Source organism: Manacus candei, unplaced genomic scaffold, assembly GCF_025592945.1.
Source record: "Manacus candei isolate 608988 ecotype Guabito, Panama unplaced genomic scaffold, ASM2559294v1 h1tg000050l, whole genome shotgun sequence".
NCBI lineage: Eukaryota > Metazoa > Chordata > Aves > Passeriformes > Pipridae > Manacus > Manacus candei.
This window is the reverse complement of record NW_026138098.1, coordinates 76692-144563: the sequence shown is the minus strand read 5'-3', so window position 1 is coordinate 144563 and position 67872 is coordinate 76692. Positions and strand designations below refer to the sequence as shown.

Below are 67872 nucleotides of genomic sequence, written 5' to 3'. Positions count from 1 at the left end.
GACAGCCCATGAACTGCCTTGCTGGGAATGGTGGGACGGGCTGGACTCTGCATTGCTCCCTCGGGATGTGTGGTAAGACTGTTATGGCGACTTTTTGAATAGATGGTGCAAGGGCAACCTTTAAGCAGCTGAAGCATTCCCTGAGGAGAGCTCTGGGTCTGCCAGATGTGTCAGAACTGTTGGAAGCATCTTTGGTGGGGAGGGCAAACAAAGGCCAAGGTGTGCAGTGACCCCCCTGAGAAGGGACTTTCAGTTAATGGCATCCCTGATGGTGAACTTTGTGGGCTGTTCCCCCTGTAGGGCAGGTGATAGTCCCAGCTCCAGTTATGGGAAAAATGGTTAAAAGGGAGCCCCAAAAGCTGGAAGTCCTCCTGGAGGCTCCTGGCAAAGAGAGTTTGCTGCGTTCCCCCTGACAGAAGGACAGTGATAGCTTTTGAGTGCTGGTAGATCCTTTTAATAGATAGCCTTGAGTGTGTCCTTGTTGCACCAGTAGGACTTATCAAAGTCCCCATATTCCAGGAGATAGACACATTAAAGTTTAAAATATTCTTCCTAATCCTTTGTTGGCTTGAGGCTCTCCCCTCAGGAACTGCAGGAACTCCTGGTGCCGCCTGGGCCGATGGATTGGACGCCCCAGCCCCTCTGTTCCTACCCAGCCACTGGGGCCGTGTCCAGTGGTGGCACTGCCAGCCCTGCAGGTGAAGTGGGAAGGGCCTTTGCAGGTCTTGTGGGTCACATTTATAGCAGGTAAAGTTGCAGAAAAAGGACCTGGGGTCTGTTATTCTTGAGTTCAGAAAGCTCCTTTTGATTGGTGAGCAGGACAAAGTGGATCCTTAAGAGTTCCCATCCGTGTTTGTGTCTCAGCCTGTGTTAGGATTCAGGGCTGTAGCTGTTGTTGTCACTGAGGAGTCAAACTGTGCTTTAAATAATGAGACCCTGGCCTGATGGCCCAGTGTTAAGAAAAAAGGGGGAATGCTCTCTGAGTGTTGAGATGTAACAAGGGCTAATCCTTTTTGCAGTGGGATGGAGCCTGGAAAGTGCACAGAGCTGAGCCCAGGGATTGAAAGGGACCAAGCAAGGGAGGTGAAGAAAGAAGGAAGAAGGGAAGTGAGGCAGCAGGCAAGCAGCACCAAGTTGCTGTGTAAGCAGGTGAGTTGTGTTGAGGTTCCTCAGGCAGGCACTGAGGACTTGGAGGGCTCCAGACAGAGCAGACCTGGGAAGGCCCTCGGTGAAGCCCCTTGGAAACCTTCTAAGGGTAGTTGTGTATGGTGATAAGTGTTGGGAAATGTCCTGAATGTGGAACAGGAATGCAGGGAAGGAAAATGAGCCCTCCTGTAATGCTGACCCCTCCCATCAGCTGCAGTGGAGACCCCTCCGTGTGCCCTTTGGGAGCGGATTGCCAGGACCCCCGTGGGGCTGGGATCATGGCAGGGTGTTGTAAGCAAGGAATGCCTGGCTTCTAAAAGTCACCAGCTGAGTCTTAGAGGCTCCTTTGAAGAGCTGTTTTCAGGCAGGCAAATTGCCCCCCAGGAGGGACTCTGTGCCTGCTCTCCCGTGGCTCCAAGGGATCTCTGGCCCTTCACGCCGGCACCGAGATTTTCTCGGGAAGGGCCTCAGATCTCCGGACCAGTCTGGGACACAGGCAAGATCCCCCTGCAGTTTAGGACCAAATTGGCCCCCTGGAGGGACAGTGCTGTTGGTGCCCCCCGGGTTGGGGCACCCCGAGGACTCCAGCGCGCACCGAAAGGATTATTCGGGGAGATCCTCGGGGTGCCCGGCCCTGGGGAGCTCAAAGCAAGGTCCCTGCCATGGATTCAGGCATTGCTGAGAGTATCCCAGGGGTCCCTGTCCCTGCTAGACAGGGAGCTCTCTAATGGGCTGTAATTGGGTTCTAAAAGCGGTGCTCCAAGTGCCAAACAAGTGTGGGATTGGGATTAAGAAATGAGCAGTGAGGGTGCAATTGGCTGTTTTCTCTGGAATGTGACTGTGAGAGCTGCAGGAGTGCCAGGTGTGTGTTCCAGTCCCCAGCATTTGGTTTGCACATGTCCTGCTCAGACACAGGTCCAACTTGCTCAGTCCTTAACCCAAGAGAGGGAGAATTATGGACTGGCAGTGTTAAGGTGATTGGTGTGACAGGGGTCAAACTGGGAAAACATTGGGGAATTCCTCAGTTGGTCTGTTTGCCAAACTAACCCAAACCTGTGCTAGGAAGAGATGGACTGGGGTCTCTGATCTCCTGGGCAGTTGTCCTGCATGACCTGGGAGCCTCTGGGATTAGACTGGCCTGGGCAGACAGGGAGCAGTTTGTCCTGTGGAGCTGGGCTGGGTTTGTTGAGGATGCCTTGGGAGGCAGGGCTGGAGAGGCTCCTCTGTTGGCTGTAGTGGTGGAAGGTTGTAGCAGCAGGGCTGGAGCCTTCGCCCTCCTGCTCCCCCCGTGAGCCCCGACGGGCCCGTGCCCTTGGCAATGGAGGGCCCCCCATTGCTGAGTCAGCGGTTCCGGGGGCCAGGAGGGATGGGATCAGGATGCCGAGCTCCGCCCAGGGCCAGGGCTGCCAGTGTTCAACCATGGAGGGAACTGAAAGCACAGTGAGATGGAGGCCAAGCTGCAGCACAGGGATGGGTGAGAAAAGACCCTAGTCCTCAGGTGGAGCTTTGAATTCCCTGGAAAAATGGATCCTGTCAGATGGATCAGGCCCTTGTGGGTGCTGGAGCAGAGGCCTCTCTCATTTTTGGTCACCCTGAAAGGTTGCAAGGACAGCAAGTTCTGACTGCAGGATGAGGTGGCAAACAAAGTGAAGTGGTCCAGAGAAAAGCTGAGGCTAAAATTGGCCCTGTGCCAGAGCAGCCTCGTGCAGTGCTTGTTGCTGTCCCTGAGTGTCCCATTGCAGTGGATATTTCCAAGGGTGCCTTGTGCTGGGGAGCACTGGGGCAGTTCCCTTTCCCTGGGCAGGGCAGGCAGGGCACGTTTCCCCCCTCGAGGGTGGCTCCACAGTCCCCCCCCTGTGCCCTGGGAGCGTGGCAGAACACCTGGACCCACTGTCCTTGCCAGAGAGGGCACAAGGGATGGTTGGATGGGGGAGGGAATGGCTCAGGGAGTACAAGCACCATTACAATGAGTAGGGCAACACCTGGAAAGGAAGAAGGGGAGTTAATCCAGACAAAATCCAAGCACCTGCCCAACCTGTGATATTTTTAGGAACTCAGTGGTGCTGTGGTCCCCAGGAAGTATTGCCCAGGACTAGGCAGGAGACTTCAGGCTCTGTCACCCCCAGAGCAAGTGTCCAGGGGCAGGCAGTGGGGAGGCAGCTCTGTTGTTGAGGATGGGGTTATTTTCTCTGCTTTATTTTGTCTCCAGAGATGTTCTTCCCGTTAATCCAAACTGACTCCATCTCCTAACTCTCTGAAGAGGTTTTCTGCTTTTTGTGGGAGGGTAAGGTTTGGGTTCTAACTATAGAAGAGCCAACAAAATAAAGGCTTTGTGGCAAACAAATGGTGTCTCCCAAACTCTTTGTACTTCAAATAGATGCCTTTATTCTTAGTTTTTTCTTATTGGTATTCTCAAGGTACTTGATACCCTGTCTACAGTTATTTATTTTGGCTTCTCTTTTTTATTTGTTACAGAGTTGATGTGACTGACTTCTTTTTGAAATGCAGCAGTGCTCTCAAGGATATTTCCCCCCCACTCCTGGGCTTGTGCAGGGCTGTTGAGTCCGTGTGTGCCACTGTTCTTGTCCCAGGGGGACCGAGTGACATTTGGAACCAAACCTGGGGACTTGAACTCTAGGAATGTTTCTGTGTCTTTGAATTTTAAATTGCACATGAAGCAGAAATATGTTTGTGTTTTCCAGGTTATATTGTCATGAAAATAGAAATGCATCATTGGATCTTACTCCTCTGAGGGCAAACCACCAGACTGATCATTTCTTAGTCCATCAGACCCAGTGCCAGGAACTCAGAGGGCTGTTTGTGTGCAAATGTGCTGAGTGGTGGTGGCCCCCGTGAGACTGTGACCAGCTGGAAATGTGTGTGTGTGTGTGTGCAGAGCTGGGCTGGATCCCTTGGGATTTGGCTCCCAGATCCCCCCCAGCCTTCAGGAAAACCAGAGGCCACCGAACCCTGAGGGAAGGGAGTCCCATTTGCAGAAGGGTTTGTAGATTGGGGAAAAGCTCTCCAGAACAAAGCCTGTGTTCCAAACCCCTTCAGGCCAAAGTCAAGGAGCACAAACCCTGGAGTCATCAAGTTATGAAGTTTGGTTCAAACCATTTCCTAATAAGTCAGTTTTAATGAAGTGTTAAAAGGAGAACTTAAATAAGGGTAATTTCTGATGGAGAATAATGGGAAGAAGTGGTTTAAGTTAACTAAACATGTTTTATATCAGTCCATGGTTATTTAATTGAGCATTGTTTGGAATTTTTCTTTTTGCATTCGTTCCTGGTGTGCTTTTCTCTATCTAAGGGATGTTTGGAGGCCTTTTTGATTGCTTGAAGGTTTTTAATGTCAGTGCTGGATTGGGGTGGACAGTCATTGTAACATGATTTAGAGTTGGATGCATTTTATTCTGTGTGCCCTGTTTGATGTCTCGTGTTCAGCGAGTGACTGGTCAGAGTTTGGCCCAAGCCTTTGTTTTTCAGGTGAAAAACCCGAAGGGGGAATTGTAGTTGCAGCTTTGCCCTTGAGCTGCAGCTGGAGCCTGGCCAAAGAACAAGGCAAAGCTCCCTGGGGAAGGAAGGGGGAGCCAGAGAAGAAAAGCAGCTGCAGCCAGAAAGGTGGGTTTGGACGGGAGAAGAGGGGCTGTGACCCAGCAAGGGGCTCTGGAGGGCTCTGGGGTCCCTGTAATGGCTCTGGGGTCCCTGTAATGGCTCTGGGGTCTCTATAGGGGCTCTGGGGTCTCTATAGGGGCTCTGGAGGGCTCTGGGGTCCCTATAATGGCTCTGGGGTCTCTGTAGGGACTCTGGGGTTTCTATCGTGGCTCTGGGGTCCCTATAATGGCTCTGGGGTCCCTGTAATGGCTCTGGGGTCCCTCTCCTGGTTCTGGGGTCCCTCTCCTGGTTCTGGGGTCCCTCTCCTGGTTCTGGGGTCCCTCTCCTGGCTCGGGGTCCCTCTCCCTGCCGGCACAGGAGCTGCTGCCGCCCCAGCAAGAGGCAGAGGAGTCGCTGCCCAGAAGCAAGAACTCACTGAGAGCTGAACTGGGGCCGTGTGGGCAGGGCCAGAGGGGAGCAAAGGAAGGGATTTGTTGCTAAGAAAAGAAATAAAGTTTGGGTCATTTGTTGGGGAGATTTGTGTCAGTTTCTGATCATTTTTGGGGGTTATTTTTAGTGAGTTTCTGGTCATTTTTGGGGGAGATTTGGGTCAGTTTCTGGTCATTTTTCGGGATGATTTGGGTGAGTTTTGGGTTTATTTTTGTGGTAATTTTGGGTCAGTTTCTGGTCATTTTTTGGGGTGATTGGGCTGACTTTTGGGTCATTTTTTTGGGGAGATTTGGGTGAGTCTTGGTATCAGTGTTTTGGGATTTTGGGGTCAGTTTCTGGTCATATTTGGGGCTGATTTTGTATCATTTTGGGTCAGTTTTGGGGGGGGTTTTTTGCATTTTTAGGTCAGGTTTTGGGCCAATTTGGAGTTAGTTTTTGAGGTGATTTGGGCCAGTTTTGTGTCAGTTCTGGATCAATTTTTGGAGTGAATTGGATCAGTTTTTGTGTCACTTTTTGGGGAGATTTGGGTGAGTTCTGGGTCATTTTTGGGGAGATTTGAATCAGTTTCTGGTAGTTTTTTGGGGAGACTTGGGTGAGTTCTGGGTCTCTCCTGATTGTAATTCCTTCAGGCTCCTCTCCTGATTTTAATTTTTTTAGGCTCTTCTCCTCATTTTAATTTTTTAGACTCCTCTCCTGATTTTAATTTTTTTAGTCCCCTATCCTGATTTTAATTTTTTTAGTCCCCTCTCCTGATTGTTATTGTATTAGTCCCCTGTCCTGATTTTAATTTTTTCAGGCTCCTCTTCTGATTTTAATTTTTTTAGGCTCCTCTCCTGATTTTTATTGTATTAGTCCCGTGTCCTGATTTTAATTTTTTCAGGCTCCTCTCCTGTTTTTAATTTTTTTAGGCTCTTCTCCTGATTGTAATTTTTTTAGGCTCTTCTCTTGATTTTAATTCTCTTAGGTTCTTCTCCTGATTTTAATTCTCTTGGGCTCTCCTCCTGATTTTTATATTTTTAGACTCTTCTCCTGATTTTCATTTTTTTTAGGCTCTTCCCCTGATTTTCATTTTTTTTTTAGGCTCTTCTCCTGATTTTAATTCTCTTAGGAGAAGAGCCTAGAGAATTAAAACCAGGAGAAGAGCCTAATTACACAAGTAAATTTTCAAACCACCAGCAATCACAAGCCAATTATCCGATTTCCCAAAAGAACTACACGAACAAATACGGTTATAAAACAACAAAAAAAATGCCATAAGTAAAAAATCGCATAGCAACAGTGCCCCCTGGTGACAGAGAAAAGGAATTGCACATAAATTTGAGATGAAATACTGCCACCTGCTGACGGAAAACAGGAACTGCATTGAAAAAATTTTGAACAGCGCATGCGCAGTCGTTGGCAAAACGCCGGCGATCACGTGGTAAGTAAGGGCAGGCAGGAGAGGGACCGGCGACGCATGCGCAGTGGCTCTCGTGCCGGTGCAGCGCTCCCTGCTCGAGTTAAGGGCCGGTTCCGGCGGCAGGGCGGGACTCGCGGTCTCCCGTCTGTCCCGGGGTGTGCGGGAGGGGAATAACGTGAAGATTTCTTGGGGTGAAAGCGCAGAAATTAGCGAGGAGGGACGCTAATTTGGGTAAACTCGGTCACCGGAAGTAGTGAGCGACCGGAAGTCCTCCAAGGCCCCGGCACGGAAGTCGGCCAAGCCCATAGCAAAGATGGCGCCACCAGGACCGGAACGACCACACTAAAGATGGCGGCCCCTGCCCGGAAGTTTGCCAAGCCCACAGTAAAGATGGCGCCGCCAGGACCGGAACGACCACACTAAAGATGGCGGCGAGAGGCTTCCGCCGCGACCCGGACCCCCACCCCGCGCCCGCAGCGCCGTCTCGCCGCGCTGCTTCCCGCTGCGGGGACAGGGCGGGCGCGGGCGGCAGGTTCGTGGGCGGCGGCAGGCACCGGCGCCGGCAGCCCCCGTCTCGGGGCCGCGGCGCGCGAGGACCGCATGGCGCGCACGTCGCGCCGCCCTCTCGCCCCGCTCTCTCGCCCCGCTCCGCTCCCGCCCCTGCCCCCGCTTCTGCCCCCGCTTCTGCCCCGCTCGCTCCCGCCGTGCCCTGGAGATGCTATCGGGGCTGCGCCGCCGCCTTCCCCCCCCGGAAGCGACCCACGGCGGCAGATTCGACGGAGATCGACCCCGGGGTAAGCTGGGCGCGTCCAAAGGCGCCGCGGGTCTCGCCAAGGAGGGGAGGGGAGGGGGGGAGGCGCGCGGCTGCAGTGCCGCTCCCGGCCGTGTCCGCCAGGCGGCGACTGTGAGGCAGGGCCCGGCGCTCGGCGGCGCTCTTGCAAGCGACGCCCCTGGCAAAGCGGCGCTGCTTGGGCACTGCCGGCCTTCCCCCGGAGTGCCCGGGCTGGCCCAGCACCTGGCCGAACCTCTTAGGGAAGAGGCAAGGAACAACTGCGCTTCTTCTGCCCTTTCTTTAGCCCGGGACTGGAACACAGACAAAATCAAGGGGCTCTTGGACCTGTGCAGGCTCCGAGCAGTTTTCAGCCTTCCTTAGCAGAGCATTCTCACCCTCCGAAAAGCTGAAAGGCTTTAACAGCTGGAGACGCGCCTGCAGCTGTGCAGATTAATGTAGTTTCTTTTAGGAAATGAAGGGGAAGTTTTCCTGTTGGGAGCCTAAATACCGAGTCTACTCTGCTTTTTCAATCAGGTGACGAAGCTTATGGAAGAAAAGAACAAAGGCCTCGAGGTGAGTACATTCTACCGAGTTCTGCTTTTCTGGCATCGGTTTGGGAAAATCACGTGAAATTCTAAAAAGCTTCTCTCCGTGTTTTCTAGTTGTTTTTTCAGCCTTGCTCTAAGTTTCATGTAGAAAAGGGCATAGAATTATTAGAACAGACAAACTAGACTTCCTCGGGAGAGATGGAAGAAAAGTCTGCTGATTCCAGTTCTGCTTTTCTTGTCTTCCCTTCGACTGTCGTTTTCTCTCCCCTGCTGTTCAAATAGGCTGCAGTTAATTGCTCTGCTGAAGAGTTTGCTGTCCTAAGTGTCTGTCAAATTGATGCCTTCAACTCAAGACAGCACCTGCTCCTTAGTTACAAAAAGTTCCTCACAGGAAATTTTCAGGCGTGCCCATAAATCTCCTCGCTGTTTGTTTGGGAGAACAGGCTTTTCTCGTCTGTAACAGAACAGTCGTGTCATCTGCTCTGGAATGCTGGTGGCAATCTAGTCAGAAGAGGACCCCGTGCTTCACTAATTTTCCCTTTTTGTTGTTGGGGGTGACTTCTTCCCAGGCATGTTATTCTTGACCCCCCGGGGCAAACGGAGGTGTCAGCGTCAGGAGCCATCCTAACTGAGGCCCTGGGAGGTCAGTGCTTTTTGTGTGACTGGACGGTGAAGCTGTCTGTGGGAATGACCTGGCTATGGCTCAGTGTAGTCCTAATTAAGGTGTCTTTTACTCCGTGTTCCCAGGCTGCCTCTTTCCCTTCGGTCGCCGTGGGTGTGCCGGACGCCTCTGGCAGGACTAACCCTGTGGCTTTTATGTCCAGCGTGCTGTGCTGTGTGTGCCTGCAGGTAAGAAAAGCTGGGAGTGCAGTCCCTCTGCTTTGGTTGCTGTGTCTCTTTGGGAGTGATTTTGGAGGGGAATGCCAGAGCGATTTGGTTTGAAGGGGACCTTCAAAGGCCAGCCTGTCTTCCGTGGGCAGGGACACCTTCCACTGTCCCCGGTTGCTGCGAGTCCCGTCCAGCCTGGCCTGGAACACTTGCAGGGATGGGGCAGGCTCAGCTTCCCTGTGCAGTGTGCTCTGATATCTCTCCACTGGCATCCTGAAAAATTTTGTCAGCACGTTTTGTGTGACAATGGTAAGCGGGACCTGGGTGAAAATTGGGGTTCTCTGAGGTGCAGAGGGAAAGAATTCTCCTTTGAAGTCCAATGTAATTCAGTTTTGCACGAGTCTTGTCTGACTTATGTTTGAATTGCTTTCTATTCTAGGCAGTTCTTTTAAATTAAACTTTTGTGTCTCCCCCCCAGTATCTTGTACAAGACAAAGCTACCTTTCCTCGTGGGAACGGACTGGCCGGGCTTTGGCAATCTGGCCCCTCGAAAGACTAAGTGACCTCTTCCAACAGGGGAAGACTTTCTGGCAAGCGGTGCCAGGAAGAACTGGAGTTTCTGGAGAATAAAAGCTGGAAGCGTGCCCCTGAAAATCCCCAGCCCTGGGTGGTCAGTGGTCTGACTTGCACGGACCGGTGGCCTTGGCCAGGAGCGGTCCTGGGGAAGCGCCTTTGCCCAGGCTGTAATTTTAATTTCCCTTGGATGCTTGGCAAAGCCCCTCTGGGTGAGCCCCAGTGCCTGGCAGGAGCAGAGCGGGCTTCCAGGGAGGTATTCACCTGGTCAGCGTCAGGAACCATCCTACCTGAGGCCTTGGTGAGTGCTTTTTGGACGACTGGACGGTGAAGCTGTCTGTGGGAATGACCTGGCTATGGCTCAGTGTAGTCCTAATTAAGGTGTCTTTTACTCCGTGTTCCCAGGCTGCCTCTTTCCCTTCGGTCGCCGTGGGTGTGCCGGACGCCTCTGGCAGGACTAACCCTGTGGCTTTTATGTCCAGCGTGCTGTGCTGTGTGTGCCTGCAGGTAAGAAAAGCTGGGAGTGCAGTCCCTCTGCTTTGGTTGCTGTGTCTCTTTGGGAGTGATTTTGGAGGGGAATCCCAGAGCGATTTGGTTTGAAGGGGACCTTCAAAGGCCAGCCTGTCTTGCGTGGGCAGGGACACCTTCCACTGTCCCCGGTTGCTGCGAGTCCCGTCCAGCCTGGCCTGGAACACTTGCAGGGATGGGGCAGGCTCAGCTTCCCTGTGCAGTGTGCTCTGATAGCTCTCCACTGGCATCGTGAAAAATGTTGTCAGCGTGTTTTGTTGGACGACGGTAAGCAGGACCTGGGTGAAAAGGACATTCTCTGAGGTGCTGGGAGAAGGAGGACTCGTGCGGGCACCTCCAGAGACAGCGGGAACGGGAGCGTGCTGCGGAGGAGGGAAATTCCAGGGGGTGGGTGCCGAGAAATTTGTCCTTCCCTCGCCCTGTGCTCTGCACTTAGCAGTGGGTCAAGTGCAGAAGTTTCCTGGGGACCCTGGGAAATGATGCCGGGTCTGCCAAGAAAAGTGGGGCCAAAGGAGCAGGACCTGGGTCTGCCAGCGTGGGAGAAACAAGGGACGGGTCATCCTCTGCCTCCAGGAGGGAGGGCAGCAGGAAAGGCCACGGACTAAAGCACTGAAGTGCCGTTCCCCAGGGAGCCCCTGCCCAGACCTGAACTTGCTTCTGCACTTGCTGTCCCTTTCCCAGCGGAGCCGAAGCGTCGGGTGCGGCTGCCGGGGGGATGGAGCTGCCAAGGACAAGCTGGGAGGGTGTTTGCGAGGGAAGGGGGTAGAAGGAGCTCTTGATGTGCTTTGTTTACTTCTTCATCCCACAGAATTGCCACGAGAGGAAATACTTCAGAGGGGCTTCCCTCCAGATAAGGCCTGAAGATGCCAGGAGGTTTCAGCCGGGAGGAAAGGAGCTGTGGAAGAAAAGCAGCCTAAAAACAGCCAGTGGGGATCATCAGGTTTTCCAGCCAAGAAGAACAAGGAGAGAGATGAGGGAATCGGGTTCCAATTCCTAATGCTTTGGTGGGTGCAGGAATGATTTCTGTGTGTTTTCCAGTCCCTTTGGATTCCTGAGATGATTTTAAAATGATGGCTTTAGCAATCAACTAAATCGCAGATGTTGTTTTTGAGAGGAAATGATGCCAAAGAAATGCAGAGTTTTGGGTCAGTTTTGGGGATGATTTGGGTCAGTTTTTGGGGTCAGTTTGGGGTCATTGTTTGGGGTGATTTGGGTCAGCTTTTGGGATGATTGGGGTCAGTTTTGGGTCAGCTTTTGGGATGATTGGGGTCAGTTTTGGGTCAGCTTTTGGGATGATTGGGGTCAGTTTTGGGTCAGCTTTTGGGATGATTGGGGTCAGGTTTTGGGGTCAGTTTTGGGTCAGCTTTTGGGGTGATTTGGGTCGGTTTTGGGTCAATTTTTGGGGAGCACTGGGTGTTACTGGGGGTTGTTGAGGAGCACTGGGTGTTACTGGGGTGTACTGGGGAGCACTGGGTGTTACTGAGGGTTGTTGGGGAGCACTGGGTGTTACTGGGGAGCACTGGGAGAGAAAATGAAAAATAAAGAGAATAAAAAATAAACGAAGTAAAGAAGGAAATATAAAAAAGAAAATTTAAAAAAAAAGGCAAAAAAACTAAAAAGGAAATAAAATGAAAATGAAATAAAAGAGAGAAAAAAAAAAAAGAAACCCCTTCTTGGGCCCCCCGTTTCCTCTCCTCCCCCCCCCCGAACCGTAAATTGCGGGGTCATCACCCCTAAAATGTGAGAAGGGGACCCCGAAATGTGGGTGAGGGAACCCCAGGGAGCCGGAAAAGTGGAGGGGGAGCCGCAGTAAGAAAGCGAAGCCGGGCGGTCGGGCGGCGGGGTGGGGGGGTGGGGTGGGGGGGGCGCATGCGCAGTCGTTGGCAAGACGCCGGCGATCACGTGGTAAGTAAGGGCAGGCAGGAGAGGGACCGGCGACGCATGCGCAGTGGCTCTCGTGCCGGTGCAGCACTCCCTGCTCGAGTTAAGGGCCGGTTCCGGCGGCAGGGCGGGACTCGCGGTCTCCCGTCTGTCCCGGGGTGTGTGTGGGGGGAATAACGTGAATTTCTCCTGATTTTAATTCTCTTGGGCTCTTGTCCTCATTTTAATTTTTTGAAGGCTCTTGTCCTGATTTTAATTTTTTGAAGGCTCTTGTCCTGATTTTAATTTTTTGAAGGCTCTTCTCCTAAATTTAATTTTTTTAAGGCTCTTGTCCTGATTTTAATTCTCTTGGTTCAAACCATTTCCTAATAAGTCAGTTTTAATGAAGTGTTTTCCAGTCCCTTTGGATTCCTGAGATGATTTTAAAATGATGGCTTTAGCAATCAACTAAATCGCAGATGTTGTTTTTGAGAGGAAATGATGCCAAAGAAATGCAGAGAGAGAGCATGGAATCATCCTGGGATCCTGGAGTGGTTTGGGTTGGAAAGGATCTCAGGGATCATCTCCTTCCACCCCCTGCCACAGGCAGGGACACCTTCTAATAGACCTCCAGCCTGGCCTTGGCCACTTGCAGGGATGGGGCAGCCACAACTTCTCTGTGCCAGGCCACCTCCCCACCCTCCCAGGGAAGAATGTCTCCCTTCTGTGCAATCTTTCCCTTTCTTCTCTGCAGGAAGTGGGCTGGGACAAGGGAATTGGCTCCCACGAGGCCGAGGATCAGAGCGGGCTGTGCACAGGGGACAACTTCCACTTCCGAACGGGGAAGGGCCCCTTCGTGCCCACCCCTGGCAAACTGGGACAGAGTAACATCTGCCTGCAGCTGGCTGGAGTTCCCGTTGGCTCTGGGCTTTCAGCCCGCCGGGGCTGCGGCGGGAGCCGCGCGGAGGGAACGGGGGGCGGGGCCGCGCCGAGGGCCGGGGCCGGGCTGAGCGGGCGGGGCGGGGCCGCAGGGCCAGGCGGGCTGGGATTGGGCGGAGGCGCTCGAGTGCTGATTGGGCAGCGCTGCCGGCCCGCGGTATAAAGGGCCGGCGGGGCAGGTGGGGGCGGTTGTGTGTGGGGGCTGAGGGTGCGGCCCCGCTGCTGCCCGGGCTGCGGAGGGGAGAGCGCCTTGGCCGCTGGGTTTGTGCACCGGGGCAGCCGGGGGCGTTTAGGGGCGCCTTGTGCTGGGCGGCGGGGCCCGGGTAAGCCCCTTACCTGCCGGGTGCCCCCGGGGGGAGCCGTGGCATGGCTGTGGGTCCTGTGCTCTCTGGGTGTCTGAGGGTTTGCTTTGGGATCCCAAACCCTTTCCCCGTGCAGGGTTATGAGGCAAAGACTGCTTTAACTTGGTTTTTTGGTGCTGCGTTAATGCTTTTTGCTCGTTCTGTGTCCATTTGCAGCCTCGCTCGTGGTTTCCCCTGGTGTGGAGGCGAGTTGTGCTTCCTGCTGGGAGAGAGAACGGCCTTGGGAAGCTGCTCCATGAGCCACAGCTGTGCCGAGCCCGGCAGTCTGTCCAGGTAAGAGCAGGGCTTCTACTGCCCGTGAGGAGCTGGGTTTGCTGTTGGAAGATAGAATGTGCCTATGCCTTTAAATGCAAGGACAGGCAGAAGCTGGGAGGGACCCTGAGCAGGTTTGGTGGCACGACAGCAGTTTGAAAAGACCTTGACTGTGGGAGAAATGTCCAGGAAAACGATTCCTTTTTTGCAGGGAGGCAGTTTGTGAGGACAGGGGGGTTGCTGTGCTCTCTAGCAAAACTACTGACCTTGGGATGTCTAGGGTGGGAAGATGTTGGCCACGTGTGGGCTGGTGCAAAAGTGTGTGGGTGCCTGTGTGTGACAGCCGTGGGTGTGCAGGAAGGGGGGTTCTGGTGCCATTGGAGCTGCCAGGGAGCCAAAAGGGGCACGGTTGTCTGAAAAAGGCAAAAAGTCTCAGTCTCTGTTGACACGTGTACCAAAGGAGATGCAAATTTTCCCTTTCTCGTTGCAGACTTCGCAAAGCTCCCCAGGAAAGGAAGCTTTATATTCCTCCCCAGCTTTATGCTAAAGGTTTCCTTCCTCCTGTCTCAGCACCCTTTCTGCTGTTGGGAGAGCACGAGGTGGATGGAGAGGATCCCCAGGCATCTGCAGGCACAAGGGACTCATACAACTGCGATTTTCCTCCAGCCCTCGTGAAAGGGACTTCCAGGATACTCTTGGGAATGTACCAGCTCTCCTGCTGGAGCTTTTCTATGGAATATTTGAACACAAAGGGTAAAACTAAAGTCAGGTCTGTTCTGGAGTATGTTACACTTGTGCAAAACTCCGTTCTTCTGTTTATTTTCTGTTCTGGAAAGCACAGTCTGGGGTTCCTGGGCACTTCCTATTGAGTGATTCCATGAAAATAATTTTGTACTGAAAGGGGAAAGGAGCTGTCTGTGGGAGGTCAGGTGTCCATGATAAAAGCTTTATGCTTTTCAGTCAGATAAGCCTTAAAATATCTCACAGTGTATAGGAATGCCTGGCTTCTAAAAGTCACCAGCTGAGTCTTAGAGGCTCCTTTGAAGAGCTGTTTTCAGGCAGGCAAATTGCCCCCCAGGAGGGACTCTGTGCCTGCTCTCCCGTGGCTCCAAGGGATCTCTGGCCCTTCACGCCGGCACCGAGATTTTCTCGGGAAGGGCCTCAGATCCCCGGACCAGTCTGGGACACAGGCAAGATCCCCCTGCATTTTGGGACCAAATTGGCCCCCTGGAGGGACAGTGCTGTTGGTGCCCCCCGGGTTGGGGCACCCCGAGGACTCCAGCGCGCACCGAAAGGATTATTCGGGGAGATCCTCGGGGTGCCCGGCCCTGGGGAGCTCAAAGCAAGGTCCCTGCCATGGATTCAGGCATTGCTGAGAGTATCCCAGGGGTCCCTGTCCCTGCTAGACAGGGAGCTCTCTAATGGGCTGTAATTGGGTTCTAAAAGCGGTGCTCCAAGTGCCAAACAAGTGTGGGATTGGGATTAAGAAATGAGCAGTGAGGGTGCAATTGGCTGTTTTCTCTGGAATGTGACTGTGAGAGCTGCAGGAGTGCCAGGTGTGTGTTCCAGTCCCCAGCATTTGGTTTGCACATGTCCTGGTCAGACACAAGTACAATTTCCTCAGTCCTGAACACAGCAGAATGAGAATTATGGACTGGCAGTGTTAAGGTGATTGGTGTGACAGGGGTCAAACTGGGAAAACATTGGGGAATTCCTCAGTTGGTCTGTTTGCCAAACTAACCCAAACCTGTGCTAGGAAGAGATGGACTGGGGTCTCTGATCTCCTGGGCAGTTGTTTTGCATGACCCTGGGAGCCTCTGGGATTAGACTGGCCTGGGCAGACAGGGAGCAGTTTGTCCTGTGGAGCTGGGCTGGGTTTGTTGAGGATGCCTTGGGAGGCAGGGCTGGAGAGGCTCCTCTGTTGGCTGTAGTGGTGGAAGGTTGTAGCAGCAGGGCTGGAGCCTTCGCCCTCCTGCTCCCCCCGTGAGCCCCGACGGGCCCGTGCCCTTGGCAATGGAGGGCCCCCCATTGCTGAGTCAGCGGTTCCGGGGGCCAGGAGGGATGGGATCAGGATGCCGAGCTCCGCCCAGGGCCAGGGCTGCCAGTGTTCAACCATGGAGGGAACTGAAAGCACAGTGAGATGGAGGCCAAGCTGCAGCACAGGGATGGGTGAGAAAAGACCCTAGTCCTCAGGTGGAGCTTTGAATTCCCTGGAAAAATGGATCCTGTCAGATGGATCAGGCCCTTGTGGGTGCTGGAGCAGAGGCCTCTCTCATTTTTGGTCACCCTGAAAGGTTGCAAGGACAGCAAGTTCTGACTGCAGGATGAGGTGGCAAACAAAGTGAAGTGGTCCAGAGAAAAGCTGAGGCTAAAATTGGCCCTGTGCCAGAGCAGCCTCGTGCAGTGCTTGTTGCTGTCCCTGAGTGTCCCATTGCAGTGGATATTTCCAAGGGTGCCTTGTGCTGGGGAGCACTGGGGCAGTTCCCTTTCCCTGGGCAGGGCAGGCAGGGCACGTTTCCCCCCTCGAGGGTGGCTCCACAGTCCCCCCCCTGTGCCCTGGGAGCGTGGCAGAACACCTGGACCCACTGTCCTTGCCAGAGAGGGCACAAGGGATGGTTGGATGGGGGAGGGAATGGCTCAGGGAGTACAAGCACCATTACAATGAGTAGGGCAACACCTGGAAAGGAAGAAGGGGAGTTAATCCAGACAAAATCCAAGCACCTGCCCAACCTGTGATATTTTTAGGAACTCAGTGGTGCTGTGGTCCCCAGGAAGTATTGCCCAGGACTAGGCAGGAGACTTCAGGCTCTGTCACCCCCAGAGCAAGTGTCCAGGGGCAGGCAGTGGGGAGGCAGCTCTGTTGTTGAGGATGGGGTTATTTTCTCTGCTTTATTTTGTCTCCAGAGATGTTCTTCCCGTTAATCCAAACTGACTCCATCTCCTAACTCTCTGAAGAGGTTTTCTGCTTTTTGTGGGAGGGTAAGGTTTGGGTTCTAACTATAGAAGAGCCAACAAAATAAAGGCTTTGTGGCAAACAAATGGTGTCTCCCAAACTCTTTGTACTTCAAATAGATGCCTTTATTCTTAGTTTTTTCTTATTGGTATTCTCAAGGTACTTGATACCCTGTCTACAGTTATTTATTTTGGCTTCTCTTTTTTATTTGTTACAGAGTTGATGTGACTGACTTCTTTTTGAAATGCAGCAGTGCTCTCAAGGATATTTCCCCCCCACTCCTGGGCTTGTGCAGGGCTGTTGAGTCCGTGTGTGCCACTGTTCTTGTCCCAGGGGGACCGAGTGACATTTGGAACCAAACCTGGGGACTTGAACTCTAGGAATGTTTCTGTGTCTTTGAATTTTAAATTGCACATGAAGCAGAAATATGTTTGTGTTTTCCAGGTTATATTGTCATGAAAATAGAAATGCATCATTGGATCTTACTCCTCTGAGGGCAAACCACCAGACTGATCATTTCTTAGTCCATCAGACCCAGTGCCAGGAACTCAGAGGGCTGTTTGTGTGCAAATGTGCTGAGTGGTGGTGGCCCCCGTGAGACTGTGACCAGCTGGAAATGTGTGTGTGTGTGTGTGCAGAGCTGGGCTGGATCCCTTGGGATTTGGCTCCCAGATCCCCCCCAGCCTTCAGGAAAACCAGAGGCCACCGAACCCTGAGGGAAGGGAGTCCCATTTGCAGAAGGGTTTGTAGATTGGGGAAAAGCTCTCCAGAACAAAGCCTGTGTTCCAAACCCCTTCAGGCCAAAGTCAAGGAGCACAAACCCTGGAGTCATCAAGTTATGAAGTTTGGTTCAAACCATTTCCTAATAAGTCAGTTTTAATGAAGTGTTAAAAGGAGAACTTAAATAAGGGTAATTTCTGATGGAGAATAATGGGAAGAAGTGGTTTAAGTTAACTAAACATGTTTTATATCAGTCCATGGTTATTTAATTGAGCATTGTTTGGAATTTTTCTTTTTGCATTCGTTCCTGGTGTGCTTTTCTCTATCTAAGGGATGTTTGGAGGCCTTTTTGATTGCTTGAAGGTTTTTAATGTCAGTGCTGGATTGGGGTGGACAGTCATTGTAACATGATTTAGAGTTGGATGCATTTTATTCTGTGTGCCCTGTTTGATGTCTCGTGTTCAGCGAGTGACTGGTCAGAGTTTGGCCCAAGCCTTTGTTTTTCAGGTGAAAAACCCGAAGGGGGAATTGTAGTTGCAGCTTTGCCCTTGAGCTGCAGCTGGAGCCTGGCCAAAGAACAAGGCAAAGCTCCCTGGGGAAGGAAGGGGGAGCCAGAGAAGAAAAGCAGCTGCAGCCAGAAAGGTGGGTTTGGACGGGAGAAGAGGGGCTGTGACCCAGCAAGGGGCTCTGGAGGGCTCTGGGGTCCCTGTAATGGCTCTGGGGTCCCTGTAATGGCTCTGGGGTCTCTATAGGGGCTCTGGGGTCTCTATAGGGGCTCTGGAGGGCTCTGGGGTCCCTATAATGGCTCTGGGGTCTCTGTAGGGACTCTGGGGTTTCTATCGTGGCTCTGGGGTCCCTATAATGGCTCTGGGGTCCCTGTAATGGCTCTGGGGTCCCTCTCCTGGTTCTGGGGTCCCTCTCCTGGTTCTGGGGTCCCTCTCCTGGTTCTGGGGTCCCTCTCCTGGCTCGGGGTCCCTCTCCCTGCCGGCACAGGAGCTGCTGCCGCCCCAGCAAGAGGCAGAGGAGTCGCTGCCCAGAAGCAAGAACTCACTGAGAGCTGAACTGGGGCCGTGTGGGCAGGGCCAGAGGGGAGCAAAGGAAGGGATTTGTTGCTAAGAAAAGAAATAAAGTTTGGGTCATTTGTTGGGGAGATTTGTGTCAGTTTCTGATCATTTTTGGGGGTTATTTTTAGTGAGTTTCTGGTCATTTTTGGGGGAGATTTGGGTCAGTTTCTGGTCATTTTTCGGGATGATTTGGGTGAGTTTTGGGTTTATTTTTGTGGTAATTTTGGGTCAGTTTCTGGTCATTTTTTGGGGTGATTGGGCTGACTTTTGGGTCATTTTTTTGGGGAGATTTGGGTGAGTCTTGGTATCAGTGTTTTGGGATTTTGGGGTCAGTTTCTGGTCATATTTGGGGCTGATTTTGTATCATTTTGGGTCAGTTTTGGGGGGGGTTTTTTGCATTTTTAGGTCAGGTTTTGGGCCAATTTGGAGTTAGTTTTTGAGGTGATTTGGGCCAGTTTTGTGTCAGTTCTGGATCAATTTTTGGAGTGAATTGGATCAGTTTTTGTGTCACTTTTTGGGGAGATTTGGGTGAGTTCTGGGTCATTTTTGGGGAGATTTGAATCAGTTTCTGGTAGTTTTTTGGGGAGACTTGGGTGAGTTCTGGGTCTCTCCTGATTGTAATTCCTTCAGGCTCCTCTCCTGATTTTAATTTTTTTAGGCTCTTCTCCTCATTTTAATTTTTTAGACTCCTCTCCTGATTTTAATTTTTTTAGTCCCCTATCCTGATTTTAATTTTTTTAGTCCCCTCTCCTGATTGTTATTGTATTAGTCCCCTGTCCTGATTTTAATTTTTTCAGGCTCCTCTTCTGATTTTAATTTTTTTAGGCTCCTCTCCTGATTTTTATTGTATTAGTCCCGTGTCTTGATTTTAATTTTTTCAGGCTCCTCTCCTGTTTTTAATTTTTTTAGGCTCTTCTCCTGATTGTAATTTTTTTAGGCTCTTCTCTTGATTTTAATTCTCTTAGGTTCTTCTCCTGATTTTAATTCTCTTGGGCTCTCCTCCTGATTTTTATATTTTTAGACTCTTCTCCTGATTTTCATTTTTTTTAGGCTCTTCCCCTGATTTTCATTTTTTTTTTAGGCTCTTCTCCTGATTTTAATTCTCTTAGGAGAAGAGCCTAGAGAATTAAAACCAGGAGAAGAGCCTAATTACACAAGTAAATTTTCAAACCACCAGCAATCACAAGCCAATTATCCGATTTCCCAAAAGAACTACACGAACAAATACGGTTATAAAACAACAAAAAAAATGCCATAAGTAAAAAATCGCATAGCAACAGTGCCCCCTGGTGACAGAGAAAAGGAATTGCACATAAATTTGAGATGAAATACTGCCACCTGCTGACGGAAAACAGGAACTGCATTGAAAAAATTTTGAACAGCGCATGCGCAGTCGTTGGCAAAACGCCGGCGATCACGTGGTAAGTAAGGGCAGGCAGGAGAGGGACCGGCGACGCATGCGCAGTGGCTCTCGTGCCGGTGCAGCGCTCCCTGCTCGAGTTAAGGGCCGGTTTCGGCGGCAGGGCGGGACTCGCGGTCTCCCGTCTGTCCCGGGGTGTGTGTGGGGGGAATAACGTGAAGATTTCTTGGGGTGAAAGCGCAGAAATTAGCGAGGAGGGACGCTAATTTGGGTAAACTCGGTCACCGGAAGTAGTGAGCGACCGGAAGTCCTCCAAGGCCCCGGCCCGGAAGTCCGCCAAGCCCATAGCAAAGGTGGCGCCGCCAGGACCGGAACGACCACACTAAAGATGGCGACCCCTGCCCGAAAGTTCGCCAAGCCCACAGTAAAGATGGCGCCGCCAGGACCGGAACGACCACACTAAAGATGGCGGCGAGAGGCTTCCGCCGCGACCCGGACCCCCACCCCGCGCCCGCAGCGCCGTCTCGCCGCGCTGCTTCCCGCTGCGGGGACAGGGCGGGCGCGGGCGGCAGGTTCGTGGGCGGCGGCAGGCACCGGCGCCGGCAGCCCCCGTCTCGGGGCCGCGGCGCGCGAGGACCGCATGGCGCGCACGTCGCGCCGCCCTCTCGCCCCGCTCCGCTCCCGCCCCTGCCCCCGCTTCTGCCCCCGCTTCTGCCCCGCTCGCTCCCGCCGTGCCCTGGAGATGCTATCGGGGCTGCGCCGCCGCCTTCCCCCCCCGGAAGCGACCCACGGCGGCAGATTCGACGGAGATCGACCCCGGGGTAAGCTGGGCGCGTCCAAAGGCGCCGCGGGTCTCGCCAAGGAGGGGAGGGGGGGGGGGGAGGCGCGCGGCTGCAGTGCCGCTCCCGGCCTTCCCCCGGAGTGCCCGGGCTGGCCCAGCACCTGGCCGAACCTCTTAGGGAAGAGGCAAGGAACAACTGCGCTTCTTCTGCCCTTTCTTTAGCCCGGGACTGGAACACAGACAAAATCAAGGGGCTCTTGGACCTGTGCAGGCTCCGAGCAGTTTTCAGCCTTCCTTAGCAGAGCATTCTCACCCTCCGAAAAGCTGAAAGGCTTTAACAGCTGGAGACGCGCCTGCAGCTGTGCAGATTAATGTAGTTTCTTTTAGGAAATGAAGGGGAAGTTTTCCTGTTGGGAGCCTAAATACCGAGTCTACTCTGCTTTTTCAATCAGGTGACGAAGCTTATGGAAGAAAAGAACAAAGGCCTCGAGGTGAGTACATTCTACCGAGTTCTGCTTTTCTGGCATCGGTTTGGGAAAATCACGTGAAATTCTAAAAAGCTTCTCTCCGTGTTTTCTAGTTGTTTTTTCAGCCTTGCTCTAAGTTTCATGTAGAAAAGGGCATAGAATTATTAGAACAGACAAACTAGACTTCCTCGGGAGAGATGGAAGAAAAGTCTGCTGATTCCAGTTCTGCTTTTCTTGTCTTCCCTTCGACTGTCGTTTTCTCTCCCCTGCTGTTCAAATAGGCTGCAGTTAATTGCTCTGCTGAAGAGTTTGCTGTCCTAAGTGTCTGTCAAATTGATGCCTTCAACTCAAGACAGCACCTGCTCCTTAGTTACAAAAAGTTCCTCACAGGAAATTTTCAGGCGTGCCCATAAATCTCCTCGCTGTTTGTTTGGGAGAACAGGCTTTTCTCGTCTGTAACAGAACAGTCGTGTCATCTGCTCTGGAATGCTGGTGGCAATCTAGTCAGAAGAGGACCCCGTGCTTCACTAATTTTCCCTTTTTGTTGTTGGGGGTGACTTCTTCCCAGGCATGTTATTCTTGACCCCCCGGGGCAAACGGAGGTGTCAGCGTCAGGAGCCATCCTAACTGAGGCCCTGGGAGGTCAGTGCTTTTTGTGTGACTGGACGGTGAAGCTGTCTGTGGGAATGACCTGGCTATGGCTCAGTGTAGTCCTAATTAAGGTGTCTTTTACTCCGTGTTCCCAGGCTGCCTCTTTCCCTTCGGTCGCCGTGGGTGTGCCGGACGCCTCTGGCAGGACTAACCCTGTGGCTTTTATGTCCAGCGTGCTGTGCTGTGTGTGCCTGCAGGTAAGAAAAGCTGGGAGTGCAGTCCCTCTGCTTTGGTTGCTGTGTCTCTTTGGGAGTGATTTTGGAGGGGAGTGCCAGAGCGATTTGGTTTGAAGGGGACCTTCAAAGGCCAGCCTGTCTTCCGTGGGCAGGGACACCTTCCACTGTCCCCGGTTGCTGCGAGTCCCGTCCAGCCTGGCCTGGAACACTTGCAGGGATGGGGCAGGCTCAGCTTCCCTGTGCAGTGTGCTCTGATATCTCTCCACTGGCATCCTGAAAAATTTTGTCAGCACGTTTTGTGTGACAATGGTAAGCGGGACCTGGGTGAAAATTGGGGTTCTCTGAGGTGCAGAGGGAAAGAATTCTCCTTTGAAGTCCAGTGTAATTCAGTTTTGCACGAGTCTTGTCTGACTTATGTTTGAATTGCTTTCTATTCTAGGCAGTTCTTTTAAATTAAACTTTTGTGTCTCCCCCCCAGTATCTTGTACAAGACAAAGCTACCTTTCCTCGTGGGAACGGACTGGCCGGGCTTTGGCAATCTGGCCCCTCGAAAGACTAAGTGACCTCTTCCAACAGGGGAAGACTTTCTGGCAAGCGGTGCCAGGAAGAACTGGAGTTTCTGGAGAATAAAAGCTGGAAGCGTGCCCCTGAAAATCCCCAGCCCTGGGTGGTCAGTGGTCTGACTTGCACGGACCGGTGGCCTTGGCCAGGAGCGGTCCTGCGGGAAGCGCCTTTGCCCAGGCTGTAATTTTAATTTCCCTTGGATGCTTGGCAAAGCCCCTCTGGGTGAGCCCCAGTGCCTGGCAGGAGCAGAGCGGGCTTCCAGGGAGGTATTCACCTGGTCAGCGTCAGGAACCATCCTACCTGAGGCCTCGGTGAGTGCTTTTTGGACGACTGGACGGTGAAGCTGTCTGTGGGAATGACCTGGCTATGGCTCAGGGTAGTCCTAATTAAGGTGTCTTTTACTCCGTGTTCCCAGGCTGCCTCTTTCCCTTCGGTCGCCGTGGGTGTGCCGGACGCCTCTGGCAGGACTAACCCTGTGGCTTTTATGTCCAGCGTGCTGTGCTGTGTGTGCCTGCAGGTAAGAAAAGCTGGGAGTGCAGTCCCTCTGCTTTGGTTGCTGTGTCTCTTTGGGAGTGATTTTGGAGGGGAATCCCAGAGCGATTTGGTTTGAAGGGGACCTTCAAAGGCCAGCCTGTCTTGCGTGGGCAGGGACACCTTCCACTGTCCCCGGTTGCTGCGAGTCCCGTCCAGCCTGGCCTGGAACACTTGCAGGGATGGGGCAGGCTCAGCTTCCCTGTGCAGTGTGCTCTGATAGCTCTCCACTGGCATCGTGAAAAATGTTGTCAGCGTGTTTTGTTGGACGACGGTAAGCAGGACCTGGGTGAAAAGGACATTCTCTGAGGTGCTGGGAGAAGGAGGACTCGTGCGGGCACCTCCAGAGACAGCGGGAACGGGAGCGTGCTGCGGAGGAGGGAAATTCCAGGGGGTGGGTGCCGAGAAATTTGTCCTTCCCTCGCCCTGTGCTCTGCACTTAGCAGTGGGTCAAGTGCAGAAGTTTCCTGGGGACCCTGGGAAATGATGCCGGGTCTGCCAAGAAAAGTGGGGCCAAAGGAGCAGGACCTGGGTCTGCCAGCGTGGGAGAAACAAGGGACGGGTCATCCTCTGCCTCCAGGAGGGAGGGCAGCAGGAAAGGCCACGGACTAAAGCACTGAAGTGCCGTTCCCCAGGGAGCCCCTGCCCAGACCTGAACTTGCTTCTGCACTTGCTGTCCCTTTCCCAGCGGAGCCGAAGCGTCGGGTGCGGCTGCCGGGGGGATGGAGCTGCCAAGGACAAGCTGGGAGGGTGTTTGCGAGGGAAGGGGGTAGAAGGAGCTCTTGATGTGCTTTGTTTACTTCTTCATCCCACAGAATTGCCACGAGAGGAAATACTTCAGAGGGGCTTCCCTCCAGATAAGGCCTGAAGATGCCAGGAGGTTTCAGCCGGGAGGAAAGGAGCTGTGGAAGAAAAGCAGCCTAAAAACAGCCAGTGGGGATCATCAGGTTTTCCAGCCAAGAAGAACAAGGAGAGAGATGAGGGAATCGGGTTCCAATTCCTAATGCTTTGGTGGGTGCAGGAATGATTTCTGTGTGTTTTCCAGTCCCTTTGGATTCCTGAGATGATTTTAAAATGATGGCTTTAGCAATCAACTAAATCGCAGATGTTGTTTTTGAGAGGAAATGATGCCAAAGAAATGCAGAGTTTTGGGTCAGTTTTGGGGATGATTTGGGTCAGTTTTTGGGGTCAGTTTGGGGTCATTGTTTGGGGTGATTTGGGTCAGCTTTTGGGATGATTGGGGTCAGTTTTGGGTCAGCTTTTGGGATGATTGGGGTCAGTTTTGGGTCAGCTTTTGGGATGATTGGGGTCAGGTTTTGGGGTCAGTTTTGGGTCAGCTTTTGGGGTGATTTGGGTCGGTTTTGGGTCAATTTTTGGGGAGCACTGGGTGTTACTGGGGGTTGTTGAGGAGCACTGGGTGTTACTGGGGTGTACTGGGGAGCACTGGGTGTTACTGAGGGTTGTTGGGGAGCACTGGGTGTTACTGGGGAGCACTGGGAGAGAAAATGAAAAATAAAGAGAATAAAAAATAAACGAAGTAAAGAAGGAAATATAAAAAAGAAAATTTAAAAAAAAAGGCAAAAAAACTAAAAAGGAAATAAAATGAAAATGAAATAAAAGAGAGAAAAAAAAAAAAGAAACCCCTTCTTGGGCCCCCCGTTTCCTCTCCTCCCCCCCCCCGAACCGTAAATTGCGGGGTCATCACCCCTAAAATGTGAGAAGGGGACCCCGAAATGTGGGTGAGGGAACCCCAGGGAGCCGGAAAAGTGGAGGGGGAGCCGCAGTAAGAAAGCGAAGCCGGGCGGTCGGGCGGCGGGGTGGGGGGGGTGGGGGTGGGGGGCGCATGCGCAGTCGTTGGCAAGACGCCGGCGATCACGTGGTAAGTAAGGGCAGGCAGGAGAGGGACCGGCGACGCATGCGCAGTGGCTCTCGTGCCGGTGCAGCACTCCCTGCTCGAGTTAAGGGCCGGTTCCGGCGGCAGGGCGGGACTCGCGGTCTCCCGTCTGTCCCGGGGTGTGTGTGGGGGGAATAACGTGAATTTCTCCTGATTTTAATTCTCTTGGGCTCTTGTCCTCATTTTAATTTTTTTAAGGCTCTTGTCCTGATTTTAATTTTTTGAAGGCTCTTGTCCTGATTTTAATTTTTTGAAGGCTCTTCTCCTAAATTTAATTTTTTTAAGGCTCTTGTCCTGATTTTAATTCTCTTGGTTCAAACCATTTCCTAATAAGTCAGTTTTAATGAAGTGTTTTCCAGTCCCTTTGGATTCCTGAGATGATTTTAAAATGATGGCTTTAGCAATCAACTAAATCGCAGATGTTGTTTTTGAGAGGAAATGATGCCAAAGAAATGCAGAGAGAGAGCATGGAATCATCCTGGGATCCTGGAGTGGTTTGGGTTGGAAAGGATCTCAGGGATCATCTCCTTCCACCCCCTGCCACAGGCAGGGACACCTTCTAATAGACCTCCAGCCTGGCCTTGGCCACTTGCAGGGATGGGGCAGCCACAACTTCTCTGTGCCAGGCCACCTCCCCACCCTCCCAGGGAAGAATGTCTCCCTTCTGTGCAATCTTTCCCTTTCTTCTCTGCAGGAAGTGGGCTGGGACAAGGGAATTGGCTCCCACGAGGCCGAGGATCAGAGCGGGCTGTGCACAGGGGACAACTTCCACTTCCGAACGGGGAAGGGCCCCTTCGTGCCCACCCCTGGCAAACTGGGACAGAGTAACATCTGCCTGCAGCTGGCTGGAGTTCCCGTTGGCTCTGGGCTTTCAGCCCGCCGGGGCTGCGGCGGGAGCCGCGCGGAGGGAACGGGGGGCGGGGCCGCGCCGAGGGCCGGGGCCGGGCTGAGCGGGCGGGGCGGGGCCGCAGGGCCAGGCGGGCTGGGATTGGGCGGAGGCGCTCGAGTGCTGATTGGGCAGCGCTGCCGGCCCGCGGTATAAAGGGCCGGCGGGGCAGGTGGGGGCGGTTGTGTGTGGGGGCTGAGGGTGCGGCCCCGCTGCTGCCCGGGCTGCGGAGGGGAGAGCGCCTTGGCCGCTGGGTTTGTGCACCGGGGCAGCCGGGGGCGTTTAGGGGCGCCTTGTGCTGGGCGGCGGGGCCCGGGTAAGCCCCTTACCTGCCGGGTGCCCCCGGGGGGAGCCGTGGCATGGCTGTGGGTCCTGTGCTCTCTGGGTGTCTGAGGGTTTGCTTTGGGATCCCAAACCCTTTCCCCGTGCAGGGTTATGAGGCAAAGACTGCTTTAACTTGGTTTTTTGGTGCTGCGTTAATGCTTTTTGCTCGTTCTGTGTCCATTTGCAGCCTCGCTCGTGGTTTCCCCTGGTGTGGAGGCGAGTTGTGCTTCCTGCTGGGAGAGAGAACGGCCTTGGGAAGCTGCTCCATGAGCCACAGCTGTGCCGAGCCCGGCAGTCTGTCCAGGTAAGAGCAGGGCTTCTACTGCCCGTGAGGAGCTGGGTTTGCTGTTGGAAGATAGAATGTGCCTATGCCTTTAAATGCAAGGACAGGCAGAAGCTGGGAGGGACCCTGAGCAGGTTTGGTGGCACGACAGCAGTTTGAAAAGACCTTGACTGTGGGAGAAATGTCCAGGAAAACGATTCCTTTTTTGCAGGGAGGCAGTTTGTGAGGACAGGGGGGTTGCTGTGCTCTCTAGCAAAACTACTGACCTTGGGATGTCTAGGGTGGGAAGATGTTGGCCACGTGTGGGCTGGTGCAAAAGTGTGTGGGTGCCTGTGTGTGACAGCCGTGGGTGTGCAGGAAGGGGGGTTCTGGTGCCATTGGAGCTGCCAGGGAGCCAAAAGGGGCACGGTTGTCTGAAAAAGGCAAAAAGTCTCAGTCTCTGTTGACACGTGTACCAAAGGAGATGCAAATTTTCCCTTTCTCGTTGCAGACTTCGCAAAGCTCCCCAGGAAAGGAAGCTTTATATTCCTCCCCAGCTTTATGCTAAAGGTTTCCTTCCTCCTGTCTCAGCACCCTTTCTGCTGTTGGGAGAGCACGAGGTGGATGGAGAGGATCCCCAGGCATCTGCAGGCACAAGGGACTCATACAACTGCGATTTTCCTCCAGCCCTCGTGAAAGGGACTTCCAGGATACTCTTGGGAATGTACCAGCTCTCCTGCTGGAGCTTTTCTATGGAATATTTGAACACAAAGGGTAAAACTAAAGTCAGGTCTGTTCTGGAGTATGTTACACTTGTGCAAAACTCCGTTCTTCTGTTTATTTTCTGTTCTGGAAAGCACAGTCTGGGGTTCCTGGGCACTTCCTATTGAGTGATTCCATGAAAATAATTTTGTACTGAAAGGGGAAAGGAGCTGTCTGTGGGAGGTCAGGTGTCCATGATAAAAGCTTTATGCTTTTCAGTCAGATAAGCCTTAAAATATCTCACAGTGTATAGGAATGCCTGGCTTCTAAAAGTCACCAGCTGAGTCTTAGAGGCTCCTTTGAAGAGCTGTTTTCAGGCAGGCAAATTGCCCCCCAGGAGGGACTCTGTGCCTGCTCTCCCGTGGCTCCAAGGGATCTCTGGCCCTTCACGCCGGCACCGAGATTTTCTCGGGAAGGGCCTCAGATCCCCGGACCAGTCTGGGACACAGGCAAGATCCCCCTGCATTTTGGGACCAAATTGGCCCCCTGGAGGGACAGTGCTGTTGGTGCCCCCCGGGTTGGGGCACCCCGAGGACTCCAGCGCGCACCGAAAGGATTATTCGGGGAGATCCTCGGGGTGCCCGGCCCTGGGGAGCTCAAAGCAAGGTCCCTGCCATGGATTCAGGCATTGCTGAGAGTATCCCAGGGGTCCCTGTCCCTGCTAGACAGGGAGCTCTCTAATGGGCTGTAATTGGGTTCTAAAAGCGGTGCTCCAAGTGCCAAACAAGTGTGGGATTGGGATTAAGAAATGAGCAGTGAGGGTGCAATTGGCTGTTTTCTCTGGAATGTGACTGTGAGAGCTGCAGGAGTGCCAGGTGTGTGTTCCAGTCCCCAGCATTTGGTTTGCACATGTCCTGGTCAGACACAAGTACAATTTCCTCAGTCCTGAACACAGCAGAATGAGAATTATGGACTGGCAGTGTTAAGGTGATTGGTGTGACAGGGGTCAAACTGGGAAAACATTGGGGAATTCCTCAGTTTGTGTTTTTGCCAAACTCACCCAAACCTCTGCTAGGAAGTGATGGGCTGGAAAAGTTGAGGCAGAAATGGAATTGAAAACTGGGGCTCTTGACACTGTAATTGCTGAAACTAAATGTGTCCAAGCAGCAGCTCTTGTTGTGCAGGGAATAACTCCTGTCAGCAGCAAGGCCCTGACTGAAGTGGCAGCTGCAGTTGTTCCTGTGGTGTGGGCCAGTGGAACTGCAGGAGAGTGGAAGAGGGCAGAACCTGTAGGTATTACCCCTGATGTGGGATCTCTATGGGTAAGGCCAACCCAGTATCCTTTAAAATCAGAATGCCAGACTGGATTGGTTGCAGGAACAGCTAAATTGGCTCCTCCTGGTTTGCTTGTAGGACGTGAATGCAAGAACCTGCCAAGAAAACCAGTGGACAAGATGATTGATTAGTGCAGGACCTGAGAGAAGCACCTTGAATGACAACCTGGAGGAGTTTCCAGTATTGGATTTAAAAGATGGCCTTTGCATCTCCTTGAGCAAGGAAAGCCAAGAAAGCTTTGCTTTTGCAGGAGAAAATGGGGCAAGCAGGCAGGAAGAAGAGAAGCCCCGTGACTCCTCCCTGAGCCCCAGACAGCCCATGAACTGCCTTGCTGGGAATGGTGGGACGGGCTGGACTCTGCATTGCTCCCTCGGGATGTGTGGTAAGACTGTTATGGCGACTTTTTGAATAGATGGTGCAAGGGCAACCTTTAAGCAGCTGAAGCATTCCCTGAGGAGAGCTCTGGGTCTGCCAGATGTGTCAGAACTGTTGGAAGCATCTTTGGTGGGGAGGGCAAACAAAGGCCAAGGTGTGCAGTGACCCCCCTGAGAAGGGACTTTCAGTTAATGGCATCCCTGATGGTGAACTTTGTGGGCTGTTCCCCCTGTAGGGCAGGTGATAGTCCCAGCTCCAGTTATGGGAAAAATGGTTAAAAGGGAGCCCCAAAAGCTGGAAGTCCTCCTGGAGGCTCCTGGCAAAGAGAGTTTGCTGCGTTCCCCCTGACAGAAGGACAGTGATAGCTTTTGAGTGCTGGTAGATCCTTTTAATAGATAGCCTTGAGTGTGTCCTTGTTGCACCAGTAGGACTTATCAAAGTCCCCATATTCCAGGAGATAGACACATTAAAGTTTAAAATATTCTTCCTAATCCTTTGTTGGCTTGAGGCTCTCCCCTCAGGAACTGCAGGAACTCCTGGTGCCGCCTGGGCCGATGGATTGGACGCCCCAGCCCCTCTGTTCCTACCCAGCCACTGGGGCCGTGTCCAGTGGTGGCACTGCCAGCCCTGCAGGTGAAGTGGGAAGGGCCTTTGCAGGTCTTGTGGGTCACATTTATAGCAGGTAAAGTTGCAGAAAAAGGACCTGGGGTCTGTTATTCTTGAGTTCAGAAAGCTCCTTTTGATTGGTGAGCAGGACAAAGTGGATCCTTAAGAGTTCCCATCCGTGTTTGTGTCTCAGCCTGTGTTAGGATTCAGGGCTGTAGCTGTTGTTGTCACTGAGGAGTCAAACTGTGCTTTAAATAATGAGACCCTGGCCTGATGGCCCAGTGTTAAGAAAAAAGGGGGAATGCTCTCTGAGTGTTGAGATGTAACAAGGGCTAATCCTTTTTGCAGTGGGATGGAGCCTGGAAAGTGCACAGAGCTGAGCCCAGGGATTGAAAGGGACCAAGCAAGGGAGGTGAAGAAAGAAGGAAGAAGGGAAGTGAGGCAGCAGGCAAGCAGCACCAAGTTGCTGTGTAAGCAGGTGAGTTGTGTTGAGGTTCCTCAGGCAGGCACTGAGGACTTGGAGGGCTCCAGACAGAGCAGACCTGGGAAGGCCCTCGGTGAAGCCCCTTGGAAACCTTCTAAGGGTAGTTGTGTATGGTGATAAGTGTTGGGAAATGTCCTGAATGTGGAACAGGAATGCAGGGAAGGAAAATGAGCCCTCCTGTAATGCTGACCCCTCCCATCAGCTGCAGTGGAGACCCCTCCGTGTGCCCTTTGGGAGCGGATTGCCAGGACCCCCGTGGGGCTGGGATCATGGCAGGGTGTTGTAAGCAAGGAATGCCTGGCTTCTAAAAGTCACCAGCTGAGTCTTAGAGGCTCCTTTGAAGAGCTGTTTTCAGGCAGGCAAATTGCCCCCCAGGAGGGACTCTGTGCCTGCTCTCCCGTGGCTCCAAGGGATCTCTGGCCCTTCACGCCGGCACCGAGATTTTCTCGGGAAGGGCCTCAGATCTCCGGACCAGTCTGGGACACAGGCAAGATCCCCCTGCAGTTTAGGACCAAATTGGCCCCCTGGAGGGACAGTGCTGTTGGTGCCCCCCGGGTTGGGGCACCCCGAGGACTCCAGCGCGCACCGAAAGGATTATTCGGGGAGATCCTCGGGGTGCCCGGCCCTGGGGAGCTCAAAGCAAGGTCCCTGCCATGGATTCAGGCATTGCTGAGAGTATCCCAGGGGTCCCTGTCCCTGCTAGACAGGGAGCTCTCTAATGGGCTGTAATTGGGTTCTAAAAGCGGTGCTCCAAGTGCCAAACAAGTGTGGGATTGGGATTAAGAAATGAGCAGTGAGGGTGCAATTGGCTGTTTTCTCTGGAATGTGACTGTGAGAGCTGCAGGAGTGCCAGGTGTGTGTTCCAGTCCCCAGCATTTGGTTTGCACATGTCCTGCTCAGACACAGGTCCAACTTGCTCAGTCCTTAACCCAAGAGAGGGAGAATTATGGACTGGCAGTGTTAAGGTGATTGGTGTGACAGGGGTCAAACTGGGAAAACATTGGGGAATTCCTCAGTTGGTCTGTTTGCCAAACTAACCCAAACCTGTGCTAGGAAGAGATGGACTGGGGTCTCTGATCTCCTGGGCAGTTGTTTTGCATGACCCTGGGAGCCTCTGGGATTAGACTGGCCTGGGCAGACAGGGAGCAGTTTGTCCTGTGGAGCTGGGCTGGGTTTGTTGAGGATGCCTTGGGAGGCAGGGCTGGAGAGGCTCCTCTGTTGGCTGTAGTGGTGGAAGGTTGTAGCAGCAGGGCTGGAGCCTTCGCCCTCCTGCTCCCCCCGTGAGCCCCGACGGGCCCGTGCCCTTGGCAATGGAGGGCCCCCCATTGCTGAGTCAGCGGTTCCGGGGGCCAGGAGGGATGGGATCAGGATGCCGAGCTCCGCCCAGGGCCAGGGCTGCCAGTGTTCAACCATGGAGGGAACTGAAAGCACAGTGAGATGGAGGCCAAGCTGCAGCACAGGGATGGGTGAGAAAAGACCCTAGTCCTCAGGTGGAGCTTTGAATTCCCTGGAAAAATGGATCCTGTCAGATGGATCAGGCCCTTGTGGGTGCTGGAGCAGAGGCCTCTCTCATTTTTGGTCACCCTGAAAGGTTGCAAGGACAGCAAGTTCTGACTGCAGGATGAGGTGGCAAACAAAGTGAAGTGGTCCAGAGAAAAGCTGAGGCTAAAATTGGCCCTGTGCCAGAGCAGCCTCGTGCAGTGCTTGTTGCTGTCCCTGAGTGTCCCATTGCAGTGGATATTTCCAAGGGTGCCTTGTGCTGGGGAGCACTGGGGCAGTTCCCTTTCCCTGGGCAGGGCAGGCAGGGCACGTTTCCCCCCTCGAGGGTGGCTCCACAGTCCCCCCCCTGTGCCCTGGGAGCGTGGCAGAACACCTGGACCCACTGTCCTTGCCAGAGAGGGCACAAGGGATGGTTGGATGGGGGAGGGAATGGCTCAGGGAGTACAAGCACCATTACAATGAGTAGGGCAACACCTGGAAAGGAAGAAGGGGAGTTAATCCAGACAAAATCCAAGCACCTGCCCAACCTGTGATATTTTTAGGAACTCAGTGGTGCTGTGGTCCCCAGGAAGTATTGCCCAGGACTAGGCAGGAGACTTCAGGCTCTGTCACCCCCAGAGCAAGTGTCCAGGGGCAGGCAGTGGGGAGGCAGCTCTGTTGTTGAGGATGGGGTTATTTTCTCTGCTTTATTTTGTCTCCAGAGATGTTCTTCCCGTTAATCCAAACTGACTCCATCTCCTAACTCTCTGAAGAGGTTTTCTGCTTTTTGTGGGAGGGTAAGGTTTGGGTTCTAACTATAGAAGAGCCAACAAAATAAAGGCTTTGTGGCAAACAAATGGTGTCTCCCAAACTCTTTGTACTTCAAATAGATGCCTTTATTCTTAGTTTTTTCTTATTGGTATTCTCAAGGTACTTGATACCCTGTCTACAGTTATTTATTTTGGCTTCTCTTTTTTATTTGTTACAGAGTTGATGTGACTGACTTCTTTTTGAAATGCAGCAGTGCTCTCAAGGATATTTCCCCCCCACTCCTGGGCTTGTGCAGGGCTGTTGAGTCCGTGTGTGCCACTGTTCTTGTCCCAGGGGGACCGAGTGACATTTGGAACCAAACCTGGGGACTTGAACTCTAGGAATGTTTCTGTGTCTTTGAATTTTAAATTGCACATGAAGCAGAAATATGTTTGTGTTTTCCAGGTTATATTGTCATGAAAATAGAAATGCATCATTGGATCTTACTCCTCTGAGGGCAAACCACCAGACTGATCATTTCTTAGTCCATCAGACCCAGTGCCAGGAACTCAGAGGGCTGTTTGTGTGCAAATGTGCTGAGTGGTGGTGGCCCCCGTGAGACTGTGACCAGCTGGAAATGTGTGTGTGTGTGTGTGCAGAGCTGGGCTGGATCCCTTGGGATTTGGCTCCCAGATCCCCCCCAGCCTTCAGGAAAACCAGAGGCCACCGAACCCTGAGGGAAGGGAGTCCCATTTGCAGAAGGGTTTGTAGATTGGGGAAAAGCTCTCCAGAACAAAGCCTGTGTTCCAAACCCCTTCAGGCCAAAGTCAAGGAGCACAAACCCTGGAGTCATCAAGTTATGAAGTTTGGTTCAAACCATTTCCTAATAAGTCAGTTTTAATGAAGTGTTAAAAGGAGAACTTAAATAAGGGTAATTTCTGATGGAGAATAATGGGAAGAAGTGGTTTAAGTTAACTAAACATGTTTTATATCAGTCCATGGTTATTTAATTGAGCATTGTTTGGAATTTTTCTTTTTGCATTCGTTCCTGGTGTGCTTTTCTCTATCTAAGGGATGTTTGGAGGCCTTTTTGATTGCTTGAAGGTTTTTAATGTCAGTGCTGGATTGGGGTGGACAGTCATTGTAACATGATTTAGAGTTGGATGCATTTTATTCTGTGTGCCCTGTTTGATGTCTCGTGTTCAGCGAGTGACTGGTCAGAGTTTGGCCCAAGCCTTTGTTTTTCAGGTGAAAAACCCGAAGGGGGAATTGTAGTTGCAGCTTTGCCCTTGAGCTGCAGCTGGAGCCTGGCCAAAGAACAAGGCAAAGCTCCCTGGGGAAGGAAGGGGGAGCCAGAGAAGAAAAGCAGCTGCAGCCAGAAAGGTGGGTTTGGACGGGAGAAGAGGGGCTGTGACCCAGCAAGGGGCTCTGGAGGGCTCTGGGGTCCCTGTAATGGCTCTGGGGTCCCTGTAATGGCTCTGGGGTCTCTATAGGGGCTCTGGGGTCTCTATAGGGGCTCTGGAGGGCTCTGGGGTCCCTATAATGGCTCTGGGGTCTCTGTAGGGACTCTGGGGTTTCTATCGTGGCTCTGGGGTCCCTATAATGGCTCTGGGGTCCCTGTAATGGCTCTGGGGTCCCTGTAATGGCTCTGGGGTCCCTCTCCTGGTTCTGGGGTCCCTCTCCTGGTTCTGGGGTCCCTCTCCTGGCTCGGGGTCCCTCTCCCTGCCGGCACAGGAGCTGCTGCCGCCCCAGCAAGAGGCAGAGGAGTCGCTGCCCAGAAGCAAGAACTCACTGAGAGCTGAACTGGGGCCGTGTGGGCAGGGCCAGAGGGGAGCAAAGGAAGGGATTTGTTGCTAAGAAAAGAAATAAAGTTTGGGTCATTTGTTGGGGAGATTTGTGTCAGTTTCTGATCATTTTTGGGGGTTATTTTTAGTGAGTTTCTGGTCATTTTTGGGGGAGATTTGGGTCAGTTTCTGGTCATTTTTCGGGATGATTTGGGTGAGTTTTGGGTTTATTTTTGTGGTAATTTTGGGTCAGTTTCTGGTCATTTTTTGGGGTGATTGGGCTGACTTTTGGGTCATTTTTTTGGGGAGATTTGGGTGAGTCTTGGTATCAGTGTTTTGGGATTTTGGGGTCAGTTTCTGGTCATATTTGGGGCTGATTTTGTATCATTTTGGGTCAGTTTTGGGGGGGGTTTTTTGCATTTTTAGGTCAGGTTTTGGGCCAATTTGGAGTTAGTTTTTGAGGTGATTTGGGCCAGTTTTGTGTCAGTTCTGGATCAATTTTTGGAGTGAATTGGATCAGTTTTTGTGTCACTTTTTGGGGAGATTTGGGTGAGTTCTGGGTCATTTTTGGGGAGATTTGAATCAGTTTCTGGTAGTTTTTTGGGGAGACTTGGGTGAGTTCTGGGTCTCTCCTGATTGTAATTCCTTCAGGCTCCTCTCCTGATTTTAATTTTTTTAGGCTCTTCTCCTCATTTTAATTTTTTAGACTCCTCTCCTGATTTTAATTTTTTTAGTCCCCTATCCTGATTTTAATTTTTTTAGTCCCCTCTCCTGATTGTTATTGTATTAGTCCCCTGTCCTGATTTTAATTTTTTCAGGCTCCTCTTCTGATTTTAATTTTTTTAGGCTCCTCTCCTGATTTTTATTGTATTAGTCCCGTGTCTTGATTTTAATTTTTTCAGGCTCCTCTCCTGTTTTTAATTTTTTTAGGCTCTTCTCCTGATTGTAATTTTTTTAGGCTCTTCTCTTGATTTTAATTCTCTTAGGTTCTTCTCCTGATTTTAATTCTCTTGGGCTCTCCTCCTGATTTTTATATTTTTAGACTCTTCTCCTGATTTTCATTTTTTTTAGGCTCTTCCCCTGATTTTCATTTTTTTTTTAGGCTCTTCTCCTGATTTTAATTCTCTTAGGAGAAGAGCCTAGAGAATTAAAACCAGGAGAAGAGCCTAATTACACAAGTAAATTTTCAAACCACCAGCAATCACAAGCCAATTATCCGATTTCCCAAAAGAACTACACGAACAAATACGGTTATAAAACAACAAAAAAAATGCCATAAGTAAAAAATCGCATAGCAACAGTGCCCCCTGGTGACAGAGAAAAGGAATTGCACATAAATTTGAGATGAAATACTGCCACCTGCTGACGGAAAACAGGAACTGCATTGAAAAAATTTTGAACAGCGCATGCGCAGTCGTTGGCAAAACGCCGGCGATCACGTGGTAAGTAAGGGCAGGCAGGAGAGGGACCGGCGACGCATGCGCAGTGGCTCTCGTGCCGGTGCAGCGCTCCCTGCTCGAGTTAAGGGCCGGTTTCGGCGGCAGGGCGGGACTCGCGGTCTCCCGTCTGTCCCGGGGTGTGTGTGGGGGGAATAACGTGAAGATTTCTTGGGGTGAAAGCGCAGAAATTAGCGAGGAGGGACGCTAATTTGGGTAAACTCGGTCACCGGAAGTAGTGAGCGACCGGAAGTCCTCCAAGGCCCCGGCCCGGAAGTCCGCCAAGCCCATAGCAAAGATGGCGCCGCCAGGACCGGAACGACCACACTAAAGATGGCGACCCCTGCCCGGAAGTTCGCCAAGCCCACAGTAAAGATGGCGCCGCCAGGACCGGAACGACCACACTAAAGATGGCGGCGAGAGGCTTCCGCCGCGACCCGGACCCCCACCCCGCGCCCGCAGCGCCGTCTCGCCGCGCTGCTTCCCGCTGCGGGGACAGGGCGGGCGCGGGCGGCAGGTTCGTGGGCGGCGGCAGGCACCGGCGCCGGCAGCCCCCGTCTCGGGGCCGCGGCGCGCGAGGACCGCATGGCGCGCACGTCGCGCCGCCCTCTCGCCCCGCTCCGCTCCCGCCCCTGCCCCCGCTTCTGCCCCCGCTTCTGCCCCGCTCGCTCCCGCCGTGCCCTGGAGATGCTATCGGGGCTGCGCCGCCGCCTTCCCCCCCCGGAAGCGACCCACGGCGGCAGATTCGACGGAGATCGACCCCGGGGTAAGCTGGGCGCGTCCAAAGGCGCCGCGGGTCTCGCCAAGGAGGGGAGGGGGGGGGGGGAGGCGCGCGGCTGCAGTGCCGCTCCCGGCCGTGTCCGCCAGGCGGCGACTGTGAGGCAGGGCCCGGCGCTCGGCGGCGCTCTTGCAAGCGACGCCCCTGGCAAAGCGGCGCTGCTTGGGCACTGCCGGCCTTCCCCCGGAGTGCCCGGGCTGGCCCAGCACCTGGCCGAACCTCTTAGGGAAGAGGCAAGGAACAACTGCGCTTCTTCTGCCCTTTCTTTAGCCCGGGACTGGAACACAGACAAAATCAAGGGGCTCTTGGACCTGTGCAGGCTCCGAGCAGTTTTCAGCCTTCCTTAGCAGAGCATTCTCACCCTCCGAAAAGCTGAAAGGCTTTAACAGCTGGAGACGCGCCTGCAGCTGTGCAGATTAATGTAGTTTCTTTTAGGAAATGAAGGGGAAGTTTTCCTGTTGGGAGCCTAAATACCGAGTCTACTCTGCTTTTTCAATCAGGTGACGAAGCTTATGGAAGAAAAGAACAAAGGCCTCGAGGTGAGTACATTCTACCGAGTTCTGCTTTTCTGGCATCGGTTTGGGAAAATCACGTGAAATTCTAAAAAGCTTCTCTCCGTGTTTTCTAGTTGTTTTTTCAGCCTTGCTCTAAGTTTCATGTAGAAAAGGGCATAGAATTATTAGAACAGACAAACTAGACTTCCTCGGGAGAGATGGAAGAAAAGTCTGCTGATTCCAGTTCTGCTTTTCTTGTCTTCCCTTCGACTGTCGTTTTCTCTCCCCTGCTGTTCAAATAGGCTGCAGTTAATTGCTCTGCTGAAGAGTTTGCTGTCCTAAGTGTCTGTCAAATTGATGCCTTCAACTCAAGACAGCACCTGCTCCTTAGTTACAAAAAGTTCCTCACAGGAAATTTTCAGGCGTGCCCATAAATCTCCTCGCTGTTTGTTTGGGAGAACAGGCTTTTCTCGTCTGTAACAGAACAGTCGTGTCATCTGCTCTGGAATGCTGGTGGCAATCTAGTCAGAAGAGGACCCCGTGCTTCACTAATTTTCCCTTTTTGTTGTTGGGGGTGACTTCTTCCCAGGCATGTTATTCTTGACCCCCCGGGGCAAACGGAGGTGTCAGCGTCAGGAGCCATCCTAACTGAGGCCCTGGGAGGTCAGTGCTTTTTGTGTGACTGGACGGTGAAGCTGTCTGTGGGAATGACCTGGCTATGGCTCAGTGTAGTCCTAATTAAGGTGTCTTTTACTCCGTGTTCCCAGGCTGCCTCTTTCCCTTCGGTCGCCGTGGGTGTGCCGGACGCCTCTGGCAGGACTAACCCTGTGGCTTTTATGTCCAGCGTGCTGTGCTGTGTGTGCCTGCAGGTAAGAAAAGCTGGGAGTGCAGTCCCTCTGCTTTGGTTGCTGTGTCTCTTTGGGAGTGATTTTGGAGGGGAGTGCCAGAGCGATTTGGTTTGAAGGGGACCTTCAAAGGCCAGCCTGTCTTCCGTGGGCAGGGACACCTTCCACTGTCCCCGGTTGCTGCGAGTCCCGTCCAGCCTGGCCTGGAACACTTGCAGGGATGGGGCAGGCTCAGCTTCCCTGTGCAGTGTGCTCTGATATCTCTCCACTGGCATCCTGAAAAATTTTGTCAGCACGTTTTGTGTGACAATGGTAAGCGGGACCTGGGTGAAAATTGGGGTTCTCTGAGGTGCAGAGGGAAAGAATTCTCCTTTGAAGTCCAGTGTAATTCAGTTTTGCACGAGTCTTGTCTGACTTATGTTTGAATTGCTTTCTATTCTAGGCAGTTCTTTTAAATTAAACTTTTGTGTCTCCCCCCCAGTATCTTGTACAAGACAAAGCTACCTTTCCTCGTGGGAACGGACTGGCCGGGCTTTGGCAATCTGGCCCCTCGAAAGACTAAGTGACCTCTTCCAACAGGGGAAGACTTTCTGGCAAGCGGTGCCAGGAAGAACTGGAGTTTCTGGAGAATAAAAGCTGGAAGCGTGCCCCTGAAAATCCCCAGCCCTGGGTGGTCAGTGGTCTGACTTGCACGGACCGGTGGCCTTGGCCAGGAGCGGTCCTGCGGGAAGCGCCTTTGCCCAGGCTGTAATTTTAATTTCCCTTGGATGCTTGGCAAAGCCCCTCTGGGTGAGCCCCAGTGCCTGGCAGGAGCAGAGCGGGCTTCCAGGGAGGTATTCACCTGGTCAGCGTCAGGAACCATCCTACCTGAGGCCTCGGTGAGTGCTTTTTGGACGACTGGACGGTGAAGCTGTCTGTGGGAATGACCTGGCTATGGCTCAGTGTAGTCCTAATTAAGGTGTCTTTTACTCCGTGTTCCCAGGCTGCCTCTTTCCCTTCGGTCGCCGTGGGTGTGCCGGACGCCTCTGGCAGGACTAACCCTGTGGCTTTTATGTCCAGCGTGCTGTGCTGTGTGTGCCTGCAGGTAAGAAAAGCTGGGAGTGCAGTCCCTCTGCTTTGGTTGCTGTGTCTCTTTGGGAGTGATTTTGGAGGGGAATCCCAGAGCGATTTGGTTTGAAGGGGACCTTCAAAGGCCAGCCTGTCTTGCGTGGGCAGGGACACCTTCCACTGTCCCCGGTTGCTGCGAGTCCCGTCCAGCCTGGCCTGGAACACTTGCAGGGATGGGGCAGGCTCAGCTTCCCTGTGCAGTGTGCTCTGATAGCTCTCCACTGGCATCGTGAAAAATGTTGTCAGCGTGTTTTGTTGGACGACGGTAAGCAGGACCTGGGTGAAAAGGACATTCTCTGAGGTGCTGGGAGAAGGAGGACTCGTGCGGGCACCTCCAGAGACAGCGGGAACGGGAGCGTGCTGCGGAGGAGGGAAATTCCAGGGGGTGGGTGCCGAGAAATTTGTCCTTCCCTCGCCCTGTGCTCTGCACTTAGCAGTGGGTCAAGTGCAGAAGTTTCCTGGGGACCCTGGGAAATGATGCCGGGTCTGCCAAGAAAAGTGGGGCCAAAGGAGCAGGACCTGGGTCTGCCAGCGTGGGAGAAACAAGGGACGGGTCATCCTCTGCCTCCAGGAGGGAGGGCAGCAGGAAAGGCCACGGACTAAAGCACTGAAGTGCCGTTCCCCAGGGAGCCCCTGCCCAGACCTGAACTTGCTTCTGCACTTGCTGTCCCTTTCCCAGCGGAGCCGAAGCGTCGGGTGCGGCTGCCGGGGGGATGGAGCTGCCAAGGACAAGCTGGGAGGGTGTTTGCGAGGGAAGGGGGTAGAAGGAGCTCTTGATGTGCTTTGTTTACTTCTTCATCCCACAGAATTGCCACGAGAGGAAATACTTCAGAGGGGCTTCCCTCCAGATAAGGCCTGAAGATGCCAGGAGGTTTCAGCCGGGAGGAAAGGAGCTGTGGAAGAAAAGCAGCCTAAAAACAGCCAGTGGGGATCATCAGGTTTTCCAGCCAAGAAGAACAAGGAGAGAGATGAGGGAATCGGGTTCCAATTCCTAATGCTTTGGTGGGTGCAGGAATGATTTCTGTGTGTTTTCCAGTCCCTTTGGATTCCTGAGATGATTTTAAAATGATGGCTTTAGCAATCAACTAAATCGCAGATGTTGTTTTTGAGAGGAAATGATGCCAAAGAAATGCAGAGTTTTGGGTCAGTTTTGGGGATGATTTGGGTCAGTTTTTGGGGTCAGTTTGGGGTCATTGTTTGGGGTGATTTGGGTCAGCTTTTGGGATGATTGGGGTCAGTTTTGGGTCAGCTTTTGGGATGATTGGGGTCAGGTTTTGGGGTCAGTTTTGGGTCAGCTTTTGGGGTGATTTGGGTCGGTTTTGGGTCAATTTTTGGGGAGCACTGGGTGTTACTGGGGGTTGTTGAGGAGCACTGGGTGTTACTGGGGTGTACTGGGGAGCACTGGGTGTTACTGAGGGTTGTTGGGGAGCACTGGGTGTTACTGGGGAGCACTGGGAGAGAAAATGAAAAATAAAGAGAATAAAAAATAAACGAAGTAAAGAAGGAAATATAAAAAAGAAAATTTAAAAAAAAAGGCAAAAAAACTAAAAAGGAAATAAAATGAAAATGAAATAAAAGAGAGAAAAAAAAAAAAGAAACCCCTTCTTGGGCCCCCCGTTTCCTCTCCTCCCCCCCCCCGAACCGTAAATTGCGGGGTCATCACCCCTAAAATGTGAGAAGGGGACCCCGAAATGTGGGTGAGGGAACCCCAGGGAGCCGGAAAAGTGGAGGGGGAGCCGCAGTAAGAAAGCGAAGCCGGGCGGTCGGGCGGCGGGGTGGGGGGGGTGGGGGTGGGGGGCGCATGCGCAGTCGTTGGCAAGACGCCGGCGATCACGTGGTAAGTAAGGGCAGGCAGGAGAGGGACTGGCGACGCATGCGCAGTGGCTCTCGTGCCGGTGCAGCACTCCCTGCTCGAGTTAAGGGCCGGTTCCGGCGGCAGGGCGGGACTCGCGGTCTCCCGTCTGTCCCGGGGTGTGTGTGGGGGGAATAACGTGAATTTCTCCTGATTTTAATTCTCTTGGGCTCTTGTCCTCATTTTAATTTTTTTAAGGCTCTTGTCCTGATTTTAATTTTTTGAAGGCTCTTGTCCTGATTTTAATTTTTTGAAGGCTCTTCTCCTAAATTTAATTTTTTTAAGGCTCTTGTCCTGATTTTAATTCTCTTGGTTCAAACCATTTCCTAATAAGTCAGTTTTAATGAAGTGTTTTCCAGTCCCTTTGGATTCCTGAGATGATTTTAAAATGATGGCTTTAGCAATCAACTAAATCGCAGATGTTGTTTTTGAGAGGAAATGATGCCAAAGAAATGCAGAGAGAGAGCATGGAATCATCCTGGGATCCTGGAGTGGTTTGGGTTGGAAAGGATCTCAGGGATCATCTCCTTCCACCCCCTGCCACAGGCAGGGACACCTTCTAATAGACCTCCAGCCTGGCCTTGGCCACTTGCAGGGATGGGGCAGCCACAACTTCTCTGTGCCAGGCCACCTCCCCACCCTCCCAGGGAAGAATGTCTCCCTTCTGTGCAATCTTTCCCTTTCTTCTCTGCAGGAAGTGGGCTGGGACAAGGGAATTGGCTCCCACGAGGCCGAGGATCAGAGCGGGCTGTGCACAGGGGACAACTTCCACTTCCGAACGGGGAAGGGCCCCTTCGTGCCCACCCCTGGCAAACTGGGACAGAGTAACATCTGCCTGCAGCTGGCTGGAGTTCCCGTTGGCTCTGGGCTTTCAGCCCGCCGGGGCTGCGGCGGGAGCCGCGCGGAGGGAACGGGGGGCGGGGCCGCGCCGAGGGCCGGGGCCGGGCTGAGCGGGCGGGGCGGGGCCGCAGGGCCAGGCGGGCTGGGATTGGGCGGAGGCGCTCGAGTGCTGATTGGGCAGCGCTGCCGGCCCGCGGTATAAAGGGCCGGCGGGGCAGGTGGGGGCGGTTGTGTGTGGGGGCTGAGGGTGCGGCCCCGCTGCTGCCCGGGCTGCGGAGGGGAGAGCGCCTTGGCCGCTGGGTTTGTGCACCGGGGCAGCCGGGGGCGTTTAGGGGCGCCTTGTGCTGGGCGGCGGGGCCCGGGTAAGCCCCTTACCTGCCGGGTGCCCCCGGGGGGAGCCGTGGCATGGCTGTGGGTCCTGTGCTCTCTGGGTGTCTGAGGGTTTGCTTTGGGATCCCAAACCCTTTCCCCGTGCAGGGTTATGAGGCAAAGACTGCTTTAACTTGGTTTTTTGGTGCTGCGTTAATGCTTTTTGCTCGTTCTGTGTCCATTTGCAGCCTCGCTCGTGGTTTCCCCTGGTGTGGAGGCGAGTTGTGCTTCCTGCTGGGAGAGAGAACGGCCTTGGGAAGCTGCTCCATGAGCCACAGCTGTGCCGAGCCCGGCAGTCTGTCCAGGTAAGAGCAGGGCTTCTACTGCCCGTGAGGAGCTGGGTTTGCTGTTGGAAGATAGAATGTGCCTATGCCTTTAAATGCAAGGACAGGCAGAAGCTGGGAGGGACCCTGAGCAGGTTTGGTGGCACGACAGCAGTTTGAAAAGACCTTGACTGTGGGAGAAATGTCCAGGAAAACGATTCCTTTTTTGCAGGGAGGCAGTTTGTGAGGACAGGGGGGTTGCTGTGCTCTCTAGCAAAACTACTGACCTTGGGATGTCTAGGGTGGGAAGATGTTGGCCACGTGTGGGCTGGTGCAAAAGTGTGTGGGTGCCTGTGTGTGACAGCCGTGGGTGTGCAGGAAGGGGGGTTCTGGTGCCATTGGAGCTGCCAGGGAGCCAAAAGGGGCACGGTTGTCTGAAAAAGGCAAAAAGTCTCAGTCTCTGTTGACACGTGTACCAAAGGAGATGCAAATTTTCCCTTTCTCGTTGCAGACTTCGCAAAGCTCCCCAGGAAAGGAAGCTTTATATTCCTCCCCAGCTTTATGCTAAAGGTTTCCTTCCTCCTGTCTCAGCACCCTTTCTGCTGTTGGGAGAGCACGAGGTGGATGGAGAGGATCCCCAGGCATCTGCAGGCACAAGGGACTCATACAACTGCGATTTTCCTCCAGCCCTCGTGAAAGGGACTTCCAGGATACTCTTGGGAATGTACCAGCTCTCCTGCTGGAGCTTTTCTATGGAATATTTGAACACAAAGGGTAAAACTAAAGTCAGGTCTGTTCTGGAGTATGTTACACTTGTGCAAAACTCCGTTCTTCTGTTTATTTTCTGTTCTGGAAAGCACAGTCTGGGGTTCCTGGGCACTTCCTATTGAGTGATTCCATGAAAATAATTTTGTACTGAAAGGGGAAAGGAGCTGTCTGTGGGAGGTCAGGTGTCCATGATAAAAGCTTTATGCTTTTCAGTCAGATAAGCCTTAAAATATCTCACAGTGTATAGGAATGCCTGGCTTCTAAAAGTCACCAGCTGAGTCTTAGAGGCTCCTTTGAAGAGCTGTTTTCAGGCAGGCAAATTGCCCCCCAGGAGGGACTCTGTGCCTGCTCTCCCGTGGCTCCAAGGGATCTCTGGCCCTTCACGCCGGCACCGAGATTTTCTCGGGAAGGGCCTCAGATCCCCGGACCAGTCTGGGACACAGGCAAGATCCCCCTGCATTTTGGGACCAAATTGGCCCCCTGGAGGGACAGTGCTGTTGGTGCCCCCCGGGTTGGGGCACCCCGAGGACTCCAGCGCGCACCGAAAGGATTATTCGGGGAGATCCTCGGGGTGCCCGGCCCTGGGGAGCTCAAAGCAAGGTCCCTGCCATGGATTCAGGCATTGCTGAGAGTATCCCAGGGGTCCCTGTCCCTGCTAGACAGGGAGCTCTCTAATGGGCTGTAATTGGGTTCTAAAAGCGGTGCTCCAAGTGCCAAACAAGTGTGGGATTGGGATTAAGAAATGAGCAGTGAGGGTGCAATTGGCTGTTTTCTCTGGAATGTGACTGTGAGAGCTGCAGGAGTGCCAGGTGTGTGTTCCAGTCCCCAGCATTTGGTTTGCACATGTCCTGGTCAGACACAAGTACAATTTCCTCAGTCCTGAACACAGCAGAATGAGAATTATGGACTGGCAGTGTTAAGGTGATTGGTGTGACAGGGGTCAAACTGGGAAAACATTGGGGAATTCCTCAGTTTGTGTTTTTGCCAAACTCACCCAAACCTCTGCTAGGAAGTGATGGGCTGGAAAAGTTGAGGCAGAAATGGAATTGAAAACTGGGGCTCTTGACACTGTAATTGCTGAAACTAAATGTGTCCAAGCAGCAGCTCTTGTTGTGCAGGGAATAACTCCTGTCAGCAGCAAGGCCCTGACTGAAGTGGCAGCTGCAGTTGTTCCTGTGGTGTGGGCCAGTGGAACTGCAGGAGAGTGGAAGAGGGCAGAACCTGTAGGTATTACCCCTGATGTGGGATCTCTATGGGTAAGGCCAACCCAGTATCCTTTAAAATCAGAATGCCAGACTGGATTGGTTGCAGGAACAGCTAAATTGGCTCCTCCTGGTTTGCTTGTAGGACGTGAATGCAAGAACCTGCCAAGAAAACCAGTGGACAAGATGATTGATTAGTGCAGGACCTGAGAGAAGCACCTTGAATGACAACCTGGAGGAGTTTCCAGTATTGGATTTAAAAGATGGCCTTTGCATCTCCTTGAGCAAGGAAAGCCAAGAAAGCTTTGCTTTTGCAGGAGAAAATGGGGCAAGCAGGCAGGAAGAAGAGAAGCCCCGTGACTCCTCCCTGAGCCCCAGACAGCCCATGAACTGCCTTGCTGGGAATGGTGGGACGGGCTGGACTCTGCATTGCTCCCTCGGGATGTGTGGTAAGACTGTTATGGCGACTTTTTGAATAGATGGTGCAAGGGCAACCTTTAAGCAGCTGAAGCATTCCCTGAGGAGAGCTCTGGGTCTGCCAGATGTGTCAGAACTGTTGGAAGCATCTTTGGTGGGGAGGGCAAACAAAGGCCAAGGTGTGCAGTGACCCCCCTGAGAAGGGACTTTCAGTTAATGGCATCCCTGATGGTGAACTTTGTGGGCTGTTCCCCCTGTAGGGCAGGTGATAGTCCCAGCTCCAGTTATGGGAAAAATGGTTAAAAGGGAGCCCCAAAAGCTGGAAGTCCTCCTGGAGGCTCCTGGCAAAGAGAGTTTGCTGCGTTCCCCCTGACAGAAGGACAGTGATAGCTTTTGAGTGCTGGTAGATCCTTTTAATAGATAGCCTTGAGTGTGTCCTTGTTGCACCAGTAGGACTTATCAAAGTCCCCATATTCCAGGAGATAGACACATTAAAGTTTAAAATATTCTTCCTAATCCTTTGTTGGCTTGAGGCTCTCCCCTCAGGAACTGCAGGAACTCCTGGTGCCGCCTGGGCCGATGGATTGGACGCCCCAGCCCCTCTGTTCCTACCCAGCCACTGGGGCCGTGTCCAGTGGTGGCACTGCCAGCCCTGCAGGTGAAGTGGGAAGGGCCTTTGCAGGTCTTGTGGGTCACATTTATAGCAGGTAAAGTTGCAGAAAAAGGACCTGGGGTCTGTTATTCTTGAGTTCAGAAAGCTCCTTTTGATTGGTGAGCAGGACAAAGTGGATCCTTAAGAGTTCCCATCCGTGTTTGTGTCTCAGCCTGTGTTAGGATTCAGGGCTGTAGCTGTTGTTGTCACTGAGGAGTCAAACTGTGCTTTAAATAATGAGACCCTGGCCTGATGGCCCAGTGTTAAGAAAAAAGGGGGAATGCTCTCTGAGTGTTGAGATGTAACAAGGGCTAATCCTTTTTGCAGTGGGATGGAGCCTGGAAAGTGCACAGAGCTGAGCCCAGGGATTGAAAGGGACCAAGCAAGGGAGGTGAAGAAAGAAGGAAGAAGGGAAGTGAGGCAGCAGGCAAGCAGCACCAAGTTGCTGTGTAAGCAGGTGAGTTGTGTTGAGGTTCCTCAGGCAGGCACTGAGGACTTGGAGGGCTCCAGACAGAGCAGACCTGGGAAGGCCCTCGGTGAAGCCCCTTGGAAACCTTCTAAGGGTAGTTGTGTATGGTGATAAGTGTTGGGAAATGTCCTGAATGTGGAACAGGAATGCAGGGAAGGAAAATGAGCCCTCCTGTAATGCTGACCCCTCCCATCAGCTGCAGTGGAGACCCCTCCGTGTGCCCTTTGGGAGCGGATTGCCAGGACCCCCGTGGGGCTGGGATCATGGCAGGGTGTTGTAAGCAAGGAATGCCTGGCTTCTAAAAGTCACCAGCTGAGTCTTAGAGGCTCCTTTGAAGAGCTGTTTTCAGGCAGGCAAATTGCCCCCCAGGAGGGACTCTGTGCCTGCTCTCCCGTGGCTCCAAGGGATCTCTGGCCCTTCACGCCGGCACCGAGATTTTCTCGGGAAGGGCCTCAGATCTCCGGACCAGTCTGGGACACAGGCAAGATCCCCCTGCAGTTTAGGACCAAATTGGCCCCCTGGAGGGACAGTGCTGTTGGTGCCCCCCGGGTTGGGGCACCCCGAGGACTCCAGCGCGCACCGAAAGGATTATTCGGGGAGATCCTCGGGGTGCCCGGCCCTGGGGAGCTCAAAGCAAGGTCCCTGCCATGGATTCAGGCATTGCTGAGAGTATCCCAGGGGTCCCTGTCCCTGCTAGACAGGGAGCTCTCTAATGGGCTGTAATTGGGTTCTAAAAGCGGTGCTCCAAGTGCCAAACAAGTGTGGGATTGGGATTAAGAAATGAGCAGTGAGGGTGCAATTGGCTGTTTTCTCTGGAATGTGACTGTGAGAGCTGCAGGAGTGCCAGGTGTGTGTTCCAGTCCCCAGCATTTGGTTTGCACATGTCCTGCTCAGACACAGGTCCAACTTGCTCAGTCCTTAACCCAAGAGAGGGAGAATTATGGACTGGCAGTGTTAAGGTGATTGGTGTGACAGGGGTCAAACTGGGAAAACATTGGGGAATTCCTCAGTTGGTCTGTTTGCCAAACTAACCCAAACCTGTGCTAGGAAGAGATGGACTGGGGTCTCTGATCTCCTGGGCAGTTGTTTTGCATGACCCTGGGAGCCTCTGGGATTAGACTGGCCTGGGCAGACAGGGAGCAGTTTGTCCTGTGGAGCTGGGCTGGGTTTGTTGAGGATGCCTTGGGAGGCAGGGCTGGAGAGGCTCCTCTGTTGGCTGTAGTGGTGGAAGGTTGTAGCAGCAGGGCTGGAGCCTTCGCCCTCCTGCTCCCCCCGTGAGCCCCGACGGGCCCGTGCCCTTGGCAATGGAGGGCCCCCCATTGCTGAGTCAGCGGTTCCGGGGGCCAGGAGGGATGGGATCAGGATGCCGAGCTCCGCCCAGGGCCAGGGCTGCCAGTGTTCAACCATGGAGGGAACTGAAAGCACAGTGAGATGGAGGCCAAGCTGCAGCACAGGGATGGGTGAGAAAAGACCCTAGTCCTCAGGTGGAGCTTTGAATTCCCTGGAAAAATGGATCCTGTCAGATGGATCAGGCCCTTGTGGGTGCTGGAGCAGAGGCCTCTCTCATTTTTGGTCACCCTGAAAGGTTGCAAGGACAGCAAGTTCTGACTGCAGGATGAGGTGGCAAACAAAGTGAAGTGGTCCAGAGAAAAGCTGAGGCTAAAATTGGCCCTGTGCCAGAGCAGCCTCGTGCAGTGCTTGTTGCTGTCCCTGAGTGTCCCATTGCAGTGGATATTTCCAAGGGTGCCTTGTGCTGGGGAGCACTGGGGCAGTTCCCTTTCCCTGGGCAGGGCAGGCAGGGCACGTTTCCCCCCTCGAGGGTGGCTCCACAGTCCCCCCCCTGTGCCCTGGGAGCGTGGCAGAACACCTGGACCCACTGTCCTTGCCAGAGAGGGCACAAGGGATGGTTGGATGGGGGAGGGAATGGCTCAGGGAGTACAAGCACCATTACAATGAGTAGGGCAACACCTGGAAAGGAAGAAGGGGAGTTAATCCAGACAAAATCCAAGCACCTGCCCAACCTGTGATATTTTTAGGAACTCAGTGGTGCTGTGGTCCCCAGGAAGTATTGCCCAGGACTAGGCAGGAGACTTCAGGCTCTGTCACCCCCAGAGCAAGTGTCCAGGGGCAGGCAGTGGGGAGGCAGCTCTGTTGTTGAGGATGGGGTTATTTTCTCTGCTTTATTTTGTCTCCAGAGATGTTCTTCCCGTTAATCCAAACTGACTCCATCTCCTAACTCTCTGAAGAGGTTTTCTGCTTTTTGTGGGAGGGTAAGGTTTGGGTTCTAACTATAGAAGAGCCAACAAAATAAAGGCTTTGTGGCAAACAAATGGTGTCTCCCAAACTCTTTGTACTTCAAATAGATGCCTTTATTCTTAGTTTTTTCTTATTGGTATTCTCAAGGTACTTGATACCCTGTCTACAGTTATTTATTTTGGCTTCTCTTTTTTATTTGTTACAGAGTTGATGTGACTGACTTCTTTTTGAAATGCAGCAGTGCTCTCAAGGATATTTCCCCCCCACTCCTGGGCTTGTGCAGGGCTGTTGAGTCCGTGTGTGCCACTGTTCTTGTCCCAGGGGGACCGAGTGACATTTGGAACCAAACCTGGGGACTTGAACTCTAGGAATGTTTCTGTGTCTTTGAATTTTAAATTGCACATGAAGCAGAAATATGTTTGTGTTTTCCAGGTTATATTGTCATGAAAATAGAAATGCATCATTGGATCTTACTCCTCTGAGGGCAAACCACCAGACTGATCATTTCTTAGTCCATCAGACCCAGTGCCAGGAACTCAGAGGGCTGTTTGTGTGCAAATGTGCTGAGTGGTGGTGGCCCCCGTGAGACTGTGACCAGCTGGAAATGTGTGTGTGTGTGTGTGCAGAGCTGGGCTGGATCCCTTGGGATTTGGCTCCCAGATCCCCCCCAGCCTTCAGGAAAACCAGAGGCCACCGAACCCTGAGGGAAGGGAGTCCCATTTGCAGAAGGGTTTGTAGATTGGGGAAAAGCTCTCCAGAACAAAGCCTGTGTTCCAAACCCCTTCAGGCCAAAGTCAAGGAGCACAAACCCTGGAGTCATCAAGTTATGAAGTTTGGTTCAAACCATTTCCTAATAAGTCAGTTTTAATGAAGTGTTAAAAGGAGAACTTAAATAAGGGTAATTTCTGATGGAGAATAATGGGAAGAAGTGGTTTAAGTTAACTAAACATGTTTTATATCAGTCCATGGTTATTTAATTGAGCATTGTTTGGAATTTTTCTTTTTGCATTCGTTCCTGGTGTGCTTTTCTCTATCTAAGGGATGTTTGGAGGCCTTTTTGATTGCTTGAAGGTTTTTAATGTCAGTGCTGGATTGGGGTGGACAGTCATTGTAACATGATTTAGAGTTGGATGCATTTTATTCTGTGTGCCCTGTTTGATGTCTCGTGTTCAGCGAGTGACTGGTCAGAGTTTGGCCCAAGCCTTTGTTTTTCAGGTGAAAAACCCGAAGGGGGAATTGTAGTTGCAGCTTTGCCCTTGAGCTGCAGCTGGAGCCTGGCCAAAGAACAAGGCAAAGCTCCCTGGGGAAGGAAGGGGGAGCCAGAGAAGAAAAGCAGCTGCAGCCAGAAAGGTGGGTTTGGACGGGAGAAGAGGGGCTGTGACCCAGCAAGGGGCTCTGGAGGGCTCTGGGGTCCCTGTAATGGCTCTGGGGTCCCTGTAATGGCTCTGGGGTCCCTGTAATGGCTCTGGGGTCTCTATAGGGGCTCTGGGGTCTCTATAGGGGCTCTGGAGGGCTCTGGGGTCCCTATAATGGCTCTGGGGTCTCTGTAGGGACTCTGGGGTTTCTATCGTGGCTCTGGGGTCCCTATAATGGCTCTGGGGTCCCTGTAATGGCTCTGGGGTCCCTCTCCTGGTTCTGGGGTCCCTCTCCTGGTTCTGGGGTCCCTCTCCTGGCTCGGGGTCCCTCTCCCTGCCGGCACAGGAGCTGCTGCCGCCCCAGCAAGAGGCAGAGGAGTCGCTGCCCAGAAGCAAGAACTCACTGAGAGCTGAACTGGGGCCGTGTGGGCAGGGCCAGAGGGGAGCAAAGGAAGGGATTTGTTGCTAAGAAAAGAAATAAAGTTTGGGTCATTTGTTGGGGAGATTTGTGTCAGTTTCTGATCATTTTTGGGGGTTATTTTTAGTGAGTTTCTGGTCATTTTTGGGGGAGATTTGGGTCAGTTTCTGGTCATTTTTCGGGATGATTTGGGTGAGTTTTGGGTTTATTTTTGTGGTAATTTTGGGTCAGTTTCTGGTCATTTTTTGGGGTGATTGGGCTGACTTTTGGGTCATTTTTTTGGGGAGATTTGGGTGAGTCTTGGTATCAGTGTTTTGGGATTTTGGGGTCAGTTTCTGGTCATATTTGGGGCTGATTTTGTATCATTTTGGGTCAGTTTTGGGGGGGGTTTTTTGCATTTTTAGGTCAGGTTTTGGGCCAATTTGGAGTTAGTTTTTGAGGTGATTTGGGCCAGTTTTGTGTCAGTTCTGGATCAATTTTTGGAGTGAATTGGATCAGTTTTTGTGTCACTTTTTGGGGAGATTTGGGTGAGTTCTGGGTCATTTTTGGGGAGATTTGAATCAGTTTCTGGTAGTTTTTTGGGGAGACTTGGGTGAGTTCTGGGTCTCTCCTGATTGTAATTCCTTCAGGCTCCTCTCCTGATTTTAATTTTTTTAGGCTCTTCTCCTCATTTTAATTTTTTAGACTCCTCTCCTGATTTTAATTTTTTTAGTCCCCTATCCTGATTTTAATTTTTTTAGTCCCCTCTCCTGATTGTTATTGTATTAGTCCCCTGTCCTGATTTTAATTTTTTCAGGCTCCTCTTCTGATTTTAATTTTTTTAGGCTCCTCTCCTGATTTTTATTGTATTAGTCCCGTGTCTTGATTTTAATTTTTTCAGGCTCCTCTCCTGTTTTTAATTTTTTTAGGCTCTTCTCCTGATTGTAATTTTTTTAGGCTCTTCTCTTGATTTTAATTCTCTTAGGTTCTTCTCCTGATTTTAATTCTCTTGGGCTCTCCTCCTGATTTTTATATTTTTAGACTCTTCTCCTGATTTTCATTTTTTTTAGGCTCTTCCCCTGATTTTCATTTTTTTTTTAGGCTCTTCTCCTGATTTTAATTCTCTTAGGAGAAGAGCCTAGAGAATTAAAACCAGGAGAAGAGCCTAATTACACAAGTAAATTTTCAAACCACCAGCAATCACAAGCCAATTATCCGATTTCCCAAAAGAACTACACGAACAAATACGGTTATAAAACAACAAAAAAAATGCCATAAGTAAAAAATCGCATAGCAACAGTGCCCCCTGGTGACAGAGAAAAGGAATTGCACATAAATTTGAGATGAAATACTGCCACCTGCTGACGGAAAACAGGAACTGCATTGAAAAAATTTTGAACAGCGCATGCGCAGTCGTTGGCAAAACGCCGGCGATCACGTGGTAAGTAAGGGCAGGCAGGAGAGGGACCGGCGACGCATGCGCAGTGGCTCTCGTGCCGGTGCAGCGCTCCCTGCTCGAGTTAAGGGCCGGTTTCGGCGGCAGGGCGGGACTCGCGGTCTCCCGTCTGTCCCGGGGTGTGTGTGGGGGGAATAACGTGAAGATTTCTTGGGGTGAAAGCGCAGAAATTAGCGAGGAGGGACGCTAATTTGGGTAAACTCGGTCACCGGAAGTAGTGAGCGACCGGAAGTCCTCCAAGGCCCCGGCCCGGAAGTCCGCCAAGCCCATAGCAAAGGTGGCGCCGCCAGGACCGGAACGACCACACTAAAGATGGCGACCCCTGCCCGAAAGTTCGCCAAGCCCACAGTAAAGATGGCGCCGCCAGGACCGGAACGACCACACTAAAGATGGCGGCGAGAGGCTTCCGCCGCGACCCGGACCCCCACCCCGCGCCCGCAGCGCCGTCTCGCCGCGCTGCTTCCCGCTGCGGGGACAGGGCGGGCGCGGGCGGCAGGTTCGTGGGCGGCGGCAGGCACCGGCGCCGGCAGCCCCCGTCTCGGGGCCGCGGCGCGCGAGGACCGCATGGCGCGCACGTCGCGCCGCCCTCTCGCCCCGCTCCGCTCCCGCCCCTGCCCCCGCTTCTGCCCCCGCTTCTGCCCCGCTCGCTCCCGCCGTGCCCTGGAGATGCTATCGGGGCTGCGCCGCCGCCTTCCCCCCCCGGAAGCGACCCACGGCGGCAGATTCGACGGAGATCGACCCCGGGGTAAGCTGGGCGCGTCCAAAGGCGCCGCGGGTCTCGCCAAGGAGGGGAGGGGGGGGGGGGGAGGCGCGCGGCTGCAGTGCCGCTCCCGGCCTTCCCCCGGAGTGCCCGGGCTGGCCCAGCACCTGGCCGAACCTCTTAGGGAAGAGGCAAGGAACAACTGCGCTTCTTCTGCCCTTTCTTTAGCCCGGGACTGGAACACAGACAAAATCAAGGGGCTCTTGGACCTGTGCAGGCTCCGAGCAGTTTTCAGCCTTCCTTAGCAGAGCATTCTCACCCTCCGAAAAGCTGAAAGGCTTTAACAGCTGGAGACGCGCCTGCAGCTGTGCAGATTAATGTAGTTTCTTTTAGGAAATGAAGGGGAAGTTTTCCTGTTGGGAGCCTAAATACCGAGTCTACTCTGCTTTTTCAATCAGGTGACGAAGCTTATGGAAGAAAAGAACAAAGGCCTCGAGGTGAGTACATTCTACCGAGTTCTGCTTTTCTGGCATCGGTTTGGGAAAATCACGTGAAATTCTAAAAAGCTTCTCTCCGTGTTTTCTAGTTGTTTTTTCAGCCTTGCTCTAAGTTTCATGTAGAAAAGGGCATAGAATTATTAGAACAGACAAACTAGACTTCCTCGGGAGAGATGGAAGAAAAGTCTGCTGATTCCAGTTCTGCTTTTCTTGTCTTCCCTTCGACTGTCGTTTTCTCTCCCCTGCTGTTCAAATAGGCTGCAGTTAATTGCTCTGCTGAAGAGTTTGCTGTCCTAAGTGTCTGTCAAATTGATGCCTTCAACTCAAGACAGCACCTGCTCCTTAGTTACAAAAAGTTCCTCACAGGAAATTTTCAGGCGTGCCCATAAATCTCCTCGCTGTTTGTTTGGGAGAACAGGCTTTTCTCGTCTGTAACAGAACAGTCGTGTCATCTGCTCTGGAATGCTGGTGGCAATCTAGTCAGAAGAGGACCCCGTGCTTCACTAATTTTCCCTTTTTGTTGTTGGGGGTGACTTCTTCCCAGGCATGTTATTCTTGACCCCCCGGGGCAAACGGAGGTGTCAGCGTCAGGAGCCATCCTAACTGAGGCCCTGGGAGGTCAGTGCTTTTTGTGTGACTGGACGGTGAAGCTGTCTGTGGGAATGACCTGGCTATGGCTCAGTGTAGTCCTAATTAAGGTGTCTTTTACTCCGTGTTCCCAGGCTGCCTCTTTCCCTTCGGTCGCCGTGGGTGTGCCGGACGCCTCTGGCAGGACTAACCCTGTGGCTTTTCTGTCCAACGTGCTGTGCTGTGTGTGCCTGCAGGTAAGAAAAGCTGGGAGTGCAGTCCCTCTGCTTTGGTTGCTGTGTCTCTTTGGGAGTGATTTTGGAGGGGAATCCCAGAGCGATTTGGTTTGAAGGGGACCTTCAAAGGCCAGCCTGTCTTGCGTGGGCAGGGACACCTTCCACTGTCCCCGGTTGCTGCGAGTCCCGTCCAGCCTGGCCTGGAACACTTGCAGGGATGGGGCAGGCTCAGCTTCCCTGTGCAGTGTGCTCTGATATCTCTCCACTGGCATCCTGAAAAATTTTGTCAGCACGTTTTGTGTGACAATGGTAAGCGGGACCTGGGTGAAAATTGGGGTTCTCTGAGGTGCAGAGGGAAAGAATTCTCCTTTGAAGTCCAATGTAATTCAGTTTTGCACGAGTCTTGTCTGACTTATGTTTGAATTGCTTTCTATTCTAGGCAGTTCTTTTAAATTAAACTTTTGTGTCTCCCCCCCAGTATCTTGTACAAGACAAAGCTACCTTTCCTCGTGGGAACGGACTGGCCGGGCTTTGGCAATCTGGCCCCTCGAAAGACTAAGTGACCTCTTCCAACAGGGGAAGACTTTCTGGCAAGCGGTGCCAGGAAGAACTGGAGTTTCTGGAGAATAAAAGCTGGAAGCGTGCCCCTGAAAATCCCCAGCCCTGGGTGGTCAGTGGTCTGACTTGCACGGACCGGTGGCCTTGGCCAGGAGCGGTCCTGCGGGAAGCGCCTTTGCCCAGGCTGTAATTTTAATTTCCCTTGGATGCTTGGCAAAGCCCCTCTGGGTGAGCCCCAGTGCCTGGCAGGAGCAGAGCGGGCTTCCAGGGAGGTATTCACCTGGTCAGCGTCAGGAACCATCCTACCTGAGGCCTCGGTGAGTGCTTTTTGGACGACTGGACGGTGAAGCTGTCTGTGGGAATGACCTGGCTATGGCTCAGTGTAGTCCTAATTAAGGTGTCTTTTACTCCGTGTTCCCAGGCTGCCTCTTTCCCTTCGGTCGCCGTGGGTGTGCCGGACGCCTCTGGCAGGACTAACCCTGTGGCTTTTCTGTCCAGCGTGCTGTGCTGTGTGTGCCTGCAGGTAAGAAAAGCTGGGAGTGCAGTCCCTCTGCTTTGGTTGCTGTGTCTCTTTGGGAGTGATTTTGGAGGGGAATCCCAGAGCGATTTGGTTTGAAGGGGACCTTCAAAGGCCAGCCTGTCTTGCGTGGGCAGGGACACCTTCCACTGTCCCCGGTTGCTGCGAGTCCCGTCCAGCCTGGCCTGGAACACTTGCAGGGATGGGGCAGGCTCAGCTTCCCTGTGCAGTGTGCTCTGATAGCTCTCCACTGGCATCGTGAAAAATGTTGTCAGCGTGTTTTGTTGGACGACGGTAAGCAGGACCTGGGTGAAAAGGACATTCTCTGAGGTGCTGGGAGAAGGAGGACTCGTGCGGGCACCTCCAGAGACAGCGGGAACGGGAGCGTGCTGCGGAGGAGGGAAATTCCAGGGGGTGGGTGCCGAGAAATTTGTCCTTCCCTCGCCCTGTGCTCTGCACTTAGCAGTGGGTCAAGTGCAGAAGTTTCCTGGGGACCCTGGGAAATGATGCCGGGTCTGCCAAGAAAAGTGGGGCCAAAGGAGCAGGACCTGGGTCTGCCAGCGTGGGAGAAACAAGGGACGGGTCATCCTCTGCCTCCAGGAGGGAGGGCAGCAGGAAAGGCCACGGACTAAAGCACTGAAGTGCCGTTCCCCAGGGAGCCCCTGCCCAGACCTGAACTTGCTTCTGCACTTGCTGTCCCTTTCCCAGCGGAGCCGAAGCGTCGGGTGCGGCTGCCGGGGGGATGGAGCTGCCAAGGACAAGCTGGGAGGGTGTTTGCGAGGGAAGGGGGTAGAAGGAGCTCTTGATGTGCTTTGTTTACTTCTTCATCCCACAGAATTGCCACGAGAGGAAATACTTCAGAGGGGCTTCCCTCCAGATAAGGCCTGAAGATGCCAGGAGGTTTCAGCCGGGAGGAAAGGAGCTGTGGAAGAAAAGCAGCCTAAAAACAGCCAGTGGGGATCATCAGGTTTTCCAGCCAAGAAGAACAAGGAGAGAGATGAGGGAATCGGGTTCCAATTCCTAATGCTTTGGTGGGTGCAGGAATGATTTCTGTGTGTTTTCCAGTCCCTTTGGATTCCTGAGATGATTTTAAAATGATGGCTTTAGCAATCAACTAAATCGCAGATGTTGTTTTTGAGAGGAAATGATGCCAAAGAAATGCAGAGTTTTGGGTCAGTTTTGGGGATGATTTGGGTCAGTTTTTGGGGTCAGTTTGGGGTCATTGTTTGGGGTGATTTGGGTCAGCTTTTGGGATGATTGGGGTCAGTTTTGGGTCAGCTTTTGGGATGATTGGGGTCAGTTTTGGGTCAGCTTTTGGGATGATTGGGGTCAGTTTTGGGTCAGCTTTTGGGATGATTGGGGTCAGGTTTTGGGGTCAGTTTTGGGTCAGCTTTTGGGGTGATTTGGGTCGGTTTTGGGTCAATTTTTGGGGAGCACTGGGTGTTACTGGGGGTTGTTGAGGAGCACTGGGTGTTACTGGGGTGTACTGGGGAGCACTGGGTGTTACTGAGGGTTGTTGGGGAGCACTGGGTGTTACTGGGGAGCACTGGGAGAGAAAATGAAAAATAAAGAGAATAAAAAATAAACGAAGTAAAGAAGGAAATATAAAAAAGAAAATTTAAAAAAAAAGGCAAAAAAACTAAAAAGGAAATAAAATGAAAATGAAATAAAAGAGAGAAAAAAAAAAAAGAAACCCCTTCTTGGGCACCCCGTTTCCTCTCCTCCCCCCCCCCGAACCGTAAATTGCGGGGTCATCACCCCTAAAATGTGAGAAGGGGACCCCGAAATGTGGGTGAGGGAACCCCAGGGAGCCGGAAAAGTGGAGGGGGAGCCGCAGTAAGAAAGCGAAGCCGGGCGGTCGGGCGGCGGGGTGGGGGGGGTGGGGTGGGGGGGCGCATGCGCAGTCGTTGGCAAGACGCCGGCGATCACGTGGTAAGTAAGGGCAGGCAGGAGAGGGACCGGCGACGCATGCGCAGTGGCTCTCGTGCCGGTGCAGCACTCCCTGCTCGAGTTAAGGGCCGGTTCCGGCGGCAGGGCGGGACTCGCGGCCTCCCGTCTGTCCCGGGGTGTGTGTGGGGGGAATAACGTGAATTTCTCCTGATTTTAATTCTCTTGGGCTCTTGTCCTCATTTTAATTTTTTTAAGGCTCTTGTCCTGATTTTAATTTTTTGAAGGCTCTTGTCCTGATTTTAATTTTTTGAAGGCTCTTCTCCTAAATTTAATTTTTTTAAGGCTCTTGTCCTGATTTTAATTCTCTTGGTTCAAACCATTTCCTAATAAGTCAGTTTTAATGAAGTGTTTTCCAGTCCCTTTGGATTCCTGAGATGATTTTAAAATGATGGCTTTAGCAATCAACTAAATCGCAGATGTTGTTTTTGAGAGGAAATGATGCCAAAGAAATGCAGAGAGAGAGCATGGAATCATCCTGGGATCCTGGAGTGGTTTGGGTTGGAAAGGATCTCAGGGATCATCTCCTTCCACCCCCTGCCACAGGCAGGGACACCTTCTAATAGACCTCCAGCCTGGCCTTGGCCACTTGCAGGGATGGGGCAGCCACAACTTCTCTGTGCCAGGCCACCTCCCCACCCTCCCAGGGAAGAATGTCTCCCTTCTGTGCAATCTTTCCCTTTCTTCTCTGCAGGAAGTGGGCTGGGACAAGGGAATTGGCTCCCACGAGGCCGAGGATCAGAGCGGGCTGTGCACAGGGGACAACTTCCACTTCCGAACGGGGAAGGGCCCCTTCGTGCCCACCCCTGGCAAACTGGGACAGAGTAACATCTGCCTGCAGCTGGCTGGAGTTCCCGTTGGCTCTGGGCTTTCAGCCCGCCGGGGCTGCGGCGGGAGCCGCGCGGAGGGAACGGGGGCCGGGGCCGCGCCGAGGGCCGGGGCCGGGCTGAGCGGGCGGGGCGGGGCCGCAGGGCCAGGCGGGCTGGGATTGGGCGGAGGCGCTCGAGTGCTGATTGGGCAGCGCTGCCGGCCCGCGGTATAAAGGGCCGGCGGGGCAGGTGGGGGCGGTTGTGTGTGGGGGCTGAGGGTGCGGCCCCGCTGCTGCCCGGGCTGCGGAGGGGAGAGCGCCTTGGCCGCTGGGTTTGTGCACCGGGGCAGCCGGGGGCGTTTAGGGGCGCCTTGTGCTGGGCGGCGGGGCCCGGGTAAGCCCCTTACCTGCCGGGTGCCCCCGGGGGGAGCCGTGGCATGGCTGTGGGTCCTGTGCTCTCTGGGTGTCTGAGGGTTTGCTTTGGGATCCCAAACCCTTTCCCCGTGCAGGGTTATGAGGCAAAGACTGCTTTAACTTGGTTTTTTGGTGCTGCGTTAATGCTTTTTGCTCGTTCTGTGTCCATTTGCAGCCTCGCTCGTGGTTTCCCCTGGTGTGGAGGCGAGTTGTGCTTCCTGCTGGGAGAGAGAACGGCCTTGGGAAGCTGCTCCATGAGCCACAGCTGTGCCGAGCCCGGCAGTCTGTCCAGGTAAGAGCAGGGCTTCTACTGCCCGTGAGGAGCTGGGTTTGCTGTTGGAAGATAGAATGTGCCTATGCCTTTAAATGCAAGGACAGGCAGAAGCTGGGAGGGACCCTGAGCAGGTTTGGTGGCACGACAGCAGTTTGAAAAGACCTTGACTGTGGGAGAAATGTCCAGGAAAACGATTCCTTTTTTGCAGGGAGGCAGTTTGTGAGGACAGGGGGGTTGCTGTGCTCTCTAGCAAAACTACTGACCTTGGGATGTCTAGGGTGGGGAGATGTTGGCCACGTGTGGGCTGGTGCAAAAGTGTGTGGGTGCCTGTGTGTGACAGCCGTGGGTGTGCAGGAAGGGGGGTTCTGGTGCCATTGGAGCTGCCAGGGAGCCAAAAGGGGCACGGTTGTCTGAAAAAGGCAAAAAGTCTCAGTCTCTGTTGACACGTGTACCAAAGGAGATGCAAATTTTCCCTTTCTCGTTGCAGACTTCGCAAAGCTCCCCAGGAAAGGAAGCTTTATATTCCTCCCCAGCTTTATGCTAAAGGTTTCCTTCCTCCTGTCTCAGCACCCTTTCTGCTGTTGGGAGAGCACGAGGTGGATGGAGAGGATCCCCAGGCATCTGCAGGCACAAGGGACTCATACAACTGCGATTTTCCTCCAGCCCTCGTGAAAGGGACTTCCAGGATACTCTTGGGAATGTACCAGCTCTCCTGCTGGAGCTTTTCTATGGAATATTTGAACACAAAGGGTAAAACTAAAGTCAGGTCTGTTCTGGAGTATGTTACACTTGTGCAAAACTCCGTTCTTCTGTTTATTTTCTGTTCTGGAAAGCACAGTCTGGGGTTCCTGGGCACTTCCTATTGAGTGATTCCATGAAAATAATTTTGTACTGAAAGGGGAAAGGAGCTGTCTGTGGGAGGTCAGGTGTCCATGATAAAAGCTTTATGCTTTTCAGTCAGATAAGCCTTAAAATATCTCACAGTGTATAGGAATGCCTGGCTTCTAAAAGTCACCAGCTGAGTCTTAGAGGCTCCTTTGAAGAGCTGTTTTCAGGCAGGCAAATTGCCCCCCAGGAGGGACTCTGTGCCTGCTCTCCCGTGGCTCCAAGGGATCTCTGGCCCTTCACGCCGGCACCGAGATTTTCTCGGGAAGGGCCTCAGATCCCCGGACCAGTCTGGGACACAGGCAAGATCCCCCTGCATTTTGGGACCAAATTGGCCCCCTGGAGGGACAGTGCTGTTGGTGCCCCCCGGGTTGGGGCACCCCGAGGACTCCAGCGCGCACCGAAAGGATTATTCGGGGAGATCCTCGGGGTGCCCGGCCCTGGGGAGCTCAAAGCAAGGTCCCTGCCATGGATTCAGGCATTGCTGAGAGTATCCCAGGGGTCCCTGTCCCTGCTAGACAGGGAGCTCTCTAATGGGCTGTAATTGGGTTCTAAAAGCGGTGCTCCAAGTGCCAAACAAGTGTGGGATTGGGATTAAGAAATGAGCAGTGAGGGTGCAATTGGCTGTTTTCTCTGGAATGTGACTGTGAGAGCTGCAGGAGTGCCAGGTGTGTGTTCCAGTCCCCAGCATTTGGTTTGCACATGTCCTGGTCAGACACAAGTACAATTTCCTCAGTCCTGAACACAGCAGAATGAGAATTATGGACTGGCAGTGTTAAGGTGATTGGTGTGACAGGGGTCAAACTGGGAAAACATTGGGGAATTCCTCAGTTTGTGTTTTTGCCAAACTCACCCAAACCTCTGCTAGGAAGTGATGGGCTGGAAAAGTTGAGGCAGAAATGGAATTGAAAACTGGGGCTCTTGACACTGTAATTGCTGAAACTAAATGTGTCCAAGCAGCAGCTCTTGTTGTGCAGGGAATAACTCCTGTCAGCAGCAAGGCCCTGACTGAAGTGGCAGCTGCAGTTGTTCCTGTGGTGTGGGCCAGTGGAGCTGCAGGAGAGTGGAAGAGGGCAGAACCTGTAGGTATTACCCCTGATGTGGGATCTCTATGGGTAAGGCCAACCCAGTATCCTTTAAAATCAGAATGCCAGACTGGATTGGTTGCAGGAACAGCTAAATTGGCTCCTCCTGGTTTGCTTGTAGGACGTGAACGCAAGAACCTGCCAAGAAAACCAGTGGACAAGATGATTGATTAGTGCAGGACCTGAGAGAAGCACCTTGAATGACAACCTGGAGGAGTTTCCAGTATTGGATTTAAAAGATGGCCTTTGCATCTCCTTGAGCAAGGAAAGCCAAGAAAGCTTTGCTTTTGCAGGAGAAAATGGGGCAAGCAGGCAGGAAGAAGAGAAGCCCCGTGACTCCTCCCTGAGCCCCAGACAGCCCATGAACTGCCTTGCTGGGAATGGTGGGACGGGCTGGACTCTGCATTGCTCCCTCGGGATGTGTGGTAAGACTGTTATGGCGACTTTTTGAATAGATGGTGCAAGGGCAGCCTTTAAGCAGCTGAAGCATTCCCTGAGGAGAGCTCTGGGTCTGCCAGATGTGTCAGAACTGTTGGAAGCATCTTTGGTGGGGAGGGCAAACAAAGGCCAAGGTGTGCAGTGACCCCCCTGAGAAGGGACTTTCAGTTAATGGCATCCCTGATGGTGAACTTTGTGGGCTGTTCCCCCTGTAGGGCAGGTGATAGTCCCAGCTCCAGTTATGGGAAAAATGGTTAAAAGGGAGCCCCAAAAGCTGGAAGTCCTCCTGGAGGCTCCTGGCAAAGAGAGTTTGCTGCGTTCCCCCTGACAGAAGGACAGTGATAGCTTTTGAGTGCTGGTAGATCCTTTTAATAGATAGCCTTGAGCGTGTCCTTGTTGCACCAGTAGGACTTATCAAAGTCCCCATATTCCAGGAGATAGACACATTGAAGTTTAAAATATTCTTCCTAATCCTTTGTTGGCTTGAGGCTCTCCCCTCAGGAACTGCAGGAACTCCTGGTGCCGCCTGGGCCGATGGATTGGACGCCCCAGCCCCTCCGTTCCTGCCCAGCCACTGGGGCCGTGTCCAGTGGTGGCACTGCCAGCCCTGCAGGTGAAGTGGGAAGGGCCTTTGCAGGTCTTGTGGGTCACATTTATAGCAGGTAAAGTTGCAGAAAAAGGACCTGGGGTCTGTTATTCTTGAGTTCAGAAAGCTCCTTTTGATTGGTGAGCAGGACAAAGTGGATCCTTAAGAGTTCCCATCCGTGTTTGTGTCTCAGCCTGTGTTAGGATTCAGGGCTGTAGCTGTTGTTGTCACTGAGGAGTCAAACTGTGCTTTAAATAATGAGACCCTGGCCTGATGGCCCAGTGTTAAGAAAAAAGGGGGAATGCTCTCTGAGTGTTGAGATGTAACAAGGGCTAATCCTTTTTGCAGTGGGATGGAGCCTGGAAAGTGCACAGAGCTGAGCCCAGGGATTGAAAGGGACCAAGCAAGGGAGGTGAAGAAAGAAGGAAGAAGGGAAGTGAGGCAGCAGGCAAGCAGCACCAAGTTGCTGTGTAAGCAGGTGAGTTGTGTTGAGGTTCCTCAGGCAGGCACTGAGGACTTGGAGGGCTCCAGACAGAGCAGACCTGGGAAGGCCCTCGGTGAAGCCCCTTGGAAACCTTCTAAGGGTAGTTGTGTATGGTGATAAGTGTTGGGAAATGTCCTGAATGTGGAACAGGAATGCAGGGAAGGAAAATGAGCCCTCCTGTAATGCTGACCCCTCCCATCAGCTGCAGTGGAGACCCCTCCGTGTGCCCTTTGGGAGCGGATTGCCAGGACCCCCGTGGGGCTGGGATCATGGCAGGGTGTTGTAAGCAAGGAATGCCTGGCTTCTAAAAGTCACCAGCTGAGTCTTAGAGGCTCCTTTGAAGAGCTGTTTTCAGGCAGGCAAATTGCCCCCCAGGAGGGACTCTGTGCCTGCTCTCCCGTGGCTCCAAGGGATCTCTGGCCCTTCACGCCGGCACCGAGATTTTCTCGGGAAGGGCCTCAGATCTCCGGACCAGTCTGGGACACAGGCAAGATCCCCCTGCAGTTTAGGACCAAATTGGCCCCCTGGAGGGACAGTGCTGTTGGTGCCCCCCGGGTTGGGGCACCCCGAGGACTCCAGCGCGCACCGAAAGGATTATTCGGGGAGATCCTCGGGGTGCCCGGCCCTGGGGAGCTCAAAGCAAGGTCCCTGCCATGGATTCAGGCATTGCTGAGAGTATCCCAGGGGTCCCTGTCCCTGCTAGACAGGGAGCTCTCTAATGGGCTGTAATTGGGTTCTAAAAGCGGTGCTCCAAGTGCCAAACAAGTGTGGGATTGGGATTAAGAAATGAGCAGTGAGGGTGCAATTGGCTGTTTTCTCTGGAATGTGACTGTGAGAGCTGCAGGAGTGCCAGGTGTGTGTTCCAGTCCCCAGCATTTGGTTTGCACATGTCCTGCTCAGACACAGGTCCAACTTGCTCAGTCCTTAACCCAAGAGAGGGAGAATTATGGACTGGCAGTGTTAAGGTGATTGGTGTGACAGGGGTCAAACTGGGAAAACATTGGGGAATTCCTCAGTTGGTCTGCTTGCCAAACTAACCCAAACCTGTGCTAGGAAGAGATGGACTGGGGTCTCTGATCTCCTGGGCAGTTGTTTTGCATGACCCTGGGAGCCTCTGGGATTAGACTGGCCTGGGCAGACAGGGAGCAGTTTGTCCTGTGGAGCTGGGCTGGGTTTGTTGAGGATGCCTTGGGAGGCAGGGCTGGAGAGGCTCCTCTGTTGGCTGTAGTGGTGGAAGGTTTGTAGCAGCAGGGCTGGAGCCTTCGCCCTCCTGCTCCCCCCGTGAGCCCCGACGGGCCCGTGCCCTTGGCAATGGAGGGCCCCCCATTGCTGAGTCAGCGGTTCCGGGGGCCAGGAGGGATGGGATCAGGATGCCGAGCTCCGCCCAGGGCCAGGGCTGCCAGTGTTCAACCATGGAGGGAACTGAAAGCACAGTGAGATGGAGGCCAAGCTGCAGCACAGGGATGGGTGAGAAAAGACCCTAGTCCTCAGGTGGAGCTTTGAATTCCCTGGAAAAATGGATCCTGTCAGATGGATCAGGCCCTTGTGGGTGCTGGAGCAGAGGCCTCTCTCATTTTTGGTCACCCTGAAAGGTTGCAAGGACAGCAAGTTCTGACTGCAGGATGAGGTGGCAAACAAAGTGAAGTGGTCCAGAGAAAAGCTGAGGCTAAAATTGGCCCTGTGCCAGAGCAGCCTCGTGCAGTGCTTGTTGCTGTCCCTGAGTGTCCCATTGCAGTGGATATTTCCAAGGGTGCCTTGTGCTGGGGAGCACTGGGGCAGTTCCCTTTCCCTGGGCAGGGCAGGCAGGGCACGTTTCCCCCCTCGAGGGTGGCTCCACAGTCCCCCCCCTGTGCCCTGGGAGCGTGGCAGAACACCTGGACCCACTGTCCTTGCCAGAGAGGGCACAAGGGATGGTTGGATGGGGGAGGGAATGGCTCAGGGAGTACAAGCACCATTACAATGAGTAGGGCAGCACCTGGAAAGGAAGAAGGGGAGTTAATCCAGACAAAATCCAAGCACCTGCCCAACCTGTGATATTTTTAGGAACTCAGTGGTGCTGTGGTCCCCAGGAAGTATTGCCCAGGACTAGGCAGGAGACTTCAGGCTCTGTCACCCCCAGAGCAAGTGTCCAGGGGCAGGCAGTGGGGAGGCAGCTCTGTTGTTGAGGATGGGGTTATTTTCTCTGCTTTATTTTGTCTCCAGAGATGTTCTTCCCGTTAATCCAAACTGACTCCATCTCCTAACTCTCTGAAGAGGTTTTCTGCTTTTTGTAGGAGGGTAAGGTTTGGGTTCTAACTATAGAAGAGCCAACAAAATAAAGGCTTTGTGGCAAACAAATGGTGTCTCCCAAACTCTTTGTACTTCAAATAGATGCCTTTATTCTTAGTTTTTTCTTATTGGTATTCTCAAGGTACTTGATACCCTGTCTACAGTTATTTATTTTGGCTTCTCTTTTTTATTTGTTACAGAGTTGATGTGACTGACTTCTTTTTGAAATGCAGCAGTGCTCTCAAGGATATTTCCCCCCCACTCCTGGGCTTGTGCAGGGCTGTTGAGTCCGTGTGTGCCACTGTTCTTGTCCCAGGGGGACCGAGTGACATTTGGAACCAAACCTGGGGACTTGAACTCTAGGAATGTTTCTGTGTCTTTGAATTTTAAATTGCACATGAAGCAGAAATATGTTTGTGTTTTCCAGGTTATATTGTCATGAAAATAGAAATGCATCATTGGATCTTACTCCTCTGAGGGCAAACCACCAGACTGATCATTTCTTAGTCCATCAGACCCAGTGCCAGGAACTCAGAGGGGTGTTTGTGTGCAAATGTGCTGAGTGGTGGTGGCCCCCGTGAGACTGTGACCAGCTGGAAATGTGTGTGTGTGTGTGTGCAGAGCTGGGCTGGATCCCTTGGGATTTGGCTCCCAGATCCCCCCCAGCCTTCAGGAAAACCAGAGGCCACCGAACCCTGAGGGAAGGGAGTCCCATTTGCAGAAGGGTTTGTAGATTGGGGAAAAGCTCTCCAGAACAAAGCCTGTGTTCCAAACCCCTTCAGGCCAAAGTCAAGGAGCACAAACCCTGGAGTCATCAAGTTATGAAGTTTGGTTCAAACCATTTCCTAATAAGTCAGTTTTAATGAAGTGTTAAAAGGAGAACTTAAATAAGGGTAATTTCTGATGGAGAATAATGGGAAGAAGTGGTTTAAGTTAACTAAACATGTTTTATATCAGTCCATGGTTATTTAATTGAGCATTGTTTGGAATTTTTCTTTTTGCATTCGTTCCTGGTGTGCTTTTCTCTATCTAAGGGATGTTTGGAGGCCTTTTTGATTGCTTGAAGGTTTTTAATGTCAGTGCTGGATTGGGGTGGACAGTCATTGTAACATGATTTAGAGTTGGATGCATTTTATTCTGTGTGCCCTGTTTGATGTCTCGTGTTCAGCGAGTGACTGGTCAGAGTTTGGCCCAAGCCTTTGTTTTTCAGGTGAAAAACCCGAAGGGGGAATTGTAGTTGCAGCTTTGCCCTTGAGCTGCAGCTGGAGCCTGGCCAAAGAACAAGGCAAAGCTCCCTGGGGAAGGAAGGGGGAGCCAGAGAAGAAAAGCAGCTGCAGCCAGAAAGGTGGGTTTGGACGGGAGAAGAGGGGCTGTGACCCAGCAAGGGGCTCTGGAGGGCTCTGGGGTCCCTGTAATGGCTCTGGGGTCCCTGTAATGGCTCTGGGGTCTCTATAGGGGCTCTGGGGTCTCTATAGGGGCTCTGGAGGGCTCTGGGGTCCCTATAATGGCTCTGGGGTCTCTGTAGGGACTCTGGGGTTTCTATCGTGGCTCTGGGGTCCCTATAATGGCTCTGGGGTCCCTGTAATGGCTCTGGGGTCCCTGTAATGGCTCTGGGGTCCCTCTCCTGGTTCTGGGGTCCCTCTCCTGGTTCTGGGGTCCCTCTCCTGGCTCGGGGTCCCTCTCCCTGCCGGCACAGGAGCTGCTGCCGCCCCAGCAAGAGGCAGAGGAGTCGCTGCCCAGAAGCAAGAACTCACTGAGAGCTGAACTGGGGCCGTGTGGGCAGGGCCAGAGGGGAGCAAAGGAAGGGATTTGTTGCTAAGAAAAGAAATAAAGTTTGGGTCATTTGTTGGGGAGATTTGTGTCAGTTTCTGATCATTTTTGGGGGTTATTTTTAGTGAGTTTCTGGTCATTTTTGGGGGAGATTTGGGTCAGTTTCTGGTCATTTTTCGGGATGATTTGGGTGAGTTTTGGGTTTATTTTTGTGGTAATTTTGGGTCAGTTTCTGGTCATTTTTTGGGGTGATTGGGCTGACTTTTGGGTCATTTTTTTGGGGAGATTTGGGTGAGTCTTGGTATCAGTGTTTTGGGATTTTGGGGTCAGTTTCTGGTCATATTTGGGGCTGATTTTGTATCATTTTGGGTCAGTTTTGGGGGGGGTTTTTTGCATTTTTAGGTCAGGTTTTGGGCCAATTTGGAGTTAGTTTTTGAGGTGATTTGGGCCAGTTTTGTGTCAGTTCTGGATCAATTTTTGGAGTGAATTGGATCAGTTTTTGTGTCACTTTTTGGGGAGATTTGGGTGAGTTCTGGGTCATTTTTGGGGAGATTTGAATCAGTTTCTGGTAGTTTTTTGGGGAGACTTGGGTGAGTTCTGGGTCTCTCCTGATTGTAATTCCTTCAGGCTCCTCTCCTGATTTTAATTTTTTTAGGCTCTTCTCCTCATTTTAATTTTTTAGACTCCTCTCCTGATTTTAATTTTTTTAGTCCCCTATCCTGATTTTAATTTTTTTAGTCCCCTCTCCTGATTGTTATTGTATTAGTCCCCTGTCCTGATTTTAATTTTTTCAGGCTCCTCTTCTGATTTTAATTTTTTTAGGCTCCTCTCCTGATTTTTATTGTATTAGTCCCGTGTCCTGATTTTAATTTTTTCAGGCTCCTCTCCTGTTTTTAATTTTTTTAGGCTCTTCTCCTGATTGTAATTTTTTTAGGCTCTTCTCTTGATTTTAATTCTCTTAGGTTCTTCTCCTGATTTTAATTCTCTTGGGCTCTCCTCCTGATTTTTATATTTTTAGACTCTTCTCCTGATTTTCATTTTTTTTAGGCTCTTCCCCTGATTTTCATTTTTTTTTTAGGCTCTTCTCCTGATTTTAATTCTCTTAGGAGAAGAGCCTAGAGAATTAAAACCAGGAGAAGAGCCTAATTACACAAGTAAATTTTCAAACCACCAGCAATCACAAGCCAATTATCCGATTTCCCAAAAGAACTACACGAACAAATACGGTTATAAAACAACAAAAAAAATGCCATAAGTAAAAAATCGCATAGCAACAGTGCCCCCTGGTGACAGAGAAAAGGAATTGCACATAAATTTGAGATGAAATACTGCCACCTGCTGACGGAAAACAGGAACTGCATTGAAAAAATTTTGAACAGCGCATGCGCAGTCGTTGGCAAAACGCCGGCGATCACGTGGTAAGTAAGGGCAGGCAGGAGAGGGACCGGCGACGCATGCGCAGTGGCTCTCGTGCCGGTGCAGCGCTCCCTGCTCGAGTTAAGGGCCGGTTTCGGCGGCAGGGCGGGACTCGCGGTCTCCCGTCTGTCCCGGGGTGTGTGTGGGGGGAATAACGTGAAGATTTCTTGGGGTGAAAGCGCAGAAATTAGCGAGGAGGGACGCTAATTTGGGTAAACTCGGTCACCGGAAGTAGTGAGCGACCGGAAGTCCTCCAAGGCCCCGGCCCGGAAGTCCGCCAAGCCCATAGCAAAGATGGCGCCGCCAGGACCGGAACGACCACACTAAAGATGGCGACCCCTGCCCGGAAGTTCGCCAAGCCCACAGTAAAGATGGCGCCGCCAGGACCGGAACGACCACACTAAAGATGGCGGCGAGAGGCTTCCGCCGCGACCCGGACCCCCACCCCGCGCCCGCAGCGCCGTCTCGCCGCGCTGCTTCCCGCTGCGGGGACAGGGCGGGCGCGGGCGGCAGGTTCGTGGGCGGCGGCAGGCACCGGCGCCGGCAGCCCCCGTCTCGGGGCCGCGGCGCGCGAGGACCGCATGGCGCGCACGTCGCGCCGCCCTCTCGCCCCGCTCCGCTCCCGCCCCTGCCCCCGCTTCTGCCCCCGCTTCTGCCCCGCTCGCTCCCGCCGTGCCCTGGAGATGCTATCGGGGCTGCGCCGCCGCCTTCCCCCCCCGGAAGCGACCCACGGCGGCAGATTCGACGGAGATCGACCCCGGGGTAAGCTGGGCGCGTCCAAAGGCGCCGCGGGTCTCGCCAAGGAGGGGAGGGGGGGGGGGGGAGGCGCGCGGCTGCAGTGCCGCTCCCGGCCGTGTCCGCCAGGCGGCGACTGTGAGGCAGGGCCCGGCGCTCGGCGGCGCTCTTGCAAGCGACGCCCCTGGCAAAGCGGCGCTGCTTGGGCACTGCCGGCCTTCCCCCGGAGTGCCCGGGCTGGCCCAGCACCTGGCCGAACCTCTTAGGGAAGAGGCAAGGAACAACTGCGCTTCTTCTGCCCTTTCTTTAGCCCGGGACTGGAACACAGACAAAATCAAGGGGCTCTTGGACCTGTGCAGGCTCCGAGCAGTTTTCAGCCTTCCTTAGCAGAGCATTCTCACCCTCCGAAAAGCTGAAAGGCTTTAACAGCTGGAGACGCGCCTGCAGCTGTGCAGATTAATGTAGTTTCTTTTAGGAAATGAAGGGGAAGTTTTCCTGTTGGGAGCCTAAATACCGAGTCTACTCTGCTTTTTCAATCAGGTGACGAAGCTTATGGAAGAAAAGAACAAAGGCCTCGAGGTGAGTACATTCTACCGAGTTCTGCTTTTCTGGCATCGGTTTGGGAAAATCACGTGAAATTCTAAAAAGCTTCTCTCCGTGTTTTCTAGTTGTTTTTTCAGCCTTGCTCTAAGTTTCATGTAGAAAAGGGCATAGAATTATTAGAACAGACAAACTAGACTTCCTCGGGAGAGATGGAAGAAAAGTCTGCTGATTCCAGTTCTGCTTTTCTTGTCTTCCCTTCGACTGTCGTTTTCTCTCCCCTGCTGTTCAAATAGGCTGCAGTTAATTGCTCTGCTGAAGAGTTTGCTGTCCTAAGTGTCTGTCAAATTGATGCCTTCAACTCAAGACAGCACCTGCTCCTTAGTTACAAAAAGTTCCTCACAGGAAATTTTCAGGCGTGCCCATAAATCTCCTCGCTGTTTGTTTGGGAGAACAGGCTTTTCTCGTCTGTAACAGAACAGTCGTGTCATCTGCTCTGGAATGCTGGTGGCAATCTAGTCAGAAGAGGACCCCGTGCTTCACTAATTTTCCCTTTTTGTTGTTGGGGGTGACTTCTTCCCAGGCATGTTATTCTTGACCCCCCGGGGCAAACGGAGGTGTCAGCGTCAGGAGCCATCCTAACTGAGGCCCTGGGAGGTCAGTGCTTTTTGTGTGACTGGACGGTGAAGCTGTCTGTGGGAATGACCTGGCTATGGCTCAGTGTAGTCCTAATTAAGGTGTCTTTTACTCCGTGTTCCCAGGCTGCCTCTTTCCCTTCGGTCGCCGTGGGTGT

The 67872-nt window shown here is 52.8% G+C and overlaps 2 long non-coding RNA genes across 2 annotated transcripts; both read left to right on the top strand.

Moving 5' to 3' along the window:
• The first annotated feature begins 18944 nt into the window (after positions 1-18944).
• LOC127477239 (uncharacterized) lies at positions 18945-21157 on the top strand. The gene is made up of 3 exons (XR_007906901.1): positions 18945-19700; positions 19778-20168; positions 20581-21157. It is a non-coding gene; the product is annotated as an uncharacterized LOC127477239 (long non-coding RNA).
• A 13219-nt stretch (positions 21158-34376) lies between these two features.
• LOC127477236 (uncharacterized) lies at positions 34377-55789 on the top strand. The gene is made up of 6 exons (XR_007906898.1): positions 34377-35600; positions 36113-36151; positions 36696-36769; positions 37934-38035; positions 38865-39329; positions 54697-55789. It is a non-coding gene; the product is annotated as an uncharacterized LOC127477236 (long non-coding RNA).
• The last annotated feature ends 12083 nt before the right edge of the window (positions 55790-67872 follow it).